Source organism: Ruditapes philippinarum, unplaced genomic scaffold, assembly GCF_026571515.1.
Source record: "Ruditapes philippinarum isolate M1 unplaced genomic scaffold, ASM2657151v2 ctg6989_1_1_1_1, whole genome shotgun sequence".
Taxonomy (NCBI): domain Eukaryota; kingdom Metazoa; phylum Mollusca; class Bivalvia; order Venerida; family Veneridae; genus Ruditapes; species Ruditapes philippinarum.
Genome location: NW_026853056.1, coordinates 5,775 through 69,833, shown reverse-complemented (window position 1 = coordinate 69,833; position 64,059 = coordinate 5,775). Strand labels below are relative to the sequence as shown.

At 33.0% G+C, this 64,059-nt stretch overlaps 2 protein-coding genes across 2 annotated transcripts; both read left to right on the top strand.

Annotated features, from left to right (window-relative positions):
- The first annotated feature begins 36,429 nt into the window (after positions 1-36,429).
- Positions 36,430-52,402, top strand: LOC132732787 (low-density lipoprotein receptor-related protein 1-like). The gene is made up of 14 exons (XM_060719300.1): positions 36,430-36,641; positions 37,275-37,399; positions 38,357-38,585; positions 39,258-39,392; positions 40,316-40,423; positions 42,284-42,403; positions 43,616-43,801; positions 44,446-44,525; positions 45,184-45,270; positions 46,586-46,748; positions 48,486-48,623; positions 49,110-49,229; positions 50,110-50,252; positions 51,856-52,402. Exons 1-14 carry the CDS (start codon positions 36,530-36,532, stop codon positions 52,297-52,299), a joined length of 2,190 nt encoding a protein of 729 aa, XP_060575283.1. The 5' UTR covers positions 36,430-36,529; the 3' UTR covers positions 52,300-52,402.
- Positions 52,403-53,437: 1,035 nt separating this feature from the next.
- LOC132732767 (G-protein coupled receptor GRL101-like) lies at positions 53,438-60,841 on the top strand. The gene is made up of 6 exons (XM_060719270.1): positions 53,438-54,167; positions 54,415-54,944; positions 55,759-55,886; positions 58,081-58,129; positions 58,802-59,040; positions 60,670-60,841. The coding sequence occupies exons 1-6, from the start codon at positions 53,554-53,556 to the stop codon at positions 60,775-60,777; spliced, it is 1,668 nt and encodes a 555-aa protein (XP_060575253.1). The 5' UTR covers positions 53,438-53,553; the 3' UTR covers positions 60,778-60,841.
- Positions 60,842-64,059: the final 3,218 nt, after the last annotated feature.

Genomic DNA, 64,059 nt, shown 5'->3' with positions numbered 1-64,059 from the left:
TTTAGATTGGTCAAAAGAGTATAAGTGTAAGAAAATTGAAACCGTTTACCAATCTTTATCTTGAAAAGACTACATTTCTCCCGTGATGTGTGTGATGGCCACACTAAGATGATTGACACTTTTATCCGGTAGATGGTTGGAATACAACATTTTTTCTCAAACTATGTAAGTCTTTTTATAGTTTTTAATAAATGCAATAACTTTTTTCTGTTACATTTTTTATGTTTTACGAGTTTCATGTAACATGTTTACCTTTTCCTAAGTCGGCACGTACTTGTTCGTCTACATCCGGATTTAATTTCTGAAATATTCAGAATATTTTAACATTAAAGTAATGGTGGACAGACAGACGGACGGACGGTAAACCTAAAATCTCATACGATAAAACTGGTAGGGAACTTAAAGTGCTGAAAGTGCTACAATGTTTATTTCGTTGAAATATTTCGTAACATGTAATGAAATTAATTGATCACAATGACAATTATGATGATGTATTATTATATTGTAATTAAATTGACAATACCATTTTCCCAAATATTGTAGAAAATGTGTACAGAAATGGGTTCATAGCCGAATTAATTGGCAAAATAAGAATTGCCGTCCACGCATACACATCTGCAGGTACGTATTTATCTCTTAACGCCATAATTCGTAATATTTTGTAATACGATCAATATTTATTTCAGGGAATAATGAAAATAAAACCCCGATCATTTAGTCCTGATCCAGATTTTTTCTTGAGAAACACGGGCGCCAGCTTCTCAAATGAAAAGAAAAACATTGAAAAAACAGATATCAATTTAAACTAGCTGACGAATGATTTTGTTAACAAATGATCATTAACAAAACCACATTACAAATACAACCGATTGGAAACCAATACAAGAAATCGGTCAAAACAAGCAGGAGGAGATTTCTTGCAATCATTAACAAAGCACAATACCCATACAACCGATTGGAAACCAACACAAGAAATCGGCCAAAACAAGCAGGAGGAGATTTCTTGCAATCATTAACAAAGCACATTACCCGTACAACCGATTGGAAACCAACACAAGAAATCCGTCAAAACAAGCAGGAGGAGATTTCTTGCAACCGTCAAATCGTTTGTTCTTGCCACATTCATTCGCCGTTTTGGCCTTGACTGTTACTTAATATCAAAGAAGATCAAAAGTTGGCCTAGTGCAATAAGTAAGAACAGGATAAAGTTTAGTCCAATAAAGATAACGACAGAATACTGCCAGCCCGGTGTTTTTTCGCGTGTCAGGGGTAGTGCGAGACAGACTGGAGACCTTCCGTAGAAAGCCGTTCCAAAATAATTAATCCCAGATAGAGGTATAAAAGCAATGATACAAAAAATAAAAAAAAAATAAAAATATTCAAAATTCAAGTACATGTTATGTTCAATTTACTTCAAAACAATACATAAAAATAACTTAAGAACATGTCCCTTATACCATTGAATGCACTAGACACTATGATAAGAAACATGGCCACTAGAGATTTGTGTTTAGGCCTACTTGTTTGTGCATTGTACGTATATTCAGTATTTATTTACAACGTGATGTTATTCTTGTAAATAATTCATGTTTGACTAAAGGTCTGGAAAAAAATGATCCCTTGGAAGCATTAAAACAGCCAAATTACATGACAATTGAAGACACGGTTTGATTGAGACTGTACATGAGGGAAACTGAAAAAGTGCAACATCCCTCACGCTTCAGTGTTGCTATATTTTTCTGGTCCTTCCGAGTACAGCTCAAGACGGTGCTAGGGGGCGTGAAGGGTGTTGCACTTTTTTAGTTTCCCTTATGTACAGTCTCAATCAAACCGTGTCTTCTATTTTCATGTAATTTGGCTGTTTTAATGCTTCCAATGGGTAATTTATTCCAGACATTTAATCAAACATGAATTATCTAAAAGAGTAACATCACCATGTAAATAAATCCTAGTTTAAACATTCGAAAATACATGGAATGCACAAACATGTAGGCCTAAACACAAATCTAGAGACCATGTTTCTTAACCTAGTGTCTAGTGCATTCTATGGTATTAGGGAAATGTCCTTAAGTTATTTTATGAATTATAGTTAAGAAGTAAACTGAACATAACACGTACATTATACTTGAATTTTGAATATGTGTACTTACGTTAAAATCTTAGTACATTTTATATCACGATATGATCTAATTGTAAATATGGTGGCTCCTCTGGAGGCATGCCGCTTGAAAAGGAGGGAGCCCGCTGCATATATGCAACGAAATGAAACAGATAGGTTGTGATAAGTCGTGGGAAGTGGCGCTTTAAAGATCCTGTATGGTTGTATACCAGATAAAATTATATTTATATAATTATGCTAATAAAACAATTTTCAAACATCAAAGAATATGTAAAATATGTACTGCAAATATTTTGCGCATTTAATGTTATCATTAAAATTAATGCATTATTTTCTTATTGGAAAATTTGACTCAAGATCGTTCAGCACGACATTATTGTTGTGCTTGTGGTATTTTTAGTTTCAACTTTTCGGCATTTTCTAGTTGGGTGGTTCCAATATTCCTACTTGAAAAATGTTGAATCACCCTTAGGATATGTTGCCTGCTTTTTAAATTTGTCTGTTGACGTCTTATCTGTGATATGCAGGCTTCATAACCTCTGATCCCCTATCAAAATTCTATTTTAATTAGTTCCGCCCATTGTTTTCTCGTTTAGGGCACACGCTTTTTATTACTTGGGGACCATACGCCGCTTTTCATGGAATGGCACTACTGTGTCACATTGAAGGTTCCATGATAACCGCCGTATGAACACATCTGCGGATGTTTCTAAATTCAAAATTTTACTGTTTCATGTTTAAATGTTGAATTCTGCTTAAGCCGGTGCTAGGGGGCGTGGACGGTAACTTGCACTTTCCAGTACCGTCCATGAACAGGCTCAATCAAACCGAGCCTGCAACATTTTACAATTTTATCGTGTTGGGCGTTCTTCAGGGAATCTGTTTTTCTATATTTCATAGAAAATAAATTTCTAATTACCCCCCTCTATTTATATGAAATGTTAAATTCGGTGTTATCTTTACAAATAATGCTTTTTGGAACATACAATATTGATAAATCTTAATTTTAGCATCATATTTATGATATATAAAAACATAATTCATAACAAAAATGATGGTGACTTAAGTTGGATGGTGGTTCGTAAATATATTAATTGAAATCGTTGTCATTTAGTTCATAATTTGCTTTAAGGATTAACATTTTAGGAATTGCTTTGTGTTAATTACTTTTGTTGAATATTACTGTAAAAACAACGTTTATCTCTTTCATTGTCAATTGAAATGCTTTATCATCGTCAAAATTATTATTTTAGAATGACCAAAAGACATTTCTAATAATTGCCATCCAATATTGCATATAGTTAATTACCACTATAGCTATTGTCATGACCTATAAACAATTATTAATTTCATACCATGTCAGAATTAATAAACTCTTTTGATTGTTTTCTCATAACACTTAGTATCGTTACAAATACAGTCATGTTTATTATCTTACCTGTCAAAACTTGTTTTGTCAAGCTCTGAAGTTATTGCCGGTCGATAATAAAGAAATGAGAGTTTTTGCTTTTAACAATTCTTGCTGAATAATTTCTTATTATCAATATTACAATTTCAATAATCTGTCCTATCAATAGAGAAGGAATGATTTATATAAAAGCATTGATATGAATTAGTTTTAGAAACATTTTGCAAATGATATTTAAAACATTTGCTATGTAAATGCCAACAGTTTCCTGTTTCCTATCTACTGAAGATGAAATTACACAAGACCGAGCGGACGTCTTTTACGATTAGAATATTAAATTTTGCAATCATAATACAAAATAATTCATTAATCTTATGCGTTTTTTGTTTTGCAATAAGGTTTAAAAGAAGCAAAGTTTACTTTGCCCTAACAACGTTTTCTATTGGCTAGAATATCAGAAAGGGTTTTTAACAACGTTTGGATATATTATACATCTCTTAATACACCTATGCGATGTTCACCATCAATATGTTATTCGTGAAGCTCGGTATTTTCTTGATAAACTTCTTTGTTATTACGGTGCTTGGAGAAAGTAAGTAAACAATTTATTTCTTTATTTGTTTATTTATATGATCTATTTTCATCTTATTAAAGTTTTATTACTGTGATATGCGTTGAAGTTACTAAACAATCTTTGCAATTTTACCAGAATGTCATTAACCAAAGAAATAATAGGGTTTTTTTTTTTAGCTGTAAAATAAAATCCATATTATTTACAGTATATCACTTATGTACAGTGTTCGTGTAGTAACTTTCCGAACTCTTTAGTGTGCAACTGAATTTGTGTGTAAATTATAGCTGGACATTTCATGGAAGTAATAAGAACATTTTACTTTTGTTACCAGTGTATTGCATAGTATAAATACTCCTTTGTCTTTCATTCGTTGACCATTTAAGATGAGTGTCCTGGGGTAACGTGCTATAATAAAGGACGTTTAAGCAGTGAAAACAACTTATGTTCGTGTATCTGTCCATTTGGCTTCACTGGACTGCTTTGTGAACTAGGTAATTACATTTTAGCGAGCAAATTTCATTGTCAAATACGTACATATGTATAAGTGCTTACAAATAATTATAAAAATATTTCAGAACTTTTCAAATATATATCATTTTCTTACCACTTTTCCTCTCATTTTTTTCAAAACAAACCCTAGGTATTGTCTCACCCGTTAACTTTTAGCGAGTAGGGCAGTTTAATATAGGTTGAATTTACTATATAAATGTCAGTTTAAAACCGGATTACCAAGACATTATTTTCCTTTTTGTCTCTTTTTATCGCCATCATTTACTATTAAACAGTATTTTATGCAGCTGTAAAACTGTCTAAACGCCAGCAGCTCTAGCCCCATGTAACAGTACACATTTCTTTGTCTTGTTGAACACTTGCATTATCAGTATGATTAACTCCCAGTGGCAAATGGGAAATTAACATTACAAAAAAGTGAGGGGTAATAAATGAAGAGATTTAATTTATCTTTGAGTGGTTGAAGTGAATCATAATTGAAACATTTTTTTTTAAAATAGCAGGGATCGCCCTCCTACTATTTTGAGTTATCTGCCACTGTGAGTTTTTGCTAAGAACATTTCTTTTTTAAGAGTAGATACCTTAAAATGATAGCTTAAATGCCTTTGTAAAATTGTAGATTCTTGAAACATATGTAAAAAGATATTTTTTGTCTTTTTTTGCATATTTATCAGAAATGAAACAAAGCCAATGGCCAGATGGTCCTTACTGGTTGTTGATGTCAGTAAACGGTTGTCCGGAGCCTCCGGAATACGGTTGGGAAATCGGGTATATTCAATTCACTGCAAACATCTCGGAACATGAAACAGCTTTCTTTCATGAATCGCAAATAGAATCAAAAGTTTCCGGTATGTTTGGACCATATACGTACAGGATGAACTTTTGTTATAAGTCTAATGGGCAGTTTGAAAGTTTCGACGTTTGGCCAAACTTTTACTTTTCCGTGTTTGGTAAGAGGGACAGTTGCCCGGGAGGTGAGAATTTTTTTCTGCAATTTAAAGGAAATTTTACACTATTTCAGGTCATCATGACTATTCAAAATGTTTCTTCCTTTGATATTAGAACTTTCCAGTTGATATTTTGCAACAGCATGTCACGATCTGATTAAAATCAGCTCTAAATGACGCTTCGCTTTTAGATCTGATCGTGACCTAAAAACGAAATACTTTCTCTTGACGTTTCACACAGCCAATCATCAGCGAGCTTTCATAATTTTAAAAGCGATGTGGTTTCTAATTTTAACCCTACTTCGAGGTAACTGTCGCGATTTCGAGAACAAATATGGCGTTGTCTATATGTCCGACAGGTAAACTTGCAAAATAATCTTGCCCATTAAAAACTGACTCTATTGTTTTAAGTTAATTTGTTTAAATAACTTTAATTTTTTTTCGAACAAATTTGTATAAATTCCAAGGGTACCGGTATTTTGAAACTTCTTATAATGCCTATGTAAAAATCGGCATCATTGCTTGGCTCAAATAGCTTTCTTGGGAAATCCAAATTATAAAAAAGGCGAAAAATATACGGTCGTCATCAGATCTACATAAAAGAAATAAGTAGATCTTAATTTGCAGCATATCAAATTCATAGCATAATACAATGCAAATTACGCAATCAATTATTTGTAGAAAAGAATGTGTAACCTAAACATATATTTTAATTTTAAAAACACATGTGCACAAAAATAGTTTATCTTTTAGTAAATTGGATAATAAAACAAATAGAAGAAAGTATCATCAAGTTACGCATTTTTGAAGCTTAGATTTGATAGCTTTTGCTACTTGTCGTTGTTATGTATGGTATAAAGTGATATTTAAAAGTTTATTTTTACAGATGATTTTAAAGAGTCTGTTCTAAATGTAACGGTCGTACCCATCATTAATGTGATGTCCGATGGTGCTGTACCGGACTTCAAAATCGTAAATCGTGAAAATTATACAGGTGAATTTACGTTTCTTGCTAAATTTAAAACCCTTCATTTCGTAATCATTATGCATTTTGTCTATATATAATTATTAACAAATGGTTACCAAAATATTTAGCACGTTTTCGATACATCACTGTAAGTTGTACCGTAACAAAACCTGCATTACGTAATGCATTCTGTCTTTAAATAATAATTGACTAGTGGTCAGCACCTTTACCGTATATCACTGTAAATTAGACCATATCAAACCTGCTGAAAACATAAGTAGTAAGCCTTTACCTAAAGTGTAAAGCTTGGCCAGCGGTAAAAACAATAACCAACAGCACAATAAACAACAATAGAAAAAGGGGTTGTACCTACTATCATAGGTATACAAGCTATGCAATAAAGCCAGTCTATATATAGTGACATTCGAAAGTAAAAGAGAATGTTTATATTGTCCTCTAAAATTTAAAATAGTCACATGCACGAACGCACGCACGCACGCACGCACGCAGAATCATGATGCACAATAACGTCAAGAACAACAAAACAACAACAACAAAAAAAACAACCCCAAACTTTCATAAAAAAGTATTATTTGTATAAGTGTTATTCATATACCATAGCGTGAGTGTCATTTATATGTAAGATTGATCATTGGATATCATTTTTTAAATTGGTTATAATTGTTGTTTTCTTTCTTTTATTTCTATTCACAGATATTGAGTTTGTGATATGTGAACATAAAAGAGTTCCATTCTACGTCAGTAATTGGAGATCAAAATCAGAGCCTTTCATATTCATAAAGGTATTTGATTCTTTCATATACGACAATATAAAACATAGTTTTGTCCTAAAATGTGTGTTGGCCTTATGATAAAGCTTTCTGCTTCACATCCAAATGGATCGTTGATTTAAGTCTTACCAAGTACATCATCATATTGTCTGATATTTACTCTGTGGTCGAGGGGTTAGAGTCGATGACTTTTAATCCAGTTACCTCTCTGGCGTGGGTTCGATCCCCGGGAGATGCTTTGGTAGTTTAGCGCGGAGGAAGGTAGTCTAGTACTGGTGTAACTCTCCAGGAACGATGGTTAGGAAACTACCCGCCTATATGACTGAAATACTGTTGGGAAAAGGCGTAAAATGAAACAAACAAACAAACAAAGACTTTCGTTTTCAGTTTTGTTATATTTTTCTTGTCCCTCGGGATCATTGATTCCAACACATTATGTATTGAAAATTGAGTACCGCTCAAGCCGGTGGGTGAGGGCGTGAAGAATGTTGCACTTCATCATTATCCCTCATGTACAGACTCAATCAAAGACAACCTGCAATTTTTATGTAATTATGTTGATATTGATTATTTCTTTCCTGATCTTGGTTTGTCTTGGAAGTGGACTCTGGAGAAGCCCAAACTGCTTTCATCTCTGTCGCGATGACAAACATTGTGTTACTTTTACTTTGAATGTAGTGTTACATTTTGTCTATTGAAATTCTAGTTCATGTGTCAAATTAAGAAATTTATCTTCCATGTCGCATTCGTAAAATACCAAGGCTAATCCGACAGTAGAACACATGTTTGATTTTTATAATTGAAGTGTACGATTTCCTTATATATTTCATGTTTTGGATTATTTAGCGACGGTCCAGTATAACATTTTTGTACACAATTACCCTTCTTTTAAGTTTTCAAGCGCAAAATGTCCACGACTTCATGGAACGGCGATTACTTTTCCGTTACCATCAACAACCATAGAGCTTGAACTCTGCTTCTTCCGTCCGGTAATGACAGGTAAAATAGTATGTATTTTTGAATGTTTCTAAATTCAAACTTTCACCATTACCATGATTAAATGTTGAATTTTGCTTATGTGGATGCTTGGGGCGTGGACGGTAACTTGAACCTTCCAGTACCGTCCATGGACAGGCTCAAAGGACTGAAAGCCTGAGCACAAAAAATTGCCAAATAAACTGTAAATTATCCTTAATAATCTTTAAATCTTGTTTTTCCTCAGTTATGTTAATCAATCCTAAAAATACTTAGTGCTGTTTCCAGATTAAGTGTTCCTTAAGTAAGTAGGTACACTTAACGAAAGCGATAAAACAATAATGCAGGCGTCACACCAGATGGGCATACGAATATGAAATTTTTAATTTCGTGCGAAGATAGCCCCGAAATTGGTCGACAGTGTCTCAACAGCCGAAACAAGTACGATTCCTACAGAAGGTCACGCGATCGCATCCGAGCCACACACGATTCCTACCGAAGGTCTCGCGATTGCATCCGATACACACACGAAGTCACCTCAAAGATGCAATTTTGTACAAAGTAATTTACCAGCAGGACATGCGAAGGTCATAGGATAGGTACCCGACGTGGTATTTTGAGTACAATGCCTTCGTACGTAGTTGCAAAGGCGTCAAGTGACCTTCACCTTTGGGTGGTATACAACCCACGGTCAACCGCGGCAAATTTCAGTTGCGATAGTATTGGGAGCTAATTAAACTACGTTTAAACTTTATTTTGGCTCTTCATATTACTATCAAAAACAATTCTATTCACACAAAAATCTATGATAAAAGTGATGACTTTGATTATGGTATAGTAAACTATACATTTAGAAGGAGACGTACCGCATGCAACATCTGACGGGGTATATGTATCTCAGTAAATTAGATTCGCTAGAGCTTTTAGCAACGTGAAGGATTTTAACAAGCTAAATATTTTCATTACTAGCAAGCTACTCAAACAGGACTACCGCTATTATAAGTATGGTAGATATTTAAAACAAAATATAACTTTGATTAAATCTCAAAATTCAGTAGTGATTCAAAAATGATTTTAATGGAGATGTTATTTACAAACTTCGCAAGATCTTTGGTCATTGTTGCCTTTACTAAAATTATTAAACGTTTAACCAAAAGAGGTTTCGACTTTTTTAAATATACCGCATGCTTAGTGTTCAACACTTTAACAGTTGATTCTTTCCTCTTTTTGATTACATCTGACGGACCAAGTGGGATACTCAGTGATGGACAGTTCTTAATGCCCTTTGGGTCTAAATTGCCTTAATGATCGTCTTCTGCCTTGCTTCGTCGGGCCCTTGTAGATGTTTTTTGTTACTCTGTCTTCCTTTAAATTATTGAGTACTTTTGTTATGGTCATGTGGGTATTCCTTTATATGTATCTACATAATTATCTCGGTGTTTTACTTATTTTACATTTTGAAACCATAACAACTGTTATAAAGTTACTTGACGGGGATTTATTTTATGTACGGGCGGGGATTTATTTTATTTACACCGTCTCGTTTATAGGAACATGATGGGCTAAGAGTGAGGTATGGTGCACTATTAACCGGTTTAAACTCCCCAGCAGTGCTTATGCTGCTGACCGGTCCAAGGCGGCGCCCCTCTTTGTTCCTCAGATGCATGTCTTTGTTATTTCATACTGTTTTGGTGACACTTTTGTCGGCATCCTTTGTTGTTTTCTCGTCTACGGTAAGTATTTTTCCTTTTGCCCCTAGTTTTATTTATTTAATAAATCAATCATTTATTTGTTTTCTTTGATTTCCTTGTCGTTTACCATTATTTCGTCTTATGTATCATTTAAGTGATAAGCCTATCCGTGCTCTACCTTGCGCCCTGTCCGTTTTTCTGGGGGGTCCTTTGTGTAACTTTGTTCTTGTTTCTTGGTTGTGTGGGGGTTGCGTTCATTAAACGCTGCCTTTCCTTGTTGATCTTGTTTATCATATTTGATAAAACTTTATCATACCACCCAAAGTGGGTCTGTGGGCCTCATTATGTTTTCTAATGTGTCTTAAAAGTAGCAATGCTTCTGCCTTTTTTTTCTCGGTTGACTCATCATCAAAGCATGTAATTCTGCAGGAAATAAACTGAAAATAATTGTAAATTAAATACAATTAATGGAAGCTTTTGATGTCTCTGTAGAGATGTGCAAGAGTGACAGATGAGGAAGATGGTCTAGCCGTATATATGTCAACCATGATAAACATGCAACGCTTGAGCCACTAAAAATTGCTTTCTTCGACCTCACCGTGGTCCCATCTCTATTATGACACTGTACCAAAATACGATGGTGACACGACGGTTTGGGGGGGGGGGCTTCACGTAGTCGTGTTCCCTTTTTAAGACTATCGGGAATCTTCGTGTTTACTTCGTATTGTCTTCTTGAGGCTAAAAATGTCAGATTGCACCGATGATCACACGAAGAAATGACGAAGACTACACGATTTGACAAGATGGCTTCACGACGGCCTTATGAAGGGTAAAATTGACATACGAATTCAACACGAAAATAAACCTTCGCAATGTGTTCGGGCAATTTTTTGGCATGCCAAAGATTTTGGAACCGCTCACGAAGTTGCTGTCGGAGCTTGTAATATTCAGCCGGGGATCATACGATTGCAAAAGATGCCCTCACGAATGGCACGATGTCATTACGATCAGACCCGAATTTGAACATTTCCTTATTCGTTTGTCCATCTGATGCCAAATTCGGGACAGTGTGACGCCTGCATAACTAACAAACGAGCTGATACACTATTTTTTAAGTGTTTAAATTGATATTCCCGTTTGTATCAATTGCAGTATGTTTTTAACGACATCCTTTTTCTTTAAATGTATTTTTATTTCAATTTCCTTCACTTCATTACATTACATGAAATACGTGAAAATTCACTTGAGCACATTTTCAGGATATATTCTGATTATGATAGGCATAAATACCACAAACAATATACTTGTATCTGTAACATGTACCACAAAGAATTGCAGATTTGAAATGACTCTATAGAATAATGAAAGACCACTTTTTTTGCGTCCAGGAGCCATGTCCTTACCCCAAGGTCAAGGTCAGAATTATAGTTTAGAGGTACATTCGCGTATTATCTTGCATTGAATCTCTTTAAAATAACTTGGCACAAATGCCTACCAAGTCACGCCGACGTGTCGCGTCTTAAGCTCATGTCACTAACTTAAGTATCAAGGTCACACTTAGAGGTTGAAAGCACACATTCGTGTTAGGACTGTAACCTTGTCATGCATTGACGGATTATTACCCTTTTTATACAGCCGATGTCTCATTCTAAGAATAAACCACAAGTGGTCCTTTAAGTTTGGATGGAGTTTGTGGTCACTGGTTACAAGGTCAATAGCAATGACATGTCATCTTATATTTTTCACAATAACAAAACGTAATGATGTTGTCAAGTTACATAACTGTAACACAACATTACAATTTTATTGGCAATTTTTGTCCATAACTGAGTGGGAAAAACTTTTTTGAAAAAAGTGTTACTGTCAAGAATCTGGGCTTGAGGGCATTTGTCTTTAACAAACACGTTCTTGTTTATAATCTGTTTTGGGAGAAGGTTGTATTTCCTTTCGTATATCACAAACCACCAGTAGATGAAGTTGCCTACATTTATATGTGAAAATAAACAACAACAATATATAAATTGAAAACCGTAGAAATATCAGTTTGCCTTAATTACAGAACTGATGAAAGCCTTTTTAGGGAGGAACCTATATAGATACTGAGCAAAGACATATTAGTTATGAAATATAATGCAATTTTGATTTAATTTCAGGGGACAGATATTTATATAATTCATATCAAGGTATGTTTGTCTGGTATCGCATTTGTTATATTGTTTGAATGTGTTACCTGTACCAATATCATATGTTTTATTTTGCTAAAATTAATTAACTTGTGATTGATTGCTTGTACGAGAACCGTCAATGCACTAGGCAAAAAATCGTCACCAATAAACTTTATTTTTGCTATTTTGAAGCAGTCCATGTCAGATTTTATATTTTATTTGAAGCCGCGTGCAAACATTTTATTCTTGCTTTTTTTGTATTGTTTATTTTGTTGTAACAAAATCACACTGTTTCCAATTTTCTAATAAAAAAAGCTTTTCTGATTAACAACATGTCACCGAGCTTTCAGGAATTAAATTAAGGTTTAACTGAAGTGATAGTGCCATGTGTAATTATCATATTCTTTTTATTTTTCTATTTTCCTTTACCTCTGTCTTTGTCTTGAATTTATTTTAAGTATATCAATCATTTCATGTTTACTTGTTATCCAATTTATTTTGCTTTGACTACACCTTTAAATCCTGGTCTCAACAGGCAAACATTTCAAAATTTCAGACATGGCATTACTGTGTGAATTCATGCATTAGGGTCTACTTTTTCACAAAAATATGCAACTTTATTATTAAACAACGAGCACATACCAAGAACATGAAGACAAATTGATTAGTGCTTCCGATATTAAACTGTAATAGAGAACAATTGTCATGACTGACTTTGTACATATCCTGTGATTGTTCACATCATTTGGCGTCGTCTTTGAAGTTTATCATCAACATTTAACTTGTATATGATATTGAATGTTGTAGAAGTATTTGCAATGGGACGTGAATGGATGCTTCTAACCACACAATATCAGGCTAAGTGGAATTAAGCTTACATGATAATCATTTTGCATTTTGTATTGAGCAATCAGACTCTGTTTCGACATTACAGATTATGCATAAACTATTCTGTTAAAATTTTGGTAATTATGTCATAGAAAGGAATACTATTGACAGCGCAGTCACAGCATAGAGATTTTAATAATTTAGTTGTTTTTTGGGGGGTTTTTTTGTTTGTTTTTTTTTTTTTTTTTGTCATTGTGCCTTGATTTAAATGCATTTTAAAGACAATGTTTACTGAACACTACCCTGAAATAACAAACAACGACCTTCAGAGCAACAGATTTTGCATATAGTCTATATTATATTCTACCCTACCTTCGTGGATTTCGAAGGTCATCAAACTGTTTTAAATGCTTCTTTCTTTCATCGGGTAATGGTTCTGATTTATTTAATAAAATACTGAAATTTAGAAATATAATATTTTAAGCATAACCTGATAGAAAAGGTATAATAAAGCATGGCCGTTTAAGTATGTTTGTTTAAATGTTTTTAAGTTATAATTTGACATGATTTTGTTTTTTGTCCAGAGCTTATACTACACGACTGGAACTATTATGCATATACACGTACGTATAGACTTCATATTTTCCTTCTTACTGTTTATACAATGTGGCCCAAACATAGACATCTTTAATCCTTTCTAACATTTCAAAATGCAGTATTGCGTTGATCATTTTTGTTTTACTCTAGTACTAGTACGGACAGCACCCTCGAAACATTAAGAATATGAAAGTAAAAAAGTTTAAAAGATAAAAAACAAAAATGAAAAAACTAAATACAGATTATAATATACACTACTTATCCATCATTAACTTTATTCGAACTAGTACATAAGTATCTTTCATATTCATTAAGGACGTTTTCGGGAATTTTCATATAGGCATTTAGGCAAAGTTAAAACTGTTCAATAGAATTTCTTTAAACTTGGCATGTTGTTGCAAAATGATAACAGAAACATTTTAATCGAAAAAAGATGGGGTCACCGTTCTCTTTTTCGAGTTATCTGCCCTTGAATTGGACTTTTTCGTTACATTCAATGGCAGATAATTTACAAAGAAGAGAAACAATACAATGTTGTTTTTTTTCTTATTTTCATAAAGCTTACCTTCGTTTTAGTCGATATGCAAAATTTCAAGAACGAATTTACAGTGGATAGTTTTTTTCATTCTTCTTCTAACCTGTGCATTTTTTCTTAAAAACCAGTACCTTTATTTTTTATAGAAAAAAATAACAGAAACGATATAAGGAATTGCATGTTATTATGTATTGTACTCAAGAATAAAAAGAAAAAGCATAATCCAGAAGTAGGAACAAGAATTCATTTAAATAAGTATAAGTTATCTGCCCTTCAAATGACCTCAAATAAGCAGAAAATTCTGATTCAGGGCCAATAACTCTGGGGGACATCGGGGGCTTTTCTCTACAGTAAATGTTCGAGGCCGTACGGCCGAGAACATTTTCTGTAGGGAAAACCCGAGATGCCACCCTAGGCCATGATATTTCACATAACGGTCGAGTTCGATATATTGTTACTGTTTTATCGCATGATAAACAGAAATGAGTATTTTGATAAGGCATAAATTTTCCATTTGATATAATTTGCTTCCCTTAATAAATAAAATACCCAACACATAACCTCGGTTACTTTTTATGGTATATGGTATAGCCATCTAACGCAAAAGTTAGTTTCTTTTATAATTGTTTTTTGTTTGTATTAGTTTTATACAATAGAGAATGGTTACTGTAGTAGTATTCCGTCTCCAAAGAGTGGTCCTGCTTACCAAATCACACAGAATATTAGTGCATGATCGAGTTATATTTAGATCTACTGAACGCGGTGAGTTAATCTAAAAATAGCCCATGCATATCATTAACCTTACCAGGTGCTGATCTACAGATATCGCATCGTATCTGTGATCGTGTAACATAGTTGATACATGCTTATTAATTGGTACCACGTAACGAAGTATTTTATTGCATTTACTTGTCTATAAATGAAATTAGCAACTGCCAAAACGAATGATTTCTCTGCGAAAAAAGTGGAAATTAAATGTGCACACTTGTTTCCCGTCAGTATGATAGATAGATCTCCACGTTAGTATTTTTGCGATTGATTATTTTCTTTATTAGTTTATACAATAGAGAATAGATTTCAAATCGTTTTGACAAAAAATATTCGTTTTTACAAAATAAAAACTAAATAAACCCTTTATGATATACAAATACCGTAATTCAAAAAAATTGTGATAATAAATTGAAACAAAAATTTTTTTTTAAAGGGTTTGGATGAAGGCACAACTGAGCAAGCCTTTCCTTTTAAAAGGAAACTTTATTTGTTTTCCTTATTGTAAACTCCATGCCGTAAGAGCCAATCAGAAGTTTGGTGGGTGTACCTGCTTTCTTGGATGACCAAAGACAACATTGCTGTAAATAATTGTGACGCGCTACGCGGCGCTAGTATTACGCTAACCGGCGTTTGATCAGCATTTGAAAAAAGATGTCCAAAGGTGGATTTTTATATTTATTTCAATAAAAGCGATTATTGTTATTTTCTTTGAGACTTGAAATGGATAATATTGCAAGTATTATTACTCATTAAAAGATTTATAGAGGCAGTGCCCCTTAGCATCAAATGATATTCAGAAAAAAGGATTAGAAGGTTTATAAACAAGTACGTTCATCTACCAGACAAAATATTTCCTAAACTAAAAGCCCAGTACCCAATTACTTATCCCCAGTCTGAAAAAATCCGGGTTTTCTTTCAGCTTAAATTTTGGTACAGTTCAGTGGCCCTTGTGTTTTTTGTCTACGCTCACAGTTATACATGAACCAAGTGTACTCTCCTAACTGTGCTTTATTTGAAATATCGCATACATTTTCTAAAGGAGTGTGCGTTATCTGAGATATCGCACTGTGCGTTATTGTCAATAAAGCATGTTACTGGCATATAACAGTTGAGGAAAATCAAAGAAAAATCGCTGCACCATGCGATAAAGAAGTTATATTGAACAGTTTTCATTGTGCCTATATGTCTATATGAAAACTCCCGAAACCGTCCTTAATTTGTATCACATACCCGTGCCGCTTCTGCGACTCCGTATAACACAAGTGTTCATATACTTTGACGTGACTTCATTTGGTTTATACAAACATAGCGTAAAGACGCGCTAAAAGTTAGCTTTATACTATTATCGCGCCAATGAAAAATAAATCTTTATTCTCTTTAAACAATCTTTATTTTGGGTATGTGATAAATAGAATACTGTATTAGTATATGTCCGTTACTGCATCAATTCATTTACTCTGTTCATTTACAGCTTAAGTAGTTTATTCCCTCCTCGACATCATGATATAATCATGATTAAAATAACAGAAAGTCAGATTATTTTAATTGATATAAAAACATAAAACCACGACTGACTGATACGCTTTTTGTATTATTATGCTTATTTCTTGCTTTTACGGCCTGTTTTCATTTGTTGATAGATAACCATTTTCATCAACTGTCCTCTTTTCTCCTTGAACTTCTTTTATTCTTAGTTCATACATGTACTTAACTTTCATAATTATATATTTCTTTTTTTTTTGGTACAGCTTGCCATGCTGTGTTTCACAGGAAAATTACGGTTGATATAGGTGAATGTATGATGGGAGAGCTGATTAGAATAGCGAACGGTAAGTTTCCTGTTAATACTTCAAAGAATTTTAAGTTACCAAAAAGGCACTTGCATAGATTTCTAACCTGTTTAACGCTAATTATTTATTAGCGGATTATGATGGTGTCGGCCTAGTGAATATTTGTATTCTTTTTTCTGTAGTAAATCAGTCACACTTGTAGCTTAATTCCCGATAACATTGTTCTTGAATTATATACTGTCTTAAACTGTAAACATCAACACTATCTGAGTCAGATGAGACCCAAAATATAATATGTTAGCCATCTACTTTTTTCAGAAATCTTCATTCTGTTGCAACACTGTTTAAATTAACTACTTTGAAAAACCCCGACTGCTGGTGGGGAGTACATCCGTTCGCTGTTCGCTTTCAAACCCTATAACAAATAGAGAAACTGATAGCGAACAGCATGGATCCTGATCAGAGTGCGCGGATGCGCAGGCTGGTCTGGATCCATGCTGGTCGCAAACGCATTATGTTGGTTTTGTCGTGACGCGGCTCATATATTGTGTTCACAAAAGAGCAAATGTCAATGTATGTGGTTAAATTGATATTCAAATGAAAGGTCAAAGTAAAGACCTATCAATTGCGTCTCAGCAATTTAAATTTTTTTCTTATTCTATAGAAATGCAAAACATTTCTTAAATAATGTTTTAATTATGGATTGAGAAAATCTTAAAAAGAAAGTATCACTAAACTTGCAGATATGTGTCGTAAAAGTAGCTAAATGTAAACTAAGTAATATTTGGACTTCCATACATAGTACTTATTCACTATAAGTCAGACTCATACGTTATTATAATTGTAATTTTTGCTCTATGAACAATTAAATACAAACTTTGCAGGTTTAAAGCTGAATTGTGTATTGTATTGCAAACTTTGCCACCAGAGCAAAAGAAGCGAAATATAGTTCATGTTTATGGAAAATGATTATAATTTTGGAAACTGTATTAAGATAGCAATAATAAAGAATTTTAGAGACATACGTTTAAATTACAAATATGCAATGTTATATGTGATTATATATGTATCGACAACAATTACGTTTTATTAAATAATATAAATTTATTCCATTTAAAGTATATTATCGGCGCAACTCTATTACCGACGTACTCTCAGTATTTTGTCATGTGCGGTCATGCATACATTGAAATAAGAATTCTTTGACCCCATTCAATAAAAAATGTAATGATTAGTTAAATTTGAACTGCTTTACACAGAATATTGATTATTAAATTCATCAATGAAATTTAATACAGACATATAGGAAAAATTAAGTACGCCGATAATACGGAGTCCCATGCTACATAAAACTATATTTCATGAAAAATTTTGCAAATAATTAAAAACAGTAAAACCAAATTGTTTCCGTATCCTAATGACAGTGTCTTTAACGATTTGTAATGTAGAACACATGTTTATTATATGAGCCGCGTCACGACAAAACCAACATAATGGGTTTGCGACCAGCATGGATCAAGACCAGCCTGCGCATCCGCGCAGTCTGATCAGGATCCATGCTGTTCGCTTACCCCCGTTCACACATAGACGCCGCTTCTACTATGATCAAAGCGTGGCCGTAAACGTGGTAAATCGTGGCAAATCGCAGGAGAAACGTAGTGGTGTCTACATAAGCGCAGTATGATCGCGATAAGGTCTTCATGATCGGAAAGCTCTACGCTCTCGCCACGTGTATTTTGAACGTGCTCAAAACAAGCGTAGCGGGATCGTGGCCAACAAGAATCGTGGCAAAGTCGTAAAAAGAGCGTGGTAGAAGCGCCCTAATCGTACAAGCAGCGCGGAAGCATCGTGGATAGTTCTTCATGATCGTAGTAAAAGCGCAGTAAAAGCGTAGTACAGTCGGGAACATACCGAGTACGCTTCTACAACGTTCCCACTATGTTCTTACTACGTTCCCACTACGATCTCTCTACGTTCATGACGATCCTACGAAGACCTACCATGACCTTACGACGATCATACCACGACCTGTCAGGTAGCAGTTTGTTTTTATAGCGCTGCTATTTGACCAATCATAATCTGAGGAAGTGGTGTCTTCCATTCGGAGTTCTCTCATCAGTGTATCATATTGTCCAAACTGGAGCCTCCTATCTGCAGATAGCCATGGCCGTACCCAGTATCTTCTTGGCCTCCTTCTGCGCCTCCGCCTGTTAACAATCTGTGCAATTTCAATTTCAACAAATATTTGTTCTTGATGAAGTAAAGCCAGATGAATCAGATCAGCATTAATACGTCCGTTCATGTTTGAAGTTTGGAAGTAAATGAAAAATAATTTTTGAAACCCAAGATATATATATCATCGCCAAAATCGTACCAGAAGCGTACTACAAGCGTGATATGATCGGCACCGTCGTAGCGATATCGTCGTACAGTCTTCTAGGTCTGCGTAGCGTCGTAGTGCGAGCTTGAATGTCGTAGCGGCAGCGTAGTATAAACGCAGTAAACGCGGCCGCTGGTCGGCATCGGTCAGCGTAACATCGTAGTAGAAGCGTGTCAGCAGCGCGTTTGACGTGGGAACATCGTAGTACAGTCGTAATGAAGACCAAAATTTGCCAAATTGTTCGATTTCGACGCCGATCGGCCCCGATCCAATACTTTTTCAGATCGTGGCTTGATCGGCATGATCGTCCTAAAGTCGCAGCTCTGTGTGAACGGGGGTTACCAACTCTATTACAAGTGAAGAAACTGATAACGAACATCATGGATTCTGATTGGTCTGGATCCATGCTGGTCGCAAACGCACTATGTTGGTTTTATCGTGGCGCGGCTCAAATTTATTCAGATTGAATTGTTCCGGAGCAAAATAGTCCGCTGCTTTTTTATGAGGTTTGTCAATGATTTCACAGATGCCGCACTCGTTTCCAACAAAATACACTTAAACAATACTCTGTCATTCTATGTTTTCAGTTACAACATAAATAATAACAACAAATACATGTGCTAACTTTACACATTAAAGTCTCCTGAAAAGTTATATGTCCGTGCAAGAACAATTGTTTACTATACATCCATTATTTTTAGTACTGTTTCATCATTAGGATATACCATCCGTCTTGATCTCTACAATTAACGAATACATTTACGAATTGAAGTAATAGATTGCTAACACATATAATGTTATTTAGATATATAATCCTACTAATTTTTAATTTTTAAAATTTGTACATTTAGCTATTATGTACTTACAAACCTCGTATACAGGAAAATCTCAAAATCATATAATTTTCTCCGTAAATTAAGACAAGTTAACCAATGATTGTGGTTTTAAGCAATGTACTCGTATTTAAAGTGAGTTTTGGTTAAAATATGTACACAGTTCATAAAAAAGTCTGTCACTTTTTTTCTCGTGAATTTTGAAAACTGTATTCTAACACTTGTTTATTATGTACGGTATTTGTTTTCAGATGACTTATATATAAATACAAATTTTGATAATCTTTTTAAGATCATATACATACATGATTTTTATATGGTATTTTATCTCTGCAGTTTTCGAAGAATTCACAGACTGCGTTGGTTTGTCCTTCATCTACATTGATTTATTAAGAACAGTGAGAGTATCTGGCATCATGTTTGATTTAGATTGGTTTTCTGACAAGGGCACCACTTTCCAACAGATCAGTATGTACTTAATCATCTAATACTTGAAGTACTTAATCATTTGATACTTGAAGTACTTAATCATCTGATACTTGAAGTACTTAATCATCTGATACTTGAATAATGTTGAAAATGTTAATATGTTATTATGAAGCCATGTGAACTTAATTTTAATTATACAAATTGCTAACGAGTAACACGGGGGAATTAAGCTTGAATGAGATACTCCCTGCGGATTATGTTCATGTCAGTCAAGCTATATTCACCCGTATATCCAGTCAGACACTTGCATAACACAATTTTAATAATTTTGATTCTTACTGACAATTTTGTTAAATCAAGCAACTTTACAGTTAATGTGAGCGCGAGAAAATACACACGTCAATGCCCCACATCAAGCCAAACCAGTGTCAGCAAATAATTCTGCAAAAAAAAAAAAACGTAATAAAAGCGCACGAAACGGAGGTAAGAAAAATATCTTTTGATCTGAAATACACCAAAAAACAACATTAGAGAACCAAATTTGTGTGCAAATCATACTCAAATCATCATACCGTTTCTTAGCACAAGAAACACACTGACAGCACCAAAATTTATCATATGAACTCTAAAACACCTTCAAAGTTATCACAAGAACGCCGTGACATTTGAAATATTGGGTATTGATTTATTAGCTTGAGCTTTACGTTTGCAACTTACAATTATAATTTGATAATTAAGTATCTGGCAATGAAGAACATCACAAACTAAAAGGTAAATATGTAAGAATAAGCAAGTCATTTGGAAATTGTACTCAAAACTACAATATTTTAAATATGAAGCGATGAAAAATGGACTATTAATAATGGGCCTTTAATTAGAGACATGCATTAAAATAACAAGTATACACATATGCACCTGTTGTATCTGATTATATGTGTATCGACAACAATTATGTATTTATATAAAATCATTCAATTTAAAGTACATAAAACTATGGAGTTTCTGAAACATTATACAAAATGTAATTAAGCTTAATCACCATAGAAACAAGCTCTTGCATGATAATAAAACATCACATGCCAATACACGCTGATGAGGCATATCAGACATTATTATATTGAAGTAAACATATCAAAGGTCGAGGTCACTGTGACCAGTACCTTGTAAGAGGTAAGTTTCAACTTCTCGAATAAAAGTCAAAAGTTTTTACTTTAAACTTTGAATACTAGTTCATTAACAAAATTTCAATGTATTTCTATAGGACAATTAACACTCTATATTTTTTGTACATTATATTTTCGCACTTTTTTAAGAAATCACAGACATTCATTTGAAAAAAAAATTACTATCAAATAAAGTTAATTGTGCCAAACATGTTATTTTCTGATTTATGCCCTAAAATTATACTTCGGTTTCATTATAACATGAAAAAAATGAGAAAAGCGGAGCGCACTGCATCTAGAAGAGTTCTTGTTATACAATGTCCAATATAATCAACTGTTGTATTCACCTTGTGCTTCACAAAAGCTTTTATATACATGTATGCATACCATGATATTATATAGTGTAATCATTTTCAAATTGTGTTTTAAATCTGCTATTTTGATATATTATCTTTTCAGTCAGCAAGCTTGCTTGCTGTGTGAATTATCATAATTTATTACTTTTTTGTTTTAGAACGTCTTATAATGGACTCACATATACAAATTTTCATTGGTAACGTACCATGGAATAACATGAATAAGTTTAACCAGCGTTGCAGACATGTGTCTTATACACAAGGATATGGTAGAAACAGTGGTGTGGTTATCCTAACATGCTCAAGGTTTGTTCTACACCAGGACCTACCAGTATTTCATCTATTTAATAAATATACCAGTCCTTATAAAAATATGCCATGACTAGCACGTTTAATGTTTTACCATCTGAATCGCCTCGGAATAAATCATATTAAAAGACAAATTGTGAACTAGTTAAAAAAAATGTTAGAAAACTGCCAGACACTGTTTATAATATACTTATTCGTTTGATAAGATGTTTATATATATATATATATATATATATATATATATATATATATATATATATATATATATATATATATATATATATATATATATATATATATATATATATATATATGAAAAAATAAGAAGTGTTAAAATATATTCACATTCAATAAGGTGAGTCAAGAAAAACGAGCATCTTTAAAGCGTTCTGATGATCATTCTAGGGATTATGAGGGACGATATATTACAATCCAACTGTGGAAACATACTGGGATTGCTGAGATGATTGATAAATTTCGTGTACAAACCAGTACTCTTAACATCTATGCGGTTTCTTGTACAGATATTGAAGGTAGGGGCTGTCGTTGACTGGAATCACTTTTAACCCATGTCTTGCCCCTGTGTCTCGTCCTGTTTGGTGTCCTGCTTGGCTCCTTGCCGGTAGTTCTGTGTTAAGGGAAGCGTTTTTATGATTTATTTTTTGAATGCCTCACTTCCTTGTTGATCTTGTCTTTCATATTATTGCGGTAGACTGTATCAAAGTGCATGCACTTGTGAATTTTTTAGGCTGTATTTGAAAATAAAACTTAGTATTTCGGAAATGGTTAAAGGCTTGTGTTAAACAGACAATAAAAAACAACATTGCCTCCCTATCTATTGATTCAGTGCATAAAAGATTATAAGAATCTTACACTGGCTGCCGGTACAGACCGGACTATCTAGCTCAAGGGTAACTGTTTACGGCGGTAACGAGGCTCTGCCGAGTTTCCGCTAAACAGTTACCCGAGAGCTAGATATCCCCGTCTGTACCAACAGCCGGTGTTTGATTCTTTTTCTTGCATATTACATGTCAATTATTTTCGGAACAAAAATTATGAAAACTGATATTCTCATTACGCACTTTTTTCTTATAGTAGCGTATGAACTTACAACTTCATTCATAACGGGGAAAATGACGTCATCCTAAGAACGCAATTCATTCATTAAAGGCGCGCGTCAATGACGTCATTTAAAGCACGCGACTTGTCTTACATGGGGGTGTAAGACAAAGTTTTCTAGCACCAGTAATCCTGTCTGAGATGCAAGAAAAATACGGATTTTACAAAAGCTGGTTCGCTGTCAAGTAATAGCACTGTTCAAATCCTGGTCGTCATATGTACGATCATTGTCATTTAACTTAAGATTCTTTGACTAATAGTATTTCACATAGAAAATGGTTTTCGGTAGGTATTTTCTCTTCCGCCCCCCCCCCTCTTCCATTTTTAACCCCCACCTTTTCACCCGTACAGCCCTTTTCCCTTTAATTCCCTTATGGGCCTGTTTTTGTTTATATTATTTCACATTACATGTCCCGCTCCTTTCGCCCTTGTGTCCACTCCAGGTACTTGTTTGGTGCCTTCTGGGTGTCCTGCTTGGTTGTGTCCGGGGGCGGCGTCCTGTGAACGTTGCCTTTGCCTTGTTGATCTTTATTCTTGTTATTTCCTATATTGGTGGTTAACATTATGCATGTTTATTAACTCAGGCACAATCATATTAAGTTTTTGATTATGCTGGTAACAATATTTAAAAAAATACAGTAAGTTACACGATGTTTTTTTAAACATTGAAACACCGCGCTTTACAGTTCTTTTAAAACATTTCTTTGACGGAATATATATTTTACTTATCTAATTTACCAGAAACTATTTTCATCCGAAGCCTTGTCATATCTTTGATACGATTTTCTTTTAAACACGCTACTTCTTCGTCATTGAAAATTAAAGAGACAGCTCTCATGATTGTTAAAATTATTGTAAAGTAGTCTTCTCTAACTGTTTATAAAAGTTTAACAAATCAGAATTATGGAATTAGATGCTATTATGTCATTGTTAAATATTATGTAAACATTGAACATCATGTAAGATTAATGCTTTTACATCACTATAGAAAAATTACTAATTCACTGTTCAAATACGGTTGGAAAAAGGCGTTAAATCAAACAAACCTACAAAACTGTTCAAAATTTTAGGATTTAGATTATCAAAACGCGTTATGCATCTCATATCTTTTGTTCAAATCAGTTGATGAAACTACATTACCCTGTAATGAAGAACTTGGTATGGCCTCATATGCTATCCAAGATTTTCAAATATCTGCCACATCCACTCATGGCTCATACAAACCAGCAAATGCAAGACTAGGTGGTACAGGATGGCAAGCTTTAAAATCGGACGTTCTTCCATTTATCCAGGTATTCCGCTATTCATGATTCTTCGTTACTTAGTTTTAAGAGGACCATTTGAACCTGACAGTAGTTGGAACTTTTGATACTATCACGTGAAGAAGCTGTCCATCTACGTTGCGGAAGTTCGTCCGCCCCGCCCCCTAATTTACGTCTGCAACGATGCAAGTAGTGATAACTTTGACGTCCCTCTGTTGCAGGATCGTGTGATGGTTTCCGCCCTTCCTCGATGGTCTTGTTTTTTTCCTTATTGTCTTCTACTAGTAAAGCTGTGTGGTGAGCAAATGACCTTAATTGTGCTGAAGTGACACATAATACATTACAGACAGTGAATTGTCCAATTGAGTTTGAAATTTGAATTTGACTGTTAGTTTGTTGATAATCAGTGTGTCACCTTTTGAAGGTTATTTACATCTGTCTACATCGGTTACTCTTTTTTTATTGTATGAATCATGTGACCAGAAATTAATTTCCCTTTAATCAATTCCGGATAATGATAAATAAAAAATGCTTTCTTCTTTATTACCCTATCTTTATTTTAAATAAATGGACAGTTTTATACCATAACAATGCTTACCATTTTACATTTTGACATGTACGTGTATCAAGAAAGCATACAAGGAATTAAACCCAATCCTTTTAACATAACTGTCGATTTTTAGGTACATGTACCATAAAATTTGCTTTTGTAAGAAGAATGAAATATTACAAAGTTCCTACTCAAGTAGCTTACTATACTGCTTAGTATGTATTTGTTACCTACCAATTGTCAGGATGAAATTAAAATATAAGGAAGTGCACTTTGCACTTTCTATAAATTTGTATGACAAAATAAAATATCAATAATTAAGGCTGAATGTTTATTCAAATTTAGAATAGGTGAAATTACGGACTAGTTTTATTTTGATTTGACAAAAGCGTTATCAAATCGTCTTAATACTTTTTTTATTGTTTCCAAAGGTTGATCTTTTAGTTCACACTATTGTCAATGGTATTATAGTCTACAACTGGTACGAAGTAACCAATGATACAAGTAACAATTTATACCGACTGTACGTAAATGAGAAAGGTTGTCCATCCTTTAGACTTCAGTACGGGAACTCTCTACATCACATGAGATGGTATAAGCTTGAGGTATAATTATGTTGATCAAGATCATATCTGATTGGAGATTTCTAAATTCAGAATGATAGAATTTAATATTCTCTTGAATTAATTTTGTTTGATTATTGATATTAATGCTTTTGTCTGATATTATTATATTTCACAAAAAAATATTACAAGGTTACAATGCAGATAGTATGCATGTAGTTGGAAGGCCTGAAACAAGTATTGAATCATCCCTTCCCAGAGTTGTAAAGATGAAAAATACCTATTTTCCAGATTTTTAAGTGTAAAACATATTTTATGATTTTTTTCTGTATTAATTTAATTGAAGAAGCGACACTGCATTTGGACGGATTATCTTGTAAATTTGTCCATATTTTAACAGGATTTTAAGTTAGATCTATCACAGTCGCAGGATCTCCCTCAACAATTTTTCTTCTACAAGTACTTCATCACCAGATACGTTAGAATCTATCCCTATTTCTTCCTAGCAGAGCCGGCTGGGCTAAAATTTGAACTTCTAGGATGCCGTTACTATGGTAATATTACAGTGACATTTTGTAAAGTCTCATCTATTCATGATTATAAAGGAATAAATAATATTTAGATTATCGTCCTTTGCACGTTTGGAAACCATATACGAAAACTTTTTCTTTATCACAAGTAATGTAAAAAAGGAAAGTTGTACTTTTTTCTTATTGTATTCTGAATAACTTGAATAACTTGTTACGATGTATGTTAGTGTTGTTTATTTACAGGTACGTCACAAGAGATTTTCCTTCTATTTAATATATACGTATGATTTTGTAAGCATGCCACTTTTTAACATTTCTTGTAATGTAAAAGAAACATCTGTTTATCCCTGCGTGATCGTGAGAGGTGTCTACATGGATTTGAATTATTTGTGTTATGGTATATTTAAGCTCCAGGTGGTGAGATTGTTTTGACCCCTGGTGTTGCTTTAAGTTTCTAATACCCGAGGCTAGTCAAAATCATGTGTGCTGTTTCTGTGCCATATGACCTAAATTGTGCACCATAAAACCTAACATAACAAGTATCAGGAATATCAGCAAGAAAGTTCAATCATCTTAATATACTATAAGTAACTTTTGATAATTTCGCAATTATACAAAAAAATGTTCGTTTATTACATAGATACAAAGAGAAAAATGTACTATTTTTGTCTTTCGAGTATGTGCAACTTGAAACTATGTCACATTCATTAATTCAACACAGGTGCGCCTTCAGTGTATTGCAACAACGTCAACATGTCACAGCAGTATTTCAACAGTTCGAGGATGTTTGTACCATACAGTGGCTCGCTTGCGCCACAGTCTAAGTCAAACTCGTCGTGCGAGGAGAAATGTGCCAGTCAGTCTGACACTTGTACTGGTGTTGTAGTCACAAGTCACGAACCTTTTTGTTATTTAGCTTTAAAAAGTTACAGCTCGAGATACGATTTGCTGGCAAATGAACCGTCAGTGAATGGTTTAATACAGACCGTTTACAAGGCTATGGATATTTGTTGGAATAGTAAGTAAAGTCTATTTAATTCAGACAAAGTATCCAGACAGTATTATGTATCCCCTGTCCCGTAATGATTTACTTTATAGCGGTAGTTTGTTTGTTTTGTCAACGAGAATCTGACGTTGATATATTGATGATTGTTATAATAACCAGATAAATGTTTTCATAAACAATGACAATTGAAATTGAGTTGTGTGTTTTGATGTCGTTTGGTAAAAGATAAAACAAAAATGCAATGATTACACTAAAATATCAAAACAATGGATTACTTCGGGCGCCCAAAAGGACAACATTTAAAATGTTGCTGCCTCGTTTGAATTTCAATTATGTGTAAAAACAAGTATCTGATCTGATTAATAAGGCCATAAAAAGCAGGAAAGAAGACATAAATATGTTTTATTAATCCATTTTGAGGTTTCGAGGTGTGAAAATTGGTCTTTAGCCACAATAATGTGTACACATAATTACTCTCATTGTTAAGACAGCGTTGCTAACATTTCGTCATGTATAACATCTGTAACCAATTTTTTCTCAGCTTTAAAGATACTGTATTATGATACACATGTATGGCAGAATAAGGATTAACCCTTTTCCTACTAGTGGCTTTAAAGTCAACTAATGCAATCAGTACATATCGAGACCAGTAAAAATAAAACAAGAAACATGGCAATGCCATGAAACCAGGTTTTCAATTATCACCATTGTAGATGAATATGTTGTAGTTGAAATACAAATACAAGCAACAAACAATGTAACTATATGCAATGTAAATCATGAATAATGTTGGAGGAATTGCACACAGAAGAATATATTCTGTATAAGGGAAAAAAACAAAGGGCCATAATTAGGTTTAATATTATCCAATCACAAAACCCTGACACTATGCGCCAAGGCACTTGATGACAAAGCTTCTGTGAAAGTTAGAACAAAATCCGTTGAGAAATGTAGGAGTTGAGCACAGAAGAAATTGTTCATTATATAATCGGTATAAGGAAAAAAAACAAAGGGCTATAATTAGGTCAAATATTATCCAATCACAAAACCCCGACAATATGCGCAATGGGCACTTGATAACAAAGCTTCTGTGAAAGTTTGGTCAAAATCCATTGAGAAATGAAGGAGGAGTTGCGCACAGAAGAATTGTTCACAATATATTCTATATAAGGAAAAAAAACAAAGGGCCATAATTAGGTCAAATATTATCCAATCACAAAACCCCGACACTATGTGCCAGGGCACTTGATGACAAAGCTTCTGTGAAAGTTTGGTCAAAATCCGTTGAGAAATGTAGGAGTTGAGCACAGAAGAAATTGTTCATTATATATTCTGTATAAGGAAATAAAACAAAGGGCTATAATAAGGTCAAATATTATCCAATCACAAAACCCTGACAATATGTGCAAGGGCACCTAATTACAAAGCTTCTGTGAAAGTTTGGTCAAAATCCGTTGAGAAATGTATGAGGAGTTGCGCACAGAAAAAATTGTTCACTAAATATTCTATATAACGAAAAAAAAACAAAAGGCCATAATTAGGTCAAATATTATCCAGTCACAAAACCCCGACACTATGCGCCAGGGCACTTAATGACAAAGCTTCTGTGAAAGTTTGGTCAAAATCCATTGAGAAATGTAGGAGGAGTTGCGCAAGGAAGAAATTGTTCACTATATATTCTGTATAAAGAAAAAAACACAAAGGGCCATAATTAGGTCAAATATTATCCAATCACAAAACCCCGACAATATGCGCCAGGGCACTTGATGACAAAGGTTTTGTGAAAGTTTGGTCAAAATCTATTGAGAAATGTAGGAAGAGTTGCGCACAGAAGAAATTGTTTACGCCCACCGTCCCCCCCCGCCCGCCCGCCCGCCCGCCCGCCCGCCGACATACCTCAATCTAATAACCAGTTTTTTCCTTCGGAAAACCTGGTTAAAAATGACAAGTACGTTTTGAATAGTTAGCGGGGTAAAGATCAGCGGGTTAAAGGTTAGCGGGTTAAAGGTTAGCGGGTTAAAAGTTAGCGGTTAAAGGTTAAAGTGACATCATTCTCAATTTGTTGTTGTCAGGTTGAGCTTAATATGAAGTATATATAAAACAAATTAAGTTTTATAATGGTAATTGGCCATTTTTTGATAATGATAATGTTTAACATAAAATATCCTTAATAATAAAAACGACTATCCGACTCTTTTGTTAACACTAAACGCTACCAATACATTCCGAATGATATTCATATAATAGAAATATCATAAAATATCATAACATATAGTTTATTAGCATAATATATAAATATCAGAGGATCAATACCTTTGTAGTGTAAAATATTAATTTGAAAACAACTATGAAAAATGTAATTATCAATGTACACTAACCATATGTTCTTGTATGGGCTGAATGTTTCCGATGTTTTTATATGCAGTACAAAAGCTGAAAACGAATATTTTTATTTCAATTTCTTAAAGCTTTCTTTACATGTGACTTTGTGTTAGTTAATTATATCCGCAAACAAACAATGAAATGCAAGCTTAAGCTTCATGTAGACAAAGAATGTTTTGTATTATATTAACGTATTTACTTAAAACTAGAAAATTAATATAAAATGTAATGTAATTGCTATGATTATTATATATTAAGTTTAAATTATTAATGTGAGTATTTTCTTAACCTTCTATCAAATGCAATATCTTTTTCCGTCTGTGTGTCATTTCGTTGCAAGGCATTGCGTGAACGTATAAAAAATACATAAAACAATACTTGTCGCATTGCATTTTTACAGATGCATTTCAAATGAAATATACAACAATGGATTTACTACCATTCATATTGGGCGATACTGTTTTCACAAATAAAGTCAACATCCCACAGTCTGCTTCCGCTTTTATAACGAGTCCGCAGACGATAATCAGTCCAGGATATCCGTTCGCCTACCACACGGACTTCTTTTTTATGTGGTCAATTAACTTCCAAAACGGGTTTGTGTCACTCCAATTTACAGATATACATCTTAAGGAGAAAGTAAGTTGTCATGAATATGTTATCCTATATACATGTATATATCGCAAATTATTTCAAGACGGCGTTTCAATAACTTTATGAATTAAATGAAAAAAGCCATTCTATCAATACCTCATCAGTACAAGACACAATAAGTTTCTTTGAATTCCATCTTTATTTCCATAGAAACCCGACTTTTTCTGCCATAATGTTAAGGCAGCAGCAATTTGGTACTCCTTATTCAATTAACACTTTCCCTAGTTGAACAGATATCAAGTCCTATGCAGATTTGTATCACTTTGATAGGCATTTATTTGTTTATTCACTTCAATTTGCAGGATGCCTATCTCCTCTCGGAGAAGGGGAATAGATTTTGTGAGGAGAATATATACTTACAAACAAACGATCTAATATGGTCATCACGATTGGATATCACTAGAGATACAGTAAATTATCGTGCTGGCGAGGACGATCGTCTGTACAAATTCTGGCTATCTACATTCACGATTAACAGTGACTACAATGGAAAGAAAACCAATGTTGGAACATCTGGTCAAAAGTTAAATATCGTGTTTAGATCTTGTCCTGTGGAGTATTATAAACAACAGCCAGTTAAAGGATTTATAGCACATGTTCAAAGTAGAGGTGAGCGAAGGTTTTTTCAAAGTATTTTCAGATACAAACTCTTCAAATCCAACAAACCATGTGATTTGACGCGTAAAGCTCATTTTCTAATTATTTCTGACATCACTCTTTTTTAAATGCTATCTTTTTTGAATTATCCCAGTGAGAATTATTCTCACTTTTAATTCAAGTGTACCGTGTGACTAGAACGTTTGTACTGTAAACAACAGTAGTATATGTATTCATATATTTGAATTCTTTGTTTTGTCCAGTTAAATCGTTTATTGGCCGGGGACTTGTATTTCCTTGCAACGCACCGACTTGTTATAAATTATATTTAAGTGCCGTTACCATTTTAATTTCACTTATATAGGTCCGTTACCATTTTATACAGGTCTGTTTTGGTTTTAAGTCATACTGACTCGTTCAAGGTCATATGGCGACATTTTAGCTTTTATTCTGCTGGCGAAAAGCGCATTGGCCTGTTCATGTTTCATAAATGAACAGCTTACTATAAAAGGCATATGCTTTAGCTATAGAATCTTTAATGACTCAATCACTAGAGTAACTGTAACCAAATAAAGATTTTAAACCTCCTATCAGTAAACCTGTATCATCTGATAGGAAATCAAATTGGGACCAAGCCATTTTTTAAAAAACTTCATGCTATAATCATCTGCCTTCTCTTGTTAACCGTCAGAACAGTGTTTGCCGCGGAATAGGCAGTTATGTGTCAATGTGCTATTAAACCTAAACAAACAAACAAGAACAATCGATTTTTCATAAGCTAGCTCGGCAGCTTCCACACATCAAAGAATCAAAGTTCTTGGCGGAATTCAAACACGCAGTGGTGAGACCAGGTGATGAAAATTCAGCAACATTGTTGTTTTCTCGTCTGCGGTATTTTCTCCTTTGCCCCTAGTCATATTTCTTTTATTTACCCCACCCCCTTCCCTGGGTCTCCTTTTCTCTTCCCCTGTGCCCTTTGACTTTGTGGGCCTATTATTCAATCATTTCTTTGTTTTCTTTGACTGCCTTAGTTACATATTATTTCAATCATTTATTTGTTTTCTCTAAATTCCTATTCAGTTACAAATTATTCATCATTTCAGTGATTAGCCTGTCCGTGCTCTGCCTTGTGCCTGTCCTATTTTTGTTTGGGGTCCGCCTGGGCTCCTTGCCAATGGTTCTTGTTGCTTGGTCGCGTGGGGGTTGCGTTCACTGAACGCCGCCTTTCCTTGTTATGCTCCCTGAAGGGAGAGCATAAAGTCGCCGCCTTGTCCGTCTCACCGTCCGTCCGTCAGTCCGTCCGTTGTCTTGTCCGGAGCATAACTTGAAAACCTTTGGAGATGGTTTGTTTACACTTCACACAATAGTAGAAGACATCGAGGCGGAGTACATTGTCAAAGAACCAGAACTCTGTTTTGCCCATTTTTGAATTCTCTCTTGTTTTAGAAAAATCTTGTCCGGACATATCTCTAAAACTATAAAACTTTGTGGTTAGATAGATCTCAATGGGTTGCAGTGCAGTGCACATGAACTTTAACTCTGCCATGCCTAATTTTGGAGTTATTGCCCTTTGCTCATTTGTACACTTAAAACATTGTCCGAAACATTTCTCTAAAATTATAAGAGATATCAACATGAAAATTTGTAGGTAGATAAATCTCAATGATATTAGGTGCAGCGCATAAAAACCGTAACTCTGTCATGCCTTATTTTGGAGTTACTGCCCTTTAATTATTTTTACACTTTGAACTTTGTCCGGGATATTTCTCTAAAGTTATCAGAGATATCAACATGAAACTTTGTAGATCGATAGATCTCATTTGGTAAAGGTGCAGTGCAAAGGAACTATATATCTTGTTAGCCCTGTAATTGAATTATCTCCACTTTTTGAAAAATCATGTCGAGACATAACTCTATAATTATAAGAGATTTTAACATGAAACTTTGTAGGTTGATAGATCTTAAAAGGCAAATGTGCAGTGCATAAGAAACGTAACTCTACCTTGCCTTATGGAGTTATTGCCCGTTGTTCATTTTTATATTTAAACTTTGTCAGGGACATAACTCGGACATCATAACAGGTATCAACATGAAACTTTGTAGGTAGATATATTTCTTCATTTATTTGAAGTCCAGTGTAAAGAACAATTACTCTTCCTTGCCTTATTCTGGATTATTGCACTTTGAACTTTGTCCAGGGACATAACTCTGAAACTACAAGAGGTGTACTTTCTTCTAAACCTAAACCGGGCTCTTGTTGATCTTGTTTATCATATTTTAGCCACTCAGCCATGAAGGTTGACTATTCATTATATTTACAATACAATCATAACATTTTAAAAGACAACATTAAAGTTTTTGGTTTAAAAACAATTAGTTTAAAAGTATTTGTGTATGTTTACAGACATTATGTCGTGCACGATGTCTAATTACAAGTGCTTATTCCGGTCGATGGAAATAGCTTCCAGTAGCTTTATAGATGTTACAATGTCTGGAGACTCTGAAATTTGGCAAATATCTTTTGATATTGATACAAGTACTTACAGATTTATTCTAATCACCATAGAGGAAATGCAAATATCATGTTTTTCAGGTATTTTCTTATCAATTTATCATTTAAAGTAAACGATTTATTTCGTTCTATAGCCGTATAAAAGTTTATAACAGGAACAGAAGGGGAAAATGCCTTTCTCATAGTTTTATATGCAACAAACTAATGAGTTCTTGAAAGATGAAGGAAAACACGTGTTCTCAGAAACTTTATATTCCTTAGAATCCAAGCTTACATTTGATATTGTGTTTTTTCAGTAATAGATATAATTATTTAGATGGATAACAAATTTTGCTCCAAACTCCGTTTTGTAATTTATGACAATACTGCTGCCTTCGAATAAGTACTTGCCTAAAATAAATTAAGTATTTACCTTTAACTTTGCCAATACTCTTCAACCGAAAGAAATTAAAGTTTGTCAGCCATCAGTATGGATCCAGGTAAGCAGTCTGATCAGGTACTGTTAGTATAGCTCAAATCATGTATGTTGTATTGCAATCTCTTAACGTTTAAACGAATGTGCCATAGTTAAACCTTGGCAAGCCCCTTACAACAATAAGGCCAGATTTAAGTGGGTTATAATCCCAATGGTATTGAAGGTTAAAGAGATACTCAGGCAAATTTATGACAAAAATATCAAAATTATCATATGTACTCAAATCACGCTCAAATGACATTTGTAAACATCTGTAAAAAATTCTATAAATTTTCTGTTTGAAGCGTAAATATACTAATATATGTTGAAGGACAAGTAGACGCCGACAGAATCACCGTGTAGTTTTAAAACTAGAAATGTGTTTTAAACAAACCCTGGAAGTTACAATAACATATATTGTGGATATAGTATGATTGAAACAAATCTAAATCATTCATCGGACATGTTCTTTAACGTTTCCAGATATCACTATTCTGAAATCTTGACACTTTAACCTGACCCTTGAGGGTCAGGTTAGGAAATCACCATTTTATTCTTTATAAAGAGAAAAGTTTTGTTGCTGTGACTGCCTTGTGTATTCATTTTGAGGACATTTACAGATAAATGAATGAAAAATTCAAAAGGAAGAAATGAAAACTTTGCCTGTGTATCACTTTAAGTCTAAAATTCTATAATAATCCAATTCATCATAGAAAAAGCCTAGTAACGTATATTTCTAGCGTTGTAAAGTATTCGTTCTCTGTTATTTTTTCATGACATAGACCATGTCAAATAGGTTCTTGTATTTGATACATTTTAAAGTATATTTACATTTTAATTAAAGGGTCAACCTTAACAATTGACAAGGATTACTGTAATATGAAGTCAACGGTAAAGCCCATTGAAATGCGGATAACGACCATAAAGATAGTTCTCAAAATTCAGGAGGAATATTGCCCTTGGTATCCGGATGTAGAAGGGTTTCGGTTGAGATATGAATTTGGGCGTACTTTGCAATCGTTAACGGATGCCTCTACCGGGACAGAAGGTATTTTGTATGGGGATTTACATTGCACTAGCACTGTAAATGTCCAGATTTACTGATAGAGGAAGACCTCTGGCGCCCCTCTGTAAATTAGTTCAGGCATGAGAGGGTACGTTAGTAACACCACCGAAGTGCCGTCACAAATGTAATATTTTTGCAGAAAAAAACAATGTCTCAAGTCAAAGTAAATGCATTAGTAACTTTTATTCAGTTTCGCAAAAGAAAAAGTGTGAAATATTTTTTTTTTACTAAAGTAGCAAAATATATACAAAATAGTATCTTGAAATCCAATAAAAAATACTAATTCACTATATCTTTACTTATAATGTAAATATTGCAATTTTAAAATGTACAACATTTTTACTAGTTTGTAGTCCCGAGTTTAAAAAATGCTACAACATTAAGCAGTCGAATAATGTCAAGTCAACTTGGACAGAATCATTTGAACTATGCAAACAATCCGACAGAGCGCTGGTCAGTTTTGGTTCTCAACGTGAAATGCAATATGTCAAGGAGTATACAGCAAGGAATAATAGCAAGGAAACGACGAATGTCTATATAGGTATATCTGTCACTAAATGTTTCATTCTCTATAGTACAGTATATTGCGTAATGGAATGACAATGGATAAGGAAACTCATTTTAAAAAGTGGAAAAATAATATCCTAAAAAATAATTAATATATACTCAAAAAAAAGGAAGCAAAAAACAAACAAAAAATGTATAAATAAAATAAAATAAATAAATATTTATCAAGGACATTTTTATCAAGGACATAACAGTTTTCTGTTTGATATAATTTATGTATTAAAATACAGTTCTTTCTAAGTAGAGTTCACATAGTGTACCTTTACTAAGAAAGTTATCACAATTAAATATATTGATTGTGCACAACATTTTAAAAAGTCAAACAATAACTATTTAAAGTAAGGTTATGATCACACGGCATATCTGTTTACATATTTTATTTTGAAACATCATTTAGACGGTTGTAATAAAATATACCTATTTCGTTTTCTTATTTCTAAGGACTATTTCGTTACATCAACGCCGAAGCGGTTATAAATGAACAATGGATTGACGGAAGAATGTTGTCCTTTACGGCTTGGTATGTATTTTATATATTTCCGATATAAAAAACAGCAAAAGGAAGTAGTTGTTAATTCATTTCGCAATCATTAAAAAGAGAACTAAGATCATCAAGGTAAGGCGATGTCAGAGAACGCAGCCCCGACACAAACTAGCCACACCAGCAGGGCACCCATAAAGCATTGAACCAAAACACGCGGGAGGACACAGGAGCAGCGAAGGGCGGGAAAGGAAATCTAATTAATGAAAAATTTGAAAAGCCTGCTTTTCAGTGCCGTTTTACCAGACTCTAAAATGTTATTGATTCATTTAAGAGGCTTGATCAAATAACATGGACTGTTCAAGATCCACAATATTTCAAATCACTTTCGGTTACAGGTAAAATGTTAATTGCAAGCCAGGAACGCATATTTTGTGGTGTTTTTCACAAGGAACAACATATAATGTTTGGCTTTGTCTTTTAATTGTAATGTATCAACGATATAAAGTCTTAAAAGGTACACTTATTTTATATTTGTAGTTCTAAGCTAAAACTTCAATATGTTATATGTTATTTGACTAGTTTTCTGTTTTGACTTCAAGGGAAGATTATCAACCCGAAGAGGTATCCAGCAAACAATGTACTTTTATGACTTATACAACCATTCGTCCCCTGTCATCTTGGAGAAGTATTGACTGTGACCAGCCATTATCTGCATTTGTAGTGTGCGAAAAATATTATAAAAGTGAAAATGAAGCAGGTCTGTTATCACATAGTTTATTACATAGCTGTTATATGTAGACGGGGTATTTTGTTTTCTTCAGGTACTTAGAAGAAGAACCTATGCTGTATAACAAATAAAACAATTATAAGATAGGATATATAACAAAGAGAAATATTTTACAGTAGACAATTAGACAATACATTCGAGATTTCATATTTATGTTGATAACAATCCGAAATTACAGCAATTAAATAAATAAAAACATAAATATATACCAGGTTGGTTACGATGTTTTTGAGAGAAAATATATAAAAATATGTAAGTATCTCAAATAAAAAATAACTACTATCCATAGTAAAAGACATTTACAGTGTATATACAAAGCACAACAATGCAGAGATCACTAAGCTGTCTAAATTCTTATCATTATATTAGTGGATTACAATAGAAATGTCATCAAAACGTTTAACATACATAATAACAAAACAGCACATACCGTCTCTTGTCAAACATATAAAAGGTCAGAATAGGGATCTATCAATAGACCAAGTTTGGCCAAACTTCCTGAAGATTACTTACCTACATATATTTCATTTATGTCGTTTCATAATTGTAAAAACCAATGACGATTAGGTGCCTTATGACAATAACAAGCGGTTTTGTTTCTAGAAATTTATGGTGAATATGATGTCAAGCTAAATGAGACGAAAGACAATTCTTCCGGCTTTATTTCGATAACAACAGGCTGCATTTGCCACGCCGAGGAGATATATGTAGCATGGTTTTATAAAGTGGTAAGCGACATATTAATACAATTGAAGGGGAACGGTGGAACGACCATGTTTCTTCATAATATTATGATGTCAGTGCTGTTGGTTCTAGGAAGCGGACTTGAAAGTAATTCATAGAAGTTGCAAGAACTTGTTTCGCAATCGAGCTAAAATTGATATGTTTAAACCAATAGAAATAAACTAAATGTTACAACACGTTCACTGCTTTTCCAGTAAAGTCGATATTCGTGTATTAAATGTATCATATACAGTTATATTGTCCTCCTGATATGACGTTAGACATGTCACATATGTTTGATTTATCTTTTACGCATCAATAAAAATATATTGAATATTCGCAAGAATTATAAAATATTGCAAAAAAGGCCAACAACAAACGGGCGGCGTTTAGTGAACGCACAACCGCCTGAACTAGCAACATACACGTACTATGATGACTTCATACATTTTTAAGGAATGAAAATAAACATAGTATTATGTTCACTTGATTATATTATAATAAATTAAAAAAATGTCGGATCTGCGAGTTGGGCAAGTGTTGTAATAGCCTTAACACTGTTTCTCAAAACTTTATATGTATTGTCAAGTAATGATTGGTTAATCAGCATCACGTGACTTTGATCTTGATATTGATTGGCTTAGAATTTAAACAATCCTGCACTTAGCTAAAACCCGACACTTAACGAGTAAATTCTGAACATTACGGAGAGCAGGGACAATGACATAAATTATTGTATGTGTGCATAAAATCTTATATATAAAAACGGTATTACGCTTCACTATCTGCGAAAGCCGAGATATTTTAGTCATACAGTTTTTACTTATTTATATTTAGTTAGTATTCTTTACAAAGAAGTATGAAAATGTCAGTTGACTTATAATATGACATTATTTACTTAATGGGAATGAAAACAAAAATACATTTGTACTTTCTATTGATATTGTTCTACATACTTTCAGGGCGCCGAGAACTATCCTTTCAGAAGTTTGGCTCAACAAGGATACTTTAGAACATACACAGAATGTCACCTTGACTGCCGTGGACTTCAAGCTGCCGTGTTGTCCACGGGTTTTTATTACACAGAGTTAGCTGATGGCATACCAGTATACCTTTACGTTAACTTAAGTAACAGCTTCTACCAAAGCAGCATAAAAGCTATAGTTTCGAATAGAGTGTATAAAATAAAAGGTTTGACTTTACATATGGTGATAAATATCGATTAAAATTTCATCAGCAAAATATATTAATAAAAATTATTGTGTCCCCACAAAAATATATTTGATAAAGCTCATTCATTGAAGAAAGAATTTGTTTCTACATGTATAAATATATAAATATATATTGGCTATTATATTTTAAACATTTTTCAACCTTTGATGAGGACCAACTTACATGGTATAGAGATTGTACAGTAATGCATTTAATTATTTGATCTTTACATAGTTGTATAAAGTGTCATGAGAATCTTGTGAAATTCTGATCAATGCAAAAACATGGTTCCAAATTTAAGCCGTTGTAAATTTTTTTATGTTAAGTACTGTTAATCTTGGATATAAAAATTGATACCAGTATTATTTGATGAATTGATTTGAAAGAGAAGGAGGTAGAAATAATTATTATATATCAAGTGCTACAATAGAATTAAACATGTTTAATATTTACTTGTAAGCCCTGCCCGTCTCTTATTTTAACTCCTGCAAGTATTCACTCTACTTAAAAAATAACTCATAATTTGTATAAACTGCAGAATAATTTTAAGACATTTGTATCTTATAACATATATTCACGCTGGATTATTTTTCTTTAACACATCTAAATGTTCTCAAAATTTATTTATAAGAAATGAAAATATATTTTCAGATGAAATTCAACAGCAATTTACGTTAAACACTTATTCTACGTGGAGTTGTGGGAATGGTGAATATGTATCAATATTGGCCAGATGTAATGGATATGTCGAATGTTCAAATCTGCAAGACGAACTTGATTGTGAAAGTATATAACATCTTTTGACACATCTTTATTTAAATATGATATATGGAGAAATATTGATGGAATAAAACGTGTATTTTTATTTTCTGTATTTTCACGGAATAATATTTTTCACTGCAGTGAAAGATATTTTCCTTTTTTTTACAGGTGTCTTGCTCTAAATTCAGTCAATACACAACATTGAAGAGAGTTCTTTTTCTATTCATGTTCTAAAGAAAGAAAAAAGTATATAATAAACAGAATACTTAAGTTTGCTTCTATAAATACAGGATTTAAATTATCTTGTGATATGAAAATTATCAAAATTCACTGTTGGCTACTGACACATGTAAAATATTTATTATCATACTACTCAATGAAAATATATCCTGTATTTATAATTAATAGTTGAATATCCTCTATATATTATCAGCTTCTAATAGAAAGTTTTGAGAGTGATTCAATAGCCTAATGAAACTAAACCAATTTTTTATAAACTAGTTTTAACTAGATAGAAGCCTAGACATTTGTGTAACCTAATCAGCATAACATTTGATACAACGTTATTACGTGTATTAATAATACTTTGATTGTGCTTGAATTATTTTGTTCTTGTAGATGCAACAATCTAATATTTTAAAAAGGACTTGTAACTCATATAATTATGAGGGTTAGCAAATGTCATCCAGGGTCCCTTGCCGCTGGTTCTTGTTGCTGATCATGAGTCGTTTAGGGGTCGTGTTTATTGAACGCCGCCCTTCCCTGTTGATCTTGTTTATTATATTCTGCACATGAAGTAATTACATGTTTATCAAAAATTTATTTTTTTCAAAACAACGGCGAGAACACAATCTAAAATATATTATATAAAAAAATATAATAACACCTAAAATATTCTAAAAATGCTAACCCTTGTATGTATCTTTGAATTGTTTTGTATTGTTTAGGCGATTGCACCAATGACCATTTTCAATGCACTGATGGAAGGTGTATACATGTGTCACAGTTATGTGATTTTACCACCGACTGTTTAGATGGCGCAGACGAGTACTGCGGTAAGTATGTCAACATATTATAAAACAACCAAATTCTTATCCCAAGTTTAAGCATTGAACGCTGCCTTTCCTGGTTTGATCTTGTTTATCATATTTTAAGCACTTTTGTCTAATACTTATTAAACATTTTTTACAAATTTATTCAAATCATTCTTTTGATATTTACACGCAATTTTAATTACTTGAAAAGAAACACAATGCCATTGTTGACATAGCTGTAACACACTGTTTATGTCACAGTGAGTCATTAAAATGGGTACAAACAAGGTGCTTGTTTTTTTCAAATTAAAATTTAAAATAACTGTCTTTTAACAGAACTTGTTAACAGAACAGAACTTTAACACTGGTTCTTGTTGCTGGGTCATATGGGGGTTGCGTTCATTGAACGCCGCCTTTCCTTGTTGATCTTGTTTATCATATTTTTGTTCCTTTTATTGTCTTCAATTCTTGATAATGTGGCCCCTGCTAATGACAACTTCACGGATTCCGTGGAATAGATGAATACAGACTCTGAATGTAGTGAACTGGGAGGTCGTACCAAACTTTCTTAACATTGTCTATCAGATTTTGTTAATATTTTATCAAATATTTCTATTTTAAAGCTTGATTTCAATTGTGTTTCAGACATTTTCAATTATATCAGGACTCTGTGATGGCCACGACATACATCTTATATTGGTATCATTTTTACACTGGGTTGTTTTCCTTGAAGTGTGTACTAGGGCATTGTCTTCTTGATATAGAGATATCCCCCTTTTGGAATATTATTAGCAATTACAGGGCACACGTTCTGATCTAGACATTCTATTCTTTTCTGAGTCAATATTCCCGACAACTGGTTGCCTCTACGCTTCCCAAGACATTCATGCCGCTTAACTACAACAGATTTTCTCCAAACACCAATCTCATTGTTTCTATTTATCTTAACCACTAAAAATTACTGATTTTCAATGATCAAGCAATTTAATCCAATATAAGTTTTGTTTACACAAGGAAATTCGTTTTTTCCTATAGCATTAAAGGTAAGCGTTTTGTCACTTTACGTCTGGTATACCCCATGAAAACTTAATATTCGCCTCACTGTTCTTGAAGATATAATTCGTGGCAATGCCTGACAATGGAGCTTTTTTATTAGTCGTAGCCATCCTTACAATTTGTCTGTCTCCCCTTTTCCCTAATACCAATGATCTTCCACTTCTAGAAACATTTTCAACGCTTTCCCTGTTATAGAGAAAAACCTACTTACTCCTGACTGACATTCCCAATGTTTCTGCAAATTTTTTGTTGTGAAATGGCATCACTTGCCAAAGATATATTACTTTCTGCTCAGTTGTCAATGCTTTCTTGTGTCAGACATTTTGCTGCAGACGACAATGGATTGTAAACAAGCAGAAAATACTTATTGTTTACCCCAAAGATAGAAACATGTTGAAAAGAAAGCATTGTAGCAAAACATTCAGTCAAGTAAGAGAGTCAATCTTAAATATATCATATTTGCTAAAGCAGTGGTTTAGCACCTTGTTGGCAGCCATTTTGATGACTCACTAGCCATGGACTGTAGATAAAATCATAGACTAAGCCAAACTATTAGAACAGTAAAATGAAATAATGTCTCAATAATTTTGGCAAAACAGAACATCGTATGAATCTCTGAGTCAGTACAATGTATTTCAAATTAAGACCTTGAGCAATCCGGTTGCTCATAAAAACAAATCGGAAATAAAATCTTAGACCTAAATTAGAAACACGATAAAAAAAACCTAGGACGGGGGGAGAAGATGGTATTTTGCCTTACATTAAAAATTGTAATAGGTTTCTTTAAATCATTAGTTATATATAATATTTATTTTACATGACAAGATGAAGGAGTTTGTTCCAGTGAGACATCATTCCGATGCCCAGAAGGACGCTGCTTACCTTTGGCAAAGAGATGTGATGGATATAAAGACTGTTTAGACGGGTCGGATGAGATATTGTGTCGTAAGATTTTTCTGAGAAAAAAAACAAAGTTGATTGTTGTATATTAGCAGCTAATTGGTTGTAGGTTGCGCAAATAATAAAACTCAAACGTGTGTATTTATGTATCATGTCTTAAAAATAGAGAGAAAAAACGCCCAAAACGACAAAAATGAAAATGCTTAAGGCTTGGTTTGATTGAGTTGTTCATAGGCGGTACTGGAAAGTGCAAGCTATCGTCCATGGCCACCCCGCGGTACCGCCGTAAGCAAAATTCAGCATTAAAATATGACAATGTTAAAATTTTGAATTAAGAAACATCACTTACAATGTGTTAAAAATGCAAAAAAAAAACAACAAATGTTTGAATACTTTTTTACTTGCTGTCACAATACTTGAAACTTTGGTTTCATTTTTCTAATAGTTTCAATTTCATGCTTATTAATTTTATTTAATTTACCACACTTATTTTTTCGGTGGGGGCTATTTAGTTATCTTTGCAACAAGATGTTTGTCAAACAATTTACTAAAAATGTACCGTAAAAATGCAATATATATATATATATATATATATATATATATATATATATATATATAAATGTATGTTGAAACTGAGATATGGAATGATGAATTACGTTTTTCCTTCTTATTTTTTTCCTTTTTTTAAGGAATTTAGATGATAATTAAAATGTATTTCATCATTAGAGACACAAATACAGGTTTGACTAGGATCTATGCTTAATTAAAAATGTTTCATCATAAAAGTTGCACGGTCATGCTTTTCTATCTATCTTTGATAAATAATACACGTTTCAACAAGGTACATACATTACATAATTATTTGATATTGACAAATATTACAGGGCATAAATATATATCTTATGAAATATTTTAATGAAATTTATCAACAGTAAAATTAAATTGGTTCCATTATTATTTGGTTGATTCCCGAAAAAGTTGTATCATAGAATGTCCTTGTTATTTAATACACATTAATAATGTACGTAAACAGAATAAAATGTTCCGGAAGAAATAATATTTTGCTATTTTAAGTAGGGTTTTATCCGTTTAGCAATGATTTTGTGCATGTGCCATATGCTTTTAAGGCAATCAATTAAGATATTTATTTCGTAAAAAGCATTTTGGAAGCACATTTTTTTAAAATTCAAACAATATTTTTTGCATCAGATATATAGCTTTATACACTTTAAACGTGTGTCTAAATTCTGATTATAGAAAGTTGCAATTCAACGAAAGCCTTTCAGTGTCGTGATAAGACATGTATATTACACCGTCTCAAATGTGATAAACACAAAGACTGTAAGGACGGTTCTGATGAGGAAATGTGTACTGATACACCGTTTAAATCGTGTGATGACGTTTGGGCGGAAGGTCATACTGAATCCGGATTGTATATCATCGGTGGGTTATATGAACTTTTGTTGTTGTCTGTGTGTATTTGTGCATCATAGTCACAGATTTTTTTTTCATGCTCCGATTGTCTCAAGCGCCCTCTCGAAACTTTTATATACCGGGAGCATTTTGATTCTGGTTTGAAATACAAGTCCTATATATGTCTTGAGCATATCATTTCCGTTTCTAACAATGTTATACATGTATGTCTAGTGTAGCATCAAGCTGACAATTTGTCTCAAAATAAAATGCCTGAAAAAATGTATGTACATCTTCAAAAATAATAGATTTTGACAACAAATAATACTAAATAACACTATAATTAAGTCGCAGAGTCTTCTAGATCAATAAAAGAAAATTTAGAGACATGAATATTTTATACTCAGAATTAAATGAGAGATAATTAAAGTTTGTCTTTATTAATGTTGTATTCAGTCTCAAGTATATGTTGGAATCAATTTTCCAAAAGGACTAAAACTTATACATGGACACAGTAAGGATTTTACACTGTGCAAGCACTATATACCTATTGAAAGTAAAATAAAAATTCTGCAAACATGAGATTCAATTGAATTTTAATGCTGAATTATTTTCAGTGTATTCCCGAAATAAACGGACAAAATCAATATAAGATCCGGATTTCTCTATTGCAGATGAAATGGAGGTAAAATGCGAGTTTGACAAAAACTTTACAAACATGACGTTTCTCCATCCGGACTGGGAATGCTTCGAGGTACGTTCACAGAATGGGAATCTGTCAATTGTTACACATTTTCTATTGATTCTGGTGCATCTGTGCACGTCTTTCTGAATCTAACTTTGAAGAATTATGCCTTCTCAAACTTACCTGTATGACATCATTCCAAATAAATATTTTATTTGATGTTCAAAATAACAATTATACCTTTTTCGAATTGCATATTCATCCTAAGAAATTAAAGTTTGAGAAACAAATATAGAAAAGAATAAAACCAAATACGATAAATGTTACAAAGGTGACCCTTAAAATTTATTATTTGACACCTCAGATTTACTTTATGAATATAACCCTTACTTGAAAATTGCTCAAGAAAAGTCAACCTTGCATTAGATACAGTAGATGTTTATCAAATTAGTTTGTTTTTAACCACCATAAGAGAGGTAATAAAAAATAATAACCAGTTACTGCAATAAAATAGAGAAGAACGTAATACCTTAGGAACACCAAAAACGACATAATTAACAATGTTACAGGCTCGGTTTGATAAACCCTAGTCATGGATGGTAATGGAAAGAGCAAGCTTCGGTTCATGCCCCCTGGTACCGCTTAAAGCAAGAATGCACCATTCGTCTTAATAACTGTGAAAATATATTGGCGATATTTATTTCTAAAAGTATCTTTTTAATTGTAGACAACGCCTCATTTCGAAAAACTTAAAATACATCCAGTTGATTCTGTTAAACATGCTGCAAGAGAAGGTTATGATTGTTCACTGAAGGTAAGTTATATTTTGATTAGATAGAATCTTATTTTACTTACTATGTGTGATGATTTGGTATAAATTGGAAAAATATGATTCATGTTAATTTCAACTGATATGCAATACGCTAACATTACATTAAAACCATTGCATTTTTTCTTTTGCTTTAAAGGCGCATCCAATTTGTTAGTTTTCTACAAAAGTTCAGAACGTTTTTAAAATAGTCAATGGGGACTGGTGTTTTACTTTAACATCAGATTTAAAGTTTGTTCCATGGTATACAGAAATCTGCGATAGTCAACAAACGTTAAGATTATGTTTAGAAATTAGACTGAGTGCGTTGCCCTAGTATGTTGCATTTTTGAGCTCGAAGATATAGAAATAAAATAGTTCCATCTTATATCTGTTTCCATTATTAAATGCTTATTAAAAGATAGCTGATGAAAGGATTTTGAAGTAAATTGGGCTGAGATGTAATTTCTCCGGCGTCAGTGTGTTTATTGACGGCATATGACGTATTGGCAATCCTTTATTTACTGCATGCATATATCCATATATCGTCGTGCCAGTTAAAAAGGGTTATATTGTGAACATCTTAGAATAGAATTTATTGTTCGTTTATCTTTCAATATGGTCATTGAATAAGAAATATATTTAAAAAACAATTTTATTTATTAATTGTTTTTGTGGTCGAGGAGTTAGAGTCGATGACTTCTAATCTACCTACCTCTTTGGCGTTGGTTCGATTTCGGGAGATGCTTTGGTAGTTTAGCGCGGAGGAAGGAAGTCTAGTACTGGTGTAACTTTCCAGGAACGATGGTTAGGAAACTACCCGCCTATATGACTGAAATACTGTTGGAAAAAGGCGTAAAATGAAACAAACAAACAAATCTTCCAATATACTCATACAAAATTGTGCTGTTAAATAGAGCTGAATAAGTAATGTATTTAAAAAGATTGGTTATTGTACTATTAAATAAACAAATAATTTAAAATAAAAAAATGCTTATGATAAATTACATAAACTAATAAAGTTATAAAAAAGAATACCCCACTCTTTTATCAGACAAATAAACGTTACCAGTAGTTTTTTAGGTATGATTTTTGATAGTAATTACTTTTGTGAAGTAAGATATAAAAATAAAAACTAATACGTAACTTTACAAATTGAAGTGCATGGCATAGAATTGGCAAAATGAAAAGTGATGCTATGCAAAGCTTAGCACATTCTTGACGAAAATTTAATTATTGATGCTTTTTATGATAAATTGTGTTAATCAATGCAAAACAGTACAATACTTTATGTTATTTTATTTTTTATCTTATTTTCCAGATTTCCCGAGTGCTTAAAAGATCAGAAAGGGTGGCAGATTTATCTGATGGTGCAATGACATCGGCAACATATAGATCAACGTTCAATCAATTCGAATTCAATGTTAACAATGCAACTCTTGACAAATCAGGGTTAGTAGATTTTACAAATACTTTACTACAGTGTACTGCGTTTTGCATTTTGTTTAGCTTACTAGAATTCATTATGGTTTAGAAAATAGTATTTGCCTTCAGCCTGTTGCAGAAAAGCGATATGGCCAGGGTTTAAAAAGTTATCTCTTAATTCTAAGAAAACTTGTGGAAAATAAAATAACATTTTGAAACTTATTATTATATTACTTAACATTCATAACTTTTCTACTGTTTTCATTACACAAACGCAATTAGACCTTTATCAACCTAAGGCACCCTAGACAATGATATAAAATTGCAAAACATTCACTCAGTTTACGACATATAATGCACGCAAGTTTGTATTCATGAAGGTTTAGGCATTTATCGGATAATGGACTTGTCTTAGAAACTTCGTCGGATGAATACAGCATATGGAATGCACGGATTTTCCAAGACCACCCCTTCCATATACACAGTATCATATGCATTAAAGGTATGAAATATAACATCGAGCTTTTGTAATCATTACTGTTTAATTCATATTCACAGTCATCTCATTAAGTAATACTCCAGTGCGGTTTTCTCCTTCTAATCACCCATAGTACATGTATATTGCTTACAATGTCCTTCCTCTTGTAACAATAGAAAGATAATCGAATTCGTAGGCGAAATTTAACTTTTCTCTTACCATTGATATTGTCATTTAAACATGTTCTGTCAACTAACGCTTTTTCTAAATTCATGGTGAATTAGAGATAGTCATTTTACATTATAGATTTATTTGAAATTACTGGTTACCTGTTGTTTGTTGGAGTCCGTATTATCAGTACCTATAAGGGTGGATAGACCCTTATTAAACTTATTAAACACCCGTTCAAATAGTTGGTTATGCATGAAAGCCGTTCATGGGCGGTGGTAGGGGGCGTGGTCGGAAACTTGCACTTTCCAATACCGTCCATGAACAGACACAATCAAATCGAGTCTGTATTATTTTTAATTTTGTCTTGTTGTTCCTTCTTTAGGGATTCTCTATTTCTCTCTATTTTTATACTATTGAGATATGTCCATACTTTGCAAAAAATATGAAAAACAAGATCAACAAGGAAAGGCGGCGTTCAATGAACGCAAAACCAACCAACCAACCGAACCAAATCAAAATTTCAGAAAAATGGCTAATGAAAGACACTTGGTATTGCCACTTGTTTTTTCTTTACTTGATGAGAACGTTTTGTTTACATCAGGTCTACAAGAGAATAAAACGGTTACTAGCAATTTCATTCAGTCTTATCAAAAGATCAATATTTACAATACAATACCGAAAGTATTAAACGTTTTGCATGATGAAATTTTTCTAAAAGGTATTAACTCTTTCTCTGCTCCAACCAACAGTAAACCAGTAAAGGACCAGGCTAGTGTACATATTCCTGTATATTTCAAACTTGTAACTGTGTTACCTTTTATATTTTTTCATTCATTTCGTTGATTTCTATATCATGCTGAACTATACAAGAAATAACTTTGATTTATAATGTCCCTTATTATTGTTTATTGAATTTGTTTCTAAATAATTCGATTTATACTGTAATCTTCTCATAATCTTTGTTCCTAAATTATTCGAACATATAGTTTTCTATATATTCGCAATAGGTGTTTAGTGTATTTATTTATTTTATTTTTGTTCTTGTAATTTTCATTTTTACATTTTGTTATCATTATGCTGTTAATGTAGTTATTAATTTCTACCTAATTGTTTCTTCTTTCTTCATATTAATATATTATCACGTTAGATTCTTTGCGACCAAGCCCTCCTGTATTCTGTGATGCAGCTGCCGAATCAACACAACATGATCATGTATGTATTTACACGACAGACGATTCATGGAAAAGTGGAGCGTGCAGATCAATGAAACATCTTTCTAATTGTGGTATGAAATTTCCTTGGATATGTGTAATTTCGTATTTGCTCCCTATAAGCTATTGCGCGTTAAATTTGCTTTAATGACATAAACATTTAAGATGTTCCAAATGTAAGCGAACAGTTTTTATCTCTCTACGGTCTCCCTTCCTTGAACACAACTAAAAATACCCTTATTTTACAAATCATGCATAAAACATTTACTATATGTAAGTCATGTTAATCAATGTTAAAAGAACTTTCTTTTCTGTTTATATCCATTATAATAATAATTGTTTTTTCCAAAAGTAAAATCATGCTAAATGTTGCATTCTGCACGGACCGGTGAAATGGGTGTTGACGATAGCTTAATATTCGAGTACCGCACATGAACTAGCTCACATTTTCAACGTTGCCGTTTTGTACTTATTTTAGGGGTTTCTATTTCTTTACTTCACTAATCTGTTCTGCTTTAATATTTCAAATGTTAAACATGTCATACATTTTGTAACTTCAGAATCGTTTGTCTGTGGACCTGGATTGTTTAAATGTCCAGAGAGTTATTGTATCCCGCAAAAGTTTGTATGTGATGGTATAAAACATTGTAATGGAAACGAAGATGAATCACAATGTCAATGTAAGAGATTTAAAAGGATACTTAAATTAATGATGAAAATATTAATAAGATTTAATGCACTCAAATCACGCTAAAATCTCAAAGTCCAAGCATGAATTTCTGTATAGTTTCTATATATTTTGTGTTTGAGGCGTGAATATATCTATATAATTATGTTGAACGAAATTTAGACGCCGACAGAATTCCCACGTTGTTTTAAAAGAAGTCATGTGACTTTAACAAACCCTGAAAGTGACAATTACAGATATAGTGGATATTGTATGATTTAAATAAATGTAGGTTATTCATTTTAAACGTAATTAAATGTTTCCAGAGTTCATTGTGAGAACTATTGGGTGATCATAATGCTCTAACCTGACCCACGCGGGTCAACTTATTAAACCATCAATTTATTCTTTTCAAGGAGAAAAGTTTTGTTCATGTGACTGCCTAGTGTATTCTTTTGAGGACATTTACAGAAAAATGAATGAAAAACTCAAAACTAAGAAATGAAATTTTACCTGTGTCTCCCTTTAATGAGATATTTGATTGTAGCATGCTTGGATATTACGGATAACAGATTGATATATTATTAAGTGGAATAAAAGTAATTGTTATATTGCTGCATTTACGATTTTATCAATCAGGTTTTATTCCTGTAGCTAACCTGAATCTTCAATTTTTGTCTCGTCCATCATCTTCAAATTACATGTAGACGGTATAAGTTTAATTTTATTATACTCTAAGTTCATTTATGATCTCTATAATACTTAAAATGTCTGCAAACAGAAAAACTATTCGAAAAACAAATTAAAAGCAGCAACATTGTTAAAGAGGAAAGAACCGTTACTTTTTTACTTAATCATATGTTAAGCAATATTCGTAATCTATTAAATTACAGTGTGTAATTCGATTAAAAGTACACGAATCATTGCTGGAATTGATTACAATGATATCATGGGAGGTATGGAGATGTTTTCACTACACAATATTGCAAAGCTATGGAATAGCAAGTTAGTGTTGTTTCAAAAGTTACCAAAAAAGGTAAATTATACATTCAATACAAGTGCATGAAACCCTTTCTGAAGACAACATGATTTTACTGTCAAAGTAGCTAGCATTTGCATTTTCAAAACTGATTAGGTCACTTAGGCTCTTTCGTCATAACTATGATGCGCAAGTAAAATGATTTGAAAAAAAAACTGCAACTTTGTACAGACTCTTGCATATAATGAACGTAAATTGATAACGGAGCATGTACCCTTTTTTAATATAATAACCTGTCAAAATCGATAGTAATTGAAGTTAAGAGGAGTTAAACCAAACAGCGTATTTAAATTATAATCTGTATTATTGTTTGGTTCGCTACAATAACTTTAATCCATATTCCAGTTAAACTCCCAAGTTTGCGGTTTTACAACTGGCAGTTCTAAGGCGATGCCCGACTGAGTTCATATTATTTATGATTTTATACCCAATATTTTACCTCCAGCCCTTAAATCTTAATTCTGTAATCTTATCCTTGTTATTCTTGATCTACATTCAATTAAATAAGCTACCCTTTAGGTACTCATTAGCGTTAATTGTGAAAGTGAATGTTATGACCCCTCCTTGCTCTATTTCTTGTCCTTTCCTACATAGGGCGCCATGGTGGGTAACTGTACAGCGGTAATGTGTAGGTGGGGTGTTCTGGGATTTCTTCCAAAATTCAATTTTATTTAGTTCCGCCCATTCTTATCTCGTTTAGGGCAAAAACATTCTTTTACTTGGAGACCATATGCCGCTTTCCATGGAATGGCACTACTGTGTCACATTGAAGATTCCATGATAACCGCCGTATAAACACATCTGCGGATGTTTCCCAATTCAAAATTTCACCAGTTTTGTGTTAAATGTTGTATTCTGCTTTAACCGATGCTAGGGGGCGTGAACGGTAACTTGCACTTTCCAGTACCGTCAATGAACAGACTCAATCAAACCGAGTCTGCAACATTTTCAATTTTGTCGTGTTGGGCTTCCTTTAATGATTCTGTTTTTCTCTATTGTCTGGTAGGGGATTGTGAGTGGGGACTGCTCTCTGCTTAAGTCGCTTTTTCTTTTTCTATTTGTCCTTTTGTACTTTCATTATGAAACATTTTATATATTTTCACTCAGATAAGATTCATTATAATACAACTTTTACACCCCTTGCGCTTAAGGAGTTGCATTGTTCTAAGGATGGATGCATTAGAATTGCTGCCACCGTATAGCCCTGAGGGATCGTAAGAGGCGATTTATATTGGTCCGAATTACTACAACAATAAGAGCAAAGATCAACCAGACAATGCAACGTTCACAGAACGAAACCTCCGAACCAAGTCTATGTATTTATCTGCGAGATGCTTTTGACACCTGGTGTTGCATTATGTTGTAAATCATTTTCCTGGTGCGGCGCCATTTGACAAACAACTTTTTTTTTAAATATTTGAAAAGGTAAAACTGTGTAATACAACTGCAGCATAATAATAAATCGTATTTAGGACACAGCTAGAAATAATTTTTAACTAACGGAATGCTTTTAAATCTTATACAATAATTTTGTTTGAAGTTTCAAAATTTTATCACAGCAGCGATATTATGAAATATGTGCCTGTCTTCTGTTTATTAGAATGGGGACAATGAACAGGAAATTGATGCATACTTGTATGATACTATCCTTACCCGGTCAAGAGTGAACTGTACTAAACATGAAGATTCCTGCATCAAAAATATACTGGTAGCTTTAAACGCGACAAATCTGTATCGAGAGCTTATTTGGGTGGAGACTCGATCCTTGCCCTTGAAGGACACACCTTTTCCAGACTTGTTCAGTTCATTCAACCGTTCGTGGAAAATTGTCATTGACCCAACAGAACAATATCCGATGAAAATTAATCACGGCAGCATTTCAGAAATACGAGTGCAAAGCATGGGATTATTACGAACAATTGGGCCAGACATACTATTCGAAAATTGTACTGGTAATTTAATATTATTCTTTGCTTTAAAGAAATGTCTGTGTATTCCTTTATGGTTAATTCAATTGTCCTTATTACAGGTAACTTGTATATAAAATTGTAAAACATTTCATTGGCATATAACATTTGATATTTGTTAGGCTCTTTAAGTTTTGATCGTATGTGGCTGTTTCAAGGATTTGGTAACAAAAGCATGTTTTAAGATGTAGTTACAATAAATTGTGTGCTTATGTATTACAATTTAGGAACGCTTTTTTTAGAAAAGAGCCTGGATATTAGTCCATTTTAATGTGTTAGAAATCAGCCATATTTAGGCATTTATAAAAAATTGTGAAATTTAGTGAACCAAAGCATAGACAAGACTGAAACTGACAGCACATTATCCTATAAAAAGAAGCATCAAGTAGATGGCATAAGCCTCATAAAAGAAAATGTAGACTATGCAACATCTAGAGGATGAATTTCATTTATGTACTCTGTACCAAGATATTAGACAAAGGCAGATGAAAAAAGATATTTTCATAGAATACCTTATGCACATAAATTAAGATAACTATATGAATTTTGGAAATGTGTGGATAGTTAAAAATTTAGCGATGTTTGTTTTCAGAAGTTTCATTAAAAAGACTGTACGTTGTCAACGATAACCATGTCCTTTCACGTATCATACATATTATATAATACTATAAGATGTTATGTTATTATGAACTAGAATTAACTTTGAAGTAGACCTATCACATGTATATCACGCTTGTATCATGACATTGTTATTTCTTTTGTAAATAATGTTTGTATTATTACTTTATATTGATACAGCCTACATACTTCGTTCAAATAAAGGTAATCGATCTTATATTTGATTGCCTGAACCTGCTTGCGCTTCAGCTATTACTGAAGCTTCTTAGAATATCATGACGTTTGTTTTCATAGTTTCAGGGAAATTGTGTAAAAATGAATACAGATGCAGTCTCAGCCGAGTTTGTCTTCCATTTTCAAAATTTTGTGACGGGATATATGATTGTCCACACCGAGATGATGAACAGATTTGCGATTTTGTTTGTCCGTTTGATTGTACTTGCCTGGGTTACAGTGTTTCATGTCCGCGGTCTCCCCACAATGTGATAGCTTATTTACCTTTTTTGACACGTAAATCTGACATCAGCAATGCCCATTACGAGTACAATGCGTTAACACTGGAGCGATCACTGCCCTTCTTAGCAGTGCTTTTTGCTTCAAACAGCAAGATCAATATCATTAGAACTGAAACATTTAAACTTGCTCCTAACATTGTTCACCTTGATTTAAGTAATAATGACATTTTTCTGATTCAGTCAAGAGCATTTCTTGATATGAAATTCCTAAAAACACTCGAATTGCACGGGAACAAAAAACTGGCAACAATTGAGTCGTACAGCTTTATCGGTTTGAAATTGTCAATATTGGAAATTAACAAGGCAAAATTGAAAGTGTTGAATGCTCAAACATTTTCCGGATTAAATGTCCAAAATCTTGATATATCTGAGAATGACATTGAATCTATTAGCGCATTTGCTTTTGATAATTTAAGCGTTGAATTCTTAAATGTGAATAAAAATCCTATAAAAGAGTTTAACAGTGATGTATTTGTTGGGATAAAAGATTTAAAATCCTTACAAACTCCATCGTTTAGATTATGCTGTATCAAACCAGTAGATTTATCGGAAGAGAACTGCTTACCACACAAAAATGAATTTTCTTCCTGCGAAGATTTGATGAGGAATACCACATTACAAGCTCTTCTCTGGACGATTTGTATTTTATCTATTGTTGGAAATATTCTGTCAATGCTTTACCGCGTAGTATTCGACAGTAAAAGACTCAAACTAGGCTATGGGATATTTGTGACGAACTTATCAGCAGCAGATTTGTTGATGGGCATTTACTTGTTGATTATCGCAGTAGCAGACAAAATGTTTAGAAATAGGTATTCATAAAGCACATTTTAATGAATTTTAGTTAATCCTTTTTATAAGCAAGATTTACTCGACGCAAGTCAATGTGTATAAATCATTTTGATCACGAAGAATTACTCACGTAAGAAAAACAATCCCGGAATATTTTTCTAAGACATTGGAAACAAAAACATTGGACTTCATCTTAATTTTAAATATACTTCGCCCGGGGGGTGTTTGTTAATATCACAAATGCTAGCTTTTTCCCCTATTTTTCAGATACATTGAAGTTGATGATTACTGGAGAAAGAGCACGTGGTGTATGATTGCAGGCGTGTTGTCTACAATATCATCAGAAATGAGTGTCGTGCTAATCTGCTGCATTACTATTGACAGAATACTAGTCATCAAATTTCCTCTTGGAACATTAAGATTCAAACCATTTTCTGCTTCAGTTACAGTAGCAGTATCTTGGTTGTTTGCATGTATCATTGCTTTTATACCGCTATCTGGGATTAATTATTTTGGAACGGCTTTCTACGGAAGGTCTCCAGTCTGTCTCGCACTACCCTTGACACGCGAAAAAACACCAGGCTGGCAATACTCTGTCGTAATCTTCATTGGACTAAACTTTATCCTGTTCTTACTTATTGCACTAGGCCAGCTTTTGATCTTCTTGGAGATTAAGAAACAGTCAAAGCAAAAACGGCGAATGAATGTGGCAAGAACAAACGATTTGACGGTTGCAAGAAATCTCCTCCTGCTTGTTTTGACGGATTTCTTGTGTTGGTTTCCAATCGGTTGTATGGGTAATGTGGTTTGCTAATGATCATGTAATACCAAAATAATTCGTCAGCCATTTCTAATTGATATCAGTTTTTCAATGTTTTTCAATTTGAGAAGCTGGCGCCCGTGTTTTAGATCAGGACTAAATGACCGGGGTTTTATTTTCATTATACCATGAAATAAATATTGGTCGTATTACAAAATATAAATAAGATTTAATATATTGCATATTTGCAAATAAAAAACGCTGCTTCGGGATGTAATTGTAGTAAAACAATACAAATAGAAGAATACTCGGATCAAAATAAAGATCAATTTCATAATAAGATCAATAGTTGAATCAACTTTTATAATTTAAGTTTTAACCATTTGTATTTTATTCTAAAATTTCATAAAAATGCTATTTCAAATTCCACTTTTATTAATATGATAATAAATATTAAGTATATGCGTTAACAACAAAGCTTTGATCCTGGTCCTTAAATCTAAAAAAACAAAGTGAAAGGTAAGCAAACTCATTTTATATATGGGATGTTTTATTTATTTTGCTTGGGATAGTAGATACATGTTATAATAGTAATTCCGAGTAATTTAGTACAAGAAGAAGCAACGATAGATAACAAAGCTGATTAAAGGGCCACTTTTGGTTCTCAATTCCCTTAATGCAAAGCGTTTGATGTAAATGATGTTTGTGTAACAAATAATACGGAAATTTATTTTTTTTCTATGGAATCATCATGTACCGTATTATTAATAAAAAAAACCTTGCTCAATAAGTATACCAGTTTTTCTCGGATCCATATTGGGCTATGTTATATTTATTTCCCTAAATTTCAGGAATTATGGCGTTAAGAGATAAATACGTACCAGAAGATGTGTATGCGTGGACAGCAATTCTTATTTTGCCAATTAATTCGGCTATGAACCCATTTCTGTACACATTTTCTACAATATTTGGGAAAATGGTATTGTCAATTTAATTACAATATAATAATACATCATCATAATTGTCATTGTGATCAATTAATTTCATTACATGTTTACGAAATATTTCAACGAAATAAACATTGTAGCACTTTCAGCACTTTAAGTTCCCTACCAGTTTTATCGTATGAGATTTTAGGTTTACCGTCCGTCCGTCTGTCTGTCCACCCGTCCGTCCGTCCACAAAAACTGGACCCCATTGTAACGCTTAAAGTACTGAAAATAGTTTCATGTGATTTGAAATATGGGTTAATGGAGCCTGGAGAATATACGTTATTTTAAGCTCGACTATACGGAGTATATTGAGAGCTTGACTTCTCTCATAGAATTGGCGACCGCGTCTAGATTTCCGATTAGATTTTTTTACGCAGTAAAATTTTTCACTAAAACTTCTTTATATCTAAAAGCAGCACCCCACAATGTGATAGCTTATTTACCTTTTTTGACACGTAAATCTGACATCAGCAATGCCCATTACGAGTACAATGCGTTAACACTGGACATCACTGTCCTTCTTAGCATTGCTTTTTGCTTCAAACAGCAAGATCAATATCATTAGAAGTGAAACTTGCTCCTAACATTTTTCACCTGGATTTAAGTAATAATGACATTTTTCTGATTCAATCAAGAGCATTTCTTGATTTGAAATTTCTAAAAACACTCGAATTGCTCAATAGGTATACTAGTTTTTCTCGGATCGATATTGGGCTATGGAATTAGGAATTATGGCGTTAAGAGATAAATACGTACCAGCAGATGTGTATGCGTGAACAGCAATTTTTATTTTACCAATTAAGTCGGCTATGAACCCATTCCTGTACACATTTTTTACAATATTTGGGAAAATGGTAACGTCAGTTTAATTACAATATAATAATACATCATAATTATTGTCATTTTGATCAACTAATTTTATTACATGTTTACGAAATGTTCAACGAAATAAACATTGAAGCACTTTCAGCACTTTTAGTTCCCTACCGGTTTAATCGTAAGAGATTTTAGCTTATACATAGCTTTATAACGCTTAAAGTACTGAAAATAGTTTCATGTAACTTGAAATATGGGTTAATGGAGCCTGGAGAGTATACGTTATTTTAAGCTCGACTATACGGAGTATATTGAGAGCTTGACTACTCTCCTAGAGTTGGCGACCGCGTCTAGATTTCCGATTAGATTTTTTACGCAGTAAAATTTTTCACTAAAACTTCTTTATATCTTAAAGCAGCACCCCTCGAAATTCGTGTTAATTTTCATGAAAATTTTGGAAATGTATTTAAAAGTAAAATATTGTGAGGTGAACAAAAAGAAGTAATTTATATATTGCAATCGGCACTTACAATCCAAGACAATTACCAAAATGTCGCTAACGTATGCAAAAATAGCACTTACTGCGTTAGTAACGCAGTAGAAATATGGTAATAAAATACTGCAAAATCAGTCTTAAACCACACATAACATGAACAATATAACTTGGATCTTGAGTATTTTTACTTATTTTAAAAAAAAAAATAGTATATTTGTCTCAATATTGATTTTCTTGAAATAGTTTGGCTCATCTGGAGGTTTGCAATTTTAAGGTATCTACTTCAAATATGTTTCTATCAATCCCATCATACGTGACAAGGTTCATAACTCTAGCACCTATGTTATCAACATTACTCCCATTGAACTTAGAATTTTCATGAAAAAATGTTGGGTTTCAATGATTAAGTTTCATTCTGAATTTTGTTGAAAATTATTATTTTTTTAACTTTTCTTCTTTGTTACTATTAATGATACATATTTGAAAATTTGTTATATTCTTTCACTTTTCTTCTTTGTTAATATAAGTGGCTCAATATAATTATTTAAAGTCATCTATCTTATCATTTATGACAAGGTTCATAAGTCTAGCATCTTTATTTAAAGAGTTATCCCCTCTTTAGTTTAAGGATTTTGTTTTTAAAAATGTTATAGTCTGGTTTCAACAAGGAAGGTTTAAAGATCCCCCGTATGTCTGTCAGTCCGTTTGAAATGCCAAACAATATTAGGTTTTAAATACATAAAAATGATTGCAAAGGCAAACAGGGAAAAGTGACCCTTTTAAAAGTGTAGATGAATGTGTTAAGGACAATAACATGTATTTGAAATTTAAATCATTACTTTAATGTTAAAAGGGTTTTAATATTTCAGAAATTAAATCCGGATGTAGACGAACAAGTACGTGTCGACTTAGGAAAAGGTAAACATGTTACATGAAACTCGTAAAACATAAAAATGTAACATAAAAAAAATTCTTATTGCATTTATTAAAAACTATGAAAAGACCGACATAGTTTGAGAAAAAATATTGGATTCCAACCATCAACCGGATAAAAGTATCAATCATTTTAGTGTGGCTATCACACACATCACGGGAGAAATGTAATTCTTTTCAAGATAAAGATTGGTAAACGGTCTTAATTTTTTGACACTTATACTCTTTTGACCAATCTAAGTATATCGGACGGAAGGAAAATAAAAGACGCTAATCATATGATTATATTTACGCAATTTCATCTTAAATAAAATATTTCTGAATGTTTATCTTTTCGTTTTCAAATTTCACAGCTGATTATAACTTAACACTGTTCACACTTTTCAAATGATCCAAAAGAATATTCAATAGATTTCATTATGCAATACCTTCTATAATGAAAGATTTTGTTGTTCATGTCTGGAAATTGAATATACCCAAAAGGGAACATTCAATCCTCTCGCATGCGCACTCTATACATAAATCTCAAGGTATCTATAAAATCGATAGCATAAAATACGGCATAGGTGACTGAGAATAATTTAAGGTGAACGAATAGAATAAAAACAAAAGAAATGAAAATTACAAAGAAAAGTAATGATTTTTTTTGTAATGTAGAAATCGCTACGGCGGCAGTTCTTGACACATTACCGTACTTTATGGCGAGGAGACTCAAACGTGGAACTCGAATAATTTCTCTACAAGATCATTTACATGGGGGGACAATGACACAATGGGAGAAACTATGTGTAGCATACCAGTTGGCTGAGTGTTTGAGCTGCCTACATTCTAATGACCTAGCCTTAAAAAAGATTACAACGAGCTCGATATTGCTTCGCTTGAACTTATTAACCAACGTAAGTTGTATGCAATGTATTTTAGATATGTCTTTGTTTCAATTAATGATATATGCCATATTTGCAACTTTTTATATGGTGAGCATACAATGTAATCAATATAGCAAATACATGACAGTGGCTGTCATTCTATTTAAACTTCAATGAATCGAGACCAGCCTTAAAATGTTATTAAGTCTACCTATGTCGAGTGTATATAAATATATATTTTCTATAGACGAGTATACTTGTATGAACTCTATTTTACGAGTACAAAGCTACCAAACCTGTATTGAACGATGCGTTAGCAAAGTTCTAGGTTATGGGAACTGTATACGAGTCTAATAGAATGTGTATTATACTCAAAATAATATTCCGGCAACAATTTCACATTGACAATTTTTTTTTGGACATTTTGACAAAACTTTGTTACTTAAAAGGATTAATCTGGCTCCCTGCCTGCATTTACTGCGGAAAGTAATTAATGTAAGAGGGGAAGGAACTTTAGACTAAAAAAGGATTGGATGCGAATTATCTTTCAAAACGAAAATGAGGCTAGAGAAAGATCAATGGTAGCTTGATGATTTTATTTTAAGGGGGCAGGGGACATATTCGAATGATGGCCCCGGTCAAATTTTTTAATAACTCAGACATGGTGTTTTGAAGGTACTGATAACTTCTGATATTTCTCTGTCATTGTAATTCTTTCTTGTTTGTGTGTAGGAAATGAGAAGTATTTTTGGGCTTTTACCCGAAACTAAGCATTTTGGTAGCTTTGTATGTATTTCTGACTCTCCGAATGGAGGTGAAAAAGTTAAAAATCAATCTTTGACAGTTGGCGCCAAACAAGTAAGAAATTTCAGATAAATTTTGTGAAAAATCTAAACGTATGACAGACACTTTATTGGTCATTTCTGAAAATGCCATAGCTTGCACTGTGTGTTACTGATATTTTTAAAGGAATCGGGCGGATTCTGGAGTATGCTGCACCTTCATGAAGATTGCCCATATTGGAATATTTTAGGTGTGATTTTGGCTGGGTGGGGGTAAATATAAATTACTCTCAGTCATTTTTTGAAGGAGCAATGCATGCAAACTATAATTTTCTTCAATGTATGTCATATATCATTGAATAATGCTGTGCAACTGGTTATCTGCCTGTAAAACAGATTTTGAAATATTTGGAATTGTGTTTCTGGTCACACTGAAATACAAAATTGTTCATTTTTAGGTCCCCTGCCTCCTAATTGTAAAATGATAACGAGGCTAAATGGGTTAGTTGCAAAATAAAAACGAGGCTAACTGGAGTAGTGGCAAAAAAAACGAGGCTAAATTGATACGATTGGATCAAATAAGGAGTATAGTGGTAGATCAAACTATACAAACGCTGAGTGTTTATCTGTTTCATTTCAGCTTACATTTCTGGCCCTATAGTTATTATTCTACCAGTCGCATCATCTCTATATATAATGTTATGGAAAAAATTTAAATAAGAGTATGAGTATTAGATAATTCTAATTTTGGTTAATAATACAACACAAATGCACTAATGAAAATGCATTAGCAGGATTACTAAAATGCGGTCATTGAAAAGTCTGCACTTTTGGTTTACAAAGAATTCGTTTAAGTTTCATTTTTACTTGTTTTCAGTCTGTTGCTATGATACAATTACAACGACCAACAAGCGGGAAAAGCCGAGTTTCACGTGCAGAGAATGTGTATCAGTTCGGTTGTGTTGTTGAACAGCTTTTCTCGTAGTTTTGATCTAAAATGTCTTTGAATAGCCGTAACCTGTCCGTACGCTTGATTTCTTTTTCCAACAAATTTTATCTTCAGATGTGGTATATTTTTATTTGTGTCCGGGGGGGTGATGGATGTTGTATTCTTTCATTATCCTTATGTGCAGGCTTAATCAAACTGAGTCTGAATGTTCATGATATTTTGTTGTGATTTATGATTCCGAGGGAACACTCCTTTTTAGATATTTTTGTTACAAAATATTCTGAAGTTTTTAAATGTTACTTAAGGATGTAGATAATAATTATTGTGATGAACTGGACATATCAGTTGTAGGACTCATCTTTTTAAACTCTCTTATGATATTGTGCGAATTTTCATTGAATCGTACAAACTTTTATTAAACTCAAATTCGTTTAAATTCGCGGTTAAAATGATGTGATTCGTTTAAATTAATTCAAGTCAAAAGTAATTTTGTATTTTAAGTTTAACATTTGTGTTTTCCATTAACTTTTATTTATCAGCCTATTGTACTTTACATTATGTTCCAAACGTACCAAAGGGTTTCTTTTTAACAAATTACATTTCCTGTTTTATTTAAGGGTTGAGAAAATTCAAAACTTGACAAGAAATGAAATTTATTCCAGAAAAACTAAATCTGTATACTTTATATTTTGATCACTCATATTTGTTGTACTAAACAAGCTAAATTAAATACCGAAACCTGATTCTAATATTGATGAATGGAATATAATTTCAAATTAGGAACATAATACCTTATCTAAAATGAAAGTTTAAAGCAGTGTTTATCAAATCTCGCATTTATCCTCAACTTAATTGGAAACAAAAAAGATAAATTGTGCGGCAATTTTTTAAACTAGGCCAGCTTCCGTTACCATAGAGTCAAACGTGGCCGTATGCTATTGATGCCTCAAATGTCGTTTAAAGTGCCCCAGCTCATTTATGTAAGACATTCAAATGTTATGTTTATAGGCTTTTAAACCTCAGTGGAGTCCCTTTAAGCTTCAGATATTGATCTGTCGCAAATACTAGTTACTCTGAAATTGTGAATGATTATGTGCTATTGCTCACATTAACACGAGAACAAAGATCAACAAGGCAAGGCGAGGCGACGTTCACATGACGCAGTCCCGACGAAACTAATCCACACCAGCAGGGTACACAGAAGACACAGAATCAAGAACTGAAGAGGAGTGCATTAGGGCGGAACCAGGAGGATAGGGGATACAAATAACAATTTGATAAATTAATTGATAATAAAGGAATGATAAGCTAAATTAAAGGAACAATGTAAGGATGCTAAGAAATGGGACAAACACGGTTTCCGTCAAATTGCTTCTTTGTAAACTGACCATTGTTATACATACAGAATACATTAGTGATTTAGTCAGGTATTTCCTCGCGTTATGTTCATGACTGATAAACCTTGACTGTTAACCAATGAAAATTCGACTGATAAATTTGCGCTTACACTATGTAATATATACAGTAACATCAAGTTTTCCTAGTCGTGTCCAGATCTTCACAAATAGTTATTATTCGACAAATTTGAGGTGTTATTTACAATAATCAAGAGTGTTGAATGTCATAAACCTACACATATATAGCGTGTAGTTTTCGTGCTTTCTCTGTTGTGCCTGTGTCCATATATAGCGGGATTCGTCACTCAACCCGTATATTTGGTTATTGTTATTTTGAAGTAGCTCTCATGTGTAGAACATAATTACCAACCGGTGCTATTGTTTTGAACCTATTGTGAATTAGTTACACTTCGGTTTTGTGAGTACTTATTTTATAAACCCGAACAAACATACAGCATACTGTGTTTCATTTCGAAATCAAAACGGTATATATTAAAAACAGATCAACAAGAAAGGGCGGTTATCAATGAACACATCATCCAACTAAACCCAGAGCACAGGACCATTGGCATTGAGCCCAGCAGGAACCAAAAACAATAAGAGAAGAGAACATGAGTGCTAATCCCATTTGTAAGCTCAAATCTGATCCTCCGTTTTCATCACTGAATCGAGAAAATAATGGCGAATATGTTTGTTCTATAAAATGTACAGTTACCTTGCAACCACTTGTTTACTGTATTATATGCCATACGTACCAAGTTCAACGGAATATTATCACGATCAATAATTCTTGCAATCTTAATCCTATTTCGACAACATTATATATAGGGTATTATCAATTGCAACATAATCATAATGAAATGCACTAGAACAAGCTTAGTCTATAAAATCACTATAAATAAGAGTGATTTCATAGAGGAAATTATGAGCCATCAGCAATTTAATGATGTGAGCCTCAATTTTAGCTTTAGTATCTTTAGATACATTCATTCATTAATATCTCATAAATACTACGATGTCATTTCAGAAGGTATTCAACCAAAATGAAGTATGTGAATATGTTCTTCTTAGAAGGATCACAGTGTAAAAAAGAAAAATACAGCATATCTTTTCTTGACGATAAACATGATTTATAGAGAGCAATTAGCTTTAATAAACGTGTCTTCTTGCTTAACTATTCGTGTATGTTTTATAGTGGTATCATTACATTTATCAAATATTGTTTTTATTGCAAAATATAAAAAAATAAGAATCCACAGAAAATTGAAAATGTTGCAGGCATTGTTAATGGACGGTACTGTCAAGTACAAACTACTGTCCACGCCCCGTAGCAACGGCTTGAGCAGAATTCAACATTTAAACTTAAAATGGTAAAATTTTGAATTTAGAAACGTCCGCAGATGTGTTCATACGTTGGTTATCATAAAAGCTTCAATGTGACACAGTAGTGCCATTTCTCCATCTCCACATTCTGTGACACAATAACTTTCATTCATCGATTTAGATTTTCTAATTATCGTTCCATTCCAAGAACTAACAAGAAAAGCATTGATGCAAAGCATCAAAGGGCGTCCAAGCAAGAAATGCAGCAGGTGCAGATGAACTAGTAGATATATGATGATAAACTGTTCTATGGTTCATTGGTTTTTACCAGAATTGTATATCACTTATGAATGAACGAACGAAAGACATTGTTCATTATTTATAAATTTGATTGGCATGCTAGAAATTAGAATATTACTTGTTATTTCTTTATGACCGTGATTATTAATAGCAACGGATATACATGTATACAATCATTTATAATCCATATGAGTAACGCATGATCAACACCACACTTGTGTAATTGTCCCTTATTATGTTATCGCTATTAGCGAAGACACCCTCTTAAGGTATCTGTTCACACTTAGTAACAATATGA

Excerpts from the sequence above, each read along its gene's own strand:
- LOC132732787 (XM_060719300.1), top strand. The coding sequence starts at position 36,530 with ATGACTTATACAACCATTCGTCCCCTGTCATCTTGGAGAAGTATTGAC. Across the intron at positions 36,642-37,274 it reads TAAAAGTGAAAATGAAGCAG|AAATTTATGGTGAATATGAT; the intron begins GTCTGTTATCAC and ends TTTTGTTTCTAG. Across the intron at positions 43,802-44,445 it reads ATCCGGATTGTATATCATCG|ATGAAATGGAGGTAAAATGC; the intron begins GTGGGTTATATG and ends TCTCTATTGCAG.
- LOC132732767 (XM_060719270.1), top strand. The coding sequence starts at position 53,554 with ATGAAATTCCTAAAAACACTCGAATTGCACGGGAACAAAAAACTGGCA. Across the intron at positions 58,130-58,801 it reads ACGTGTCGACTTAGGAAAAG|AAATCGCTACGGCGGCAGTT; the intron begins GTAAACATGTTA and ends TTTGTAATGTAG. Across the intron at positions 59,041-60,669 it reads GCTTGAACTTATTAACCAAC|TCTGTTGCTATGATACAATT; the intron begins GTAAGTTGTATG and ends ACTTGTTTTCAG.